Raw genomic sequence first — 72089 nt, 5'->3', positions numbered from 1 at the left:
CCCGTGGTAGGGTACGGCGTCGGTTGCTGCGGTCGTACTCCCGTGGCTGGTCGTGACGATGATCCTCATAATCTCTCAGTGGGCTTCTCCGGCGGTCTTCACGGTGGTGATCCCTAGGCGGGGACCGTCGGTGGTCCCTTCGTTCCTCCGAGTAGGCGTAGGCAGTCAGTGGCGCCTCGGGATAACGCGGGGGCTGCTCCTGGATGAGAGGGTCCCTCATGGGGGCCTTGCCCGGTCGTTGGGTCACCTCACGGGCCATTGGCTCGTCATAATGATCAGTCGCCGTGACCCTACGGGTAGGGACAGCGGCGGAGGAATGTTGGTCTTCGGAAGGTCGGTTCGCCGCGGGTGCCGGTTCAGCTCCGTCGATCGGATCCCGAGGGGCGGGACCTCGAGATAGGGGAGGAGGAACAAATGCCTCCTCCGGATCCAATGGCTCGTCCGGTGGCCGTTCGCTAAAAGGATTCTCGAGGCGAGGATCCCCTATGACGGGACCGTATTCACGATCCTTGTCTCTATCAATGTTGTCGGTGTCCCGACACTGGGCTCGCGTACGAACCATTCTATGGTCAACCATTCACGTCCTAAAGATGATCTAGGGTAAAGCACGTGATGGATGAAATGTTATGACGTATAATATGCGAATGAATTTTTCCAAAATATGATGCGCAATATATCAAAACGTAAAATTTTCTAACCGACCGTGTTAAGCAAGAGTTAACACGACCGGCTCTAATACCAATATGATGCAAAACGCCGACGGCCGGGATCGACCATCTGCTGGATGCTCCTCCATCATTGCGCAATGCAGCTTTCACTTTATAATTTGGTGGCGCTTATCCACTACCCATGTGCCGTCCTTAGTAGACCGGCAGCTTATTCCCCCGACGAAGTTTTGTATCCTTCTTGGTTCAGGGAGCTTCACTCACATCATAATAATATTGCCAATGAGCTAGCACTAACCCTACTTTCCACTAAAGCTAGAAATTTCGTGCATGTAAGTGGTAACTCAACCCGAAGTCGGTGGTGAGGTGAGAGAAATATAATGGTAAGAGATGTGGATGTAATAGTACGTATCATAGTGCACCTAGCTAGGCTTACTTCACCTAGGATTTCTTAGCTGGCCACTCTTGCACCTCTACCCTTTTGAAAAGAATCAAATTATCATGCATATCATTGGACAAGCATCTCCTAGGATCATCAAATATCCATGGTTTGTGAATGCAAAATGAAAAATTTTAATGGATGATGCATGCAACTGTACTCCCCTCCCCCCCAATAAAAAGGCATGTTCCTACATGACAAATCATAATTACGAGAAAGGAGAAAGAGAGATCAAACCATGGAAGGAAAGGCGGCGATCAACATTCGTGTTGTCCAGTGACGGTGTACCTAGCTTGGATAGGAGTTGCTGCACACGAAGACAAAAACAAAAACGAAGAAACAAAAACAAAACAAAGCAAAATAACAAAACCGAGGAAATAGGAAATGGAATCAAAAAACTAATCAGATCATGAGCTATCGTGCGGTGGCTTTTCTAAAGTAATATTCATTGGGCTATTAAGATCTTCGTCTTCTAAGTAGGGTTTGAGCCGTTGCCCATTCACAGTAAAGTGTCTTTGAGATGTAGGATCTAAAATGGTAACCGCTCCATTCTCAAAAACCTGCTGAACAAGGAAAGGGCCATCCCATCACGTTTTCAATTTTCCTGGGAAGAGTTTTAATCTAGAGTTCTATAGCCATACTTTTTGATTCTCTACAAAAGTTCTTCTCCTCAAGCTCTTATCATGAAACATCTTCATCTTGGCTTTATAAATCTTCGAATTCTCATAAGCCTCATTTCTTAACTCTTCCAACTCATTCAATTGAAGAAGTCTATGCTTGCCGGCTCTATCCAAATCTAGGTTGAGTTTCCTAATAGCCCAAAGGGCTTTGTGTTCTAACTCAAGTGGTAGGTGACAAGCTTTCCTGAAAATCAAGCGAAATGGAGACATGCCGAGAGGAGTTTTGTAAGCAGTTCTATAGGCCCATAATGCCTCATCTAGTTTCCTAGACCAATCTTTCCCATCCAGACGCACTATTTTCCTCAAAATTTTTTTCACCTCTCTATTGCACAATTCAACTTGTCCATCGGCTTGAGGATGATATGGAGTAGTGACACGATGATGGACACCAAACTTCTTGAGGAGAGTTCTAAAGTTGTAATTTGTGAAATGGGAACCTCGGTCACTTATAATGGCTCGTGGGCATCCATAACGGTAAAAAATATTTTTCTCGATGAAATTGGTCACTACTTTGTTATCATTTGTTTTTGTGGGAATGGCTTCTACCCATTTGGATACATAGTCAACTGCCATCAATATGTATTCATATCCATGAGAAATAGGAAAAGGACCCATAAAATCTATTCCCCATAAATCAAATATTTCATCTTCTAGGATGGGTTGTAGGGGCATTCTATCCTTCCTATTTATGTTGATGGATGCTTGGCATGCTAAACAAGTATTATAAAATTTCTGGGCGTCATGAAATAATGTAGGGCAAAAGAAACCCGATTCAACAACCTTATGAGCTGTTACCTTGGCCGAGTAGTGCCCCCCTCCTGGTTTCACGTGGCAGAATTCTAGGATGCTTCGTTGCTCGCTCTCGGGGACGCATCGTCGTAAAATTTGATCTTGCCCTTCGTGAAACAGCTCAGGATCTTCCCAGAAGTAAAAACGCGCATCTTTTAGTAGATTTTTCCTCTCGTGAGACGTCCAACCTGTAGGAATTTGTCCTGAAACAAGAAAGTTGACGATATGCGCATACCAAGGAACTGATGTTCCTTGCGCAGTTAGAACAAATTCATCAGGAAATGCATCATTAATTTGCTCAGGTGGGGCGCCTATGATTCGGGAGAGGTGGTCGGCTACTACATTTTCACACCCTTTCTTATCTTTGATCTCTAAATCAAATTCCTGTAATAACAGCACCCATCTAATTAACCTAGGTTTAGCCTCTTTCTTCAATAACAAGTATCTAATAGCTGCATGATCAGAAAAAATAGTTATTTTACTACCTAGTAAATAAGATCTAAATTTTTCTAAAGCGACGATAATTGCCAACAGCTCTTTTTCGGTAGTAGTGTAATTCAGCTGCGCATCCACTAGAGTTTTGCTGGCGTAGTAAATGACCACGGGTTTCTTGTCAATTCGCTGACCTAACACTGCACCTACTGCAAAATCAGAAGCATCACACATTAGTTCAAAAGGAAGGGTCCAATCGGGCCCTTGCAAGATAGGTGCATTAACTAAAGCCTCTTTCAATTTATCAAATGCGTTCTTAGCCTCTAGTGTTAGTTCAAAATCATTATTTTTAGACGACAGAAGATTTGTAAGAGGTTTAGAAATTTTAGCAAAATCTAGGATAAAACGTCTATAGAAACCCGCGTGGCCGAGGAAACCCCTAAGTGTTTTTAGGTTGGTTGGAGGTGGAAGGCCCTGGATGATTTCGATTTTGGCCTTGTCCACTTCCAATCCACGGTTGCTGACCGTGTGTCCCAGCACTACTCCCTCCTGCACCATGAAATGAGATTTTTCCCAGCTTAGGACAAGGTTGGACTCAATGCACCTCTTCAATACTTTGGTGAGGCTTAGGAGGCAGTTTTCAAAGGTAGATCCAAATACTGAAAAATCATCCATAAAGATTTCTAGACATTCTCCTACTAAATCAGAAAAAAGGGCATTCATACATCGCTGAAATGTGGCGGGGGCATTGCATAGCCCGAAGGGCATACGCCTAAAGGCATATGTCCCTACGGGACTCGTAAATGTTGTCTTCTCTTGATCATCAGGATGGATGTTTACTTGGTTGTATCCTGAATAACCATCAAGAAAACAAAAATGTTGCTGCCCTGACAGTTTTTCTAGAATTTGATCCATAAAGGGTAGAGGGTAATGGTCCTTCTTGGTCGCCTTGTTTAGCTTCCTATAATCTATAAATACTCTCCATCCAGTGGTCAATCTCTTCTGCACCTCTTCCCCTTTTTCATTCACTTCTACTGTAATTCCAGACTTTTTTGGCACCATGTGTACGGGGCTCACCCATCTACTATCGTATATGGCATAAATTATTCCTGCATTCAACCACTTTATTATTTCTTTCTCAAGAACTTCTCTCATGTAAGGGTTGAGTCTCCTTTGATGCTCTCTACAAGGTCTGGATTCCTCTTCTAAAAATATCCTATGCTCACAGATTGCAGATGGAATTCCTCTAATATCATCAAATGTCCAACCTATGGCATTCTTATGCTCCCTAACTACTTTGAGCAATTAATTTTCTTGTTCGGGAGTGAGTGATGAGGAGATGATTACAGGTAAGGTTTTCTTCTCGTCTAAATATGCATATTTGAGGGATGAAGGTAGAGGTTTGAGTTCTAGGCCCATCTCGACTAAAGGGGAGTCCATGATCTCGTCATCTAGCTCTCTACCCTCAACATGTGATAAGTACTCTTTAGTCGTGTCCTCTCCCTCATCCTCTGTACACAATTTTAACTCCTCATTGCTTCCTAAGGGACACTTCATCATTTTTGATATATCAAGTTGAACTCTCTCCTTTCCAATTTTAAACTCTACCGTCCCCTTCTCCCAATCCATAATCGTTTTTGCCGTAACTAAAAATGGTCTTCCTAAGATAATAGGAGCTAAGCTAATGTTTCCTGATATCTTTACATCAGTCACTATAAAATCTACCGGTATTTCACAATTCTCTACAGTGATCATGACATCGGTTAACCTTCCCTTGGGTTGCCTAACAGTTCCATCAGCTAGGAGTAAATCCATATATGTATTTCCCCCAATTCTCCAAACCCACACGCCTCATATAATGCCGTTGGAATGATGCTTATGCTTGCTCCCGTATCTAATAAAACTTTAGAGAATGTGTTTCCTCCAATTTCACATGTGATAAAAGGGGCTCCGGGGTCTCTCATTTTGATAGGGATGGCATTAAGGATGCTAGAGACATTTTCAGATAATTTAAGTACTTCCCTAGGCTTCCTAATGGTGCAAGAGTCCTTAAGGTACTTCTTTAGGGAGGGTGCACACTTAAGCATGTCTTCTACAGTAACAGTCATGGTGGCCTTTTTAAAATTCTCTAGCAATCGGTTTTCATAATCAAGGATAGGTTTTTTTCTATTTAAAGCGGAAGGGTAGGGAACATGCTGCCCACTCGTAGAAGGTAGAGGCTCCTCCACGTAGGGAGAATCCTCTCCTTCTTCCTCTCTTGGTTCATTCCCCTTCTTAGAATTCTCTACAGAATTCTGATAGGGATCCTGAAGTTCTTTTCCATTTCTCAATTTTGAGATTGCTAGAACTTCAGGATTGTCTCCATTCGTCTCGTCGTGAATGGAGTGCTGCACATGATGCAAGTTGCATGGATTTACTAATGGTTTCGTGGGAAGTTTATACGATGTGCACGGGAATTCTGGAGTTATACCTTGGTGTTCAGGTGGTGCAGGTCTGAAGCTCTCTAATAGCTTCCTCATCTGCTCTTGAGATTCCAGCACTTGCTTTGTTTGAAATTCCATCATCATTTGCATCTTCATCTCCATCTCCGCCCGCAACTTTTGGTTTTGCTTCTCTATCATATCTGAAATGACGGGGGTAAGTGAAGAAAAATCAGGTTGGTTCTGAGATGGAATGTGGTACTGCTGTGGAGGCCTGTGCTGGAATGGTTGTCTCTGCTGGAACGGAGGTTGAGCTGCCGGCTTGTTCCCTTGGTGGAAGGTCTCTCCGTTTTGGAAATTTTACCTCTTTTGACCTGCCCACGGTTGTTGCGGCTGGTTGAAGGCCTTCACCTCTTCTTCCATGGCTTGGCAGGCTCCATCTTCATGTTCCCTACTGAAGTAGAGAGAGCAGATCTTAGCTTTAATGATAGGAGAGTTACCTAAAAAGACATTCTTCAAGGTGGAGGTGAGCTCCTCCAAGTTCTGGTTAGTCTCCCTTAGGCCCGCTTGTAGCTCTCCCTCCTTGGCGTTAACCTGCAGAACTCCTGCTCTTTTTGGCTGCAGATTTCTCCCATTCTGATTGGCCCCAATCTCCTGCAAGTCAGTTTCTACAACTCTCTCCAAAATATCGAAAACTTCATCCTCATATGCAGTATAAAACGTTCCACCCGTAGCGAGATTTACTTTGTTTCTCATAAAATCAGAGAGAGATTCATAAAATACTTGGGCTAGTTGACATTGCTAAATGCCATGGTGAGGACATTTCCTCAACAAATCATTGAATCTCTCCCATGACTCACTAAAGGCTTCTCTGTCATGAGGATGGAAATTGTGAATTTCTCTTCGATAAAAATTTGTTTTGGAGAGAGGGTAAAATTTCTGCAGGAATTTTCCTTGCATCTCTTCCCAAGAATTAAAAGTGATTCCTAGATTACGATACCATGCAAACGCTTTATCTTTAAGAGTTAGAGGAAAATATTTCATTTTTAACATCTCTGTAGATATTCCAGGAACATTTTGAGAAGAGCATCTAATATGAAAATCATCAAGGAATTCTAAAGGATTCTGTGCAGGTAATCCGTTAAATTCAGGTAGAGAATTAATCAATGCATTATCGTATCGAAACAAGATACCTTCACCGATGTTCAGATTTACATCGGTTTGTCGTAAGCTTCCGGACGGTGTAGACCTATCCAACATAGTTCTTCTCCTTTCATTCTGCTGATGTATCTCTTCAGCCATATTTCTCCACTGAATTTCTGGTTCTGTGACTGTAGAATCCGGGGTGGCGTCTCTACTAATTTTTTCTACAGACTTCTCACCAGCTCCTGAGCGTGTAACTACCATAGATGTTCAGCACAAATGTTAGCAGAACAATGAGCTGAGGATTTTTAAGTCCTGCAGCTTAAGGAGAATCAAGAAAAGATTACTGAACAATTAAAAAATAAATTCCTACTGTAATACCGTGCTCCCCGGCAACGGCGCCAGTTGATAGGCACAATTTTAGTGGTTTCTACTGGTTATTTATCAGTTAATGCGTGTGAGGATTGAGCTTATACAACGAAATTTATAACCTCACAGCTTAGGGCGAGTGAGGGTCGATCCACAGGGAGACGGCAAAAAAAACAGCAGAAGAACTCTGTCTATCAAATTAGTTCTTTTAAATCTCAATACTCAAGTATAAACGCTAGTGAATGATCTTTAGTACAAACGACAGAGTTTTCTTTAAAAGTCTCGGTGCAGGAAATATTCAGTAAGGATATCATTTACTGAGGATTTGCCCTTGCCCTTTGGGGCAATTTCACAAACACCCAGCGGGTGTTTGTGCATGCGCGAGCACTTGCGCGTGGCTGCTGCCGGCGGCGTGTGCACGCAGGCAGCTGCTACAAGCTGCGCTTGCGCGCGACGCTGCTACAAGAAGCAGCTGCGCGCGGGCGTGCCTACGCGCGATGCTGCTGCAAGTGGCAGCTGCGCGCGGGCGAGCCTGGGTGCGCCGCTGCTGCAAGTGGCAGCTGCGCACGGGCTTGCTACGCACTATGCTGCTGCGGGCAGCGTTTGCGCGCGGGCAGCTGCTGCGCACGCAGTGCTGCTAGCAGCTTGAGCCGCTGGAGACCTAGGCTGAGGCTTGGGTCGCTGGCGGTTTGATTGCTGGCTGCGTGTGAGAAATTCTAGTGCAAATTCAGTAGAGGGCTATAGAGTTTTTTGAGGGAAAACAAGAAGTAGGATGAATTGAACACAAAAAACTTTGGATTAACTAAAACATAAACAACTCTGGTTTGAGATTGCTGAAGAACCTTGCAGGTTGCTTCAAGCCCAACCGAGGTTGTCCAAGAGGGAGAATAATACGAAGCTGAACCAGCTCAATCGCTCCGGCTTCGTGTCACGTCCTGTCCGGCGAGTCGGCGATCTTCTTGAGCGGGTACTCTTCAGCTTGCCTCTCCTCCCAACTCCAATGGCTCATCAGCTACTGGAGGGTCTGCAGAACACCTTCCTCTCCAAGCCCTAGCTTCCTTAGAGAAAATTCTGGACAACCTAAAATCAACTCTCAAGAGAGTATTTATAGGTTTCTCTTAAGTCATGCCCAGGGGCATTTTCGTAATTTCTGCTTCTTTGAATTTTTGTCCGCTTCTCTTGATCCTCGTCTCTTTCCTTGATCTTCTTAACCTGTCTCTGAATGTTTACTAACCATAAATGTTAAATATATTCCACTTGATTCAAAGGATCAAGTGGGGTTAGTGATTTCATAAAATGATGCATATGCATGATATTAGCATGAATTAACATTATAATTTTGATGAATGAATACTAAAAAGTTTAATTATTTGATGACATACTTGAGAGTCATCAAAGACATATTCAATATTATTTTAATTCAAAATAAAAAATACTGCACTCACAATGTGACTTGATCAAGATTGATAATACTATGGGGAACAAAGGTGGAGAGGTTAAAGCAGAGCAACACCTGTAATTTTCCATCTCCTAAGGAGAAAACATGTAAAATTCAATTTTTTGATATCGTGAGCTAGCAAGGGAGGGAGAAAAAGGAATAAATTTAATAGCAATGAGAGGTTGAAAGGGAGCTACATGTGAAAATTTTAAAACTACTAAAAGAGCAAACATATTGATCAGTGATCTTGTATCACTGCACTCGAAGTGGTTTGACTTTATTAAAGTGAGGTCGTATAGTAGAAGATCCTAGCACAAATTTCACATCATGCCATTTTGAGTGCGTCCCTACGCTCGGTTAGTAGCAAGGACCCATATTAGTCATTGTATTTGGTAACTGGATTCTATGTGTAGAGACCAATGTGCTAATCTCAGTTACGCACGATCACTGGTTAAAGCAAAACAAACTTGAAACCATTACACATGGATGGAGTATGCCAACATATTCCTAAAGGACGTCCTAGTGTGTACTCACGATGGTGTATTATTTTTTCAACATGTGTTGGGTTCTGAGCATGTGCTTGACATGATCCATATACAATTAATGTAGTGGAATAGAAAATAACCATAGTAGACCTTTAAAAAGTTGAAAACCCAATAAATTGAATCATTTTTTCATAGATTTGATCCACAAGGTGTATGTTCCTCAAGAGAGTTGTGGTTAGTCTTTCAAGAGTCTAGCATCTTCACATATCCACACGATTCTTGACACATCAAATCTCTTGATTTTCATATTTTTAAGCCCCATTATAGACCTACCATCATTGTATTTATTATTTTAATTGCATCAGGATGGTAGGGCACCCAAGGGAGAAGAGAAAAGAAGAGTATGCTTCAGGAGAACTATTGCATGGGTGAATTTTGTGCATGGATTTTACTTGTATACTTAACAAAAAAGTTGTTTGAATTATTAAACAGTTAAAAGGCAAGAAAAATATGAATAAAGCATGGGCATAAATAGATATCATAGTTGCATTTGTGGATGTAATAAAATGAATTTATCTCCTCTCGGTGGTTCAGATGTGCCGAGAAAGGTTGCTTGATAACCTAAATTCAGGAGCGAAAAACTAAATTGGAGTGAAAAAAGAAGAAGATAAGAAGTTAATGGTGCACGCCATCAAGGATGGTCAACGATGCCGTTCATGCCACCCACCATCGTCATCGAAGGCTGGATAAATGAAATGCTCGATTATCATTTTGGATTTTCATCGTCTCTTGTCGTGTTTTGTGCTTTGTTCGTGTTCATCGCCCCGTTTTTGTCGCTCTGTGGCACGTCTCTATGTTCGTTGTTGTCGTCACGGGAAGGGATACTTAGCCAATTTGGAAGCCCTCCCTTGTGCCCTTTTATTTCTTTCCTTTTATTTATTTTAATTTCCCTTCTACTTTGTAATTGGAGAGCCCATTTGTATAAGGGCTCCCCTAATGGACCATCCTTCCTCCATTTTTGACCCAATTGGGGAGCCCATTGACCTCTTCCCCTTTACACGGGAAGAGGGGGGCTCCCTAATTCCTTAGACCAGGAACAAGAAGGAAAAAAGATCGTCGATTGTTTTTCTGGTGTACTTCCTCGTTCATGAGAAGAGAGCAAAGGTGAGGAAGATAAGAACAAGGAGTGAAGGAAAACAGGAGTGAAGGAAGAAAAAGGAGGGGAAAACCGCGCGGGATATTAATATTCTCTCGTCGGACTTCCCCCGACCGCTCAGCTCTCTGTCTCCCCCGCGCTTGAAAGATCAACCACGGATCAGTTGGTTCACCGTTCCACCTATTTACGGGAATCACCATTGCACCCGTGTCGCTAGAATGCCCATATACGGCCGCCATTTGGGATCATGTATTCCCAATGCGTGGGAGCTGTCGCGCACCCGTGCTGCCAACTCGACCCAATAGGGTCAACCACAGAGATTCCAGTCTCCCCTACATCTGGGAGTCCGGCTGCACTAGTGTCACCCGATCGACAGAAATCCCCAAGCCTGCCTTCGCCCAGCATGATTTGCCTGAATTTGTGGAGGCTGCAGGGATCGATCCACCCCGGTCACACCGCCCAACTATTAGTTGGCGTTTTCCCTACAGGTTCTCAACCAATCTCGTGCCAATTGAGGTTAACGATCAGACCGGTCACCACCGGCACGCCGAACTCCCCACTCGCCGACGGCAGCCTGGTGGTCCATCGCAGGTTAGCTAGCGTTGTGCAAGCCGGGGCTGTGACAGTTTTAGGCTGCGTCGGTTCTCTACTAGTGCGCCTAGATCAAGGTGAATCCTGACCGCTGTATTGCTGTTCCACTGCCTCTGGCGCAGTAAAGCTCCTAGTGGCGACTGCCTCTTTGGTGACGACCCCTCCGACCTGCCCGGCCACATCAATCAATCTATATGGACGTGCACGTAGAGCTCCGAGCATCCGTCTGAGTCGCTTCCTCCCCACCTCTCCTCTCTCCTCTGAGCGTTATCAGCGCTCCACCTTTACGTTGCCTGTTGAGCCACCGTGAACTCTCTGGCGACTCTCTGTCATACCCACTCCAGTCACCACTGATCGTCGACGACACTGCATGACGAGCCACCAGTGACAAGGTATGTCATCCTCTCCTGTCACTTGTTGTATATCATCGTCTTGACTCCACCGCGCTCAGGCTAGGTAGACGAGAGAGGACGAATTGAGAGAACTACGGTCAACTGAGTGTCTTACCGGTTCAGACGAGTACGTCCGTTATATGCGAGCCCTACGGATAGATTTTGTTCAGCCGTAGATGCCTTCGTGACTCTGCTGAGGTTTGAGAGGCCACCGTCACCCCACCTGATGACCCGTCAGTTCTTGGAGCTTGGTGCCCCCCTCGAGTTGGAGCTTGCACGTACGACATGTAGGACATTCATTTGCGCATCATAGTTATATCGACCCGTTAGGGTTACCTATCGGACAACGACACCGTCGACATTCGTTACCACCATCCTTTATCAGCACTAAACCATCATATTCGGTGTCGACCGGACGACGTCCCCGATGACGTCCTCGACGACGTCTAACATCAGTAGTTAGGAGAGAGTCATAGGGTCAGATGGGCCTATCCTCGACGACGACGACCCTTTCCCACCACATATCCCATTTGAGCGGGAGGACTGCTTGACTAACCATCAAGCCACACGTCCTAGCTTAGTGGACACGTGTGGGGATACTAGCGGTCATGCCTCCACGGGCGAGGAGGAGGACGATGCCTCCATCGCTGAGGAATCAGACGTCAACACCCCCTCCCCTTCAACACAGCATTCGGATGATCCTTATACCCATCGCATCTATAACGCCTGCTCACAGGCGCGTCACGCGAGCCGATAGCTTTATGATCCCAAGCCGTGTATGGAATTATAGAGGGATAGGCAACCCTCTAACCGAGTCACATATCCTCTCCCTAATCAAGAAGTACAGCTTAGGAATAGTTGGACTTATTGAGCCGATGACTTCATCGGATCACTCCCATTCCCTTGCGAGAAAACTCGAAATGGATCGTGTTTATTCCCATCCCTCGAATAAGCTCTAGCTTTTTTGGAAGCGAGATTATTCATTGAAACTACTGGTCGAAGGGACCCAGTACGCCACTTTTGACACACGGTATTCCCCGAAGCCTTACATACTTACCGTAGTCTATGCCTCACATAGACACCTCTTGCGAGAGGCCCTTTGGGAGGAACTCAGCTTACACATTCATACTCACTAACGACTTGTTGATCTTCCTTGGTTTCTAGCTGGGGACTTCAAATGCATAATGGCAGTCAACGAACGCCAGGGAGGTTTCCCTCTGAGGCCGCAGTCTATGCAAGTGTTCAACGACTTTATTCACCAGACATTACTTGGGGAGCCTCCTACCGTTGGGGAGAAGTGGACTTGGTGTAATGCGCATCAAGCAGATGCGCGTATATATGAACAGATCGACAGTTGTTTCACAAATAGCACTGCACTGATGCAGTGCACCATCATAATTGAGATCTCACCGAGATATTACTCGGACCATTCATTGGTCATCCTTTTCTAAGACTCGAGTAATCAAGTTCGCCGTCCTCCATTCCAATTCTAAGCCATGTGATTAGAGCATAACGACTTCCATCATTTTGTCCGCAGTCATTGGCATGGAACAATCTCGACATCAACCATGGAGAACTTCTGTTATCGACTGAGGAATCTCAAGTTCCACCTGAAATGGTGGAATTGTCATGTCTTTAGAGACGTACACACACCAGTTGAAGCAATCAAGACGGAACTAGCTGCTGTTGAGCGATAGTTGTAAGATGTTTGGACTGACGACATGGGAGGGCACCAGCTTCGGCTTAGGGATCAGCTTGAGGATGCTATGCCGCGTCAATAGATTTTCTATCTCTAGAAATTGCATGTCCAATGGCTGCGAGAAGGTGATAGAAACACACGTTTCTTTCACGCCTCAATTCGTCATAGAGCCCGCCCTAATTATACGACCCTATTAGAGACATATGCCAAGGACCCCGCCAAGCTAGGAGGCACAAGAGTGGAATTTTATCACTCCCTCCTCTCCTCACAACCCACTGTTGTGTATGAGGACCTTCTCGCCTCTGTCCCTCACTCGATGACCGACCAAGAAAGCGCCCTCCTCACAGCCCTTCCTACTCGAACAAATGATGGAGGACCATCTCGAGGACGACGCCACGATGATGAAGAACCATCTCGAGGATGACGCGACGGGACGTCGTCAGCCACGCCAAGCAGCTCGTGCCGACGCTCGCCACCCGGGGTTTAAGTACCCCGCGTAAGAACTTTTATCTTTTTACTTATGCTCATTTTCATTTGTGTTTGTATTTTCAGATTCGTGGACTGGGCCAATGTTGTTGGGCCCCGTCCTCGTCGTTTTTAATTTTTATGTTTGTATTTTGAATTTGTAAGGAGAGGCCGAACAACGTCTCACGATGGTTCGTCCTCTCCCACGTTCACTTGGCACCCATCCTCACTATATAAGGGGATGGCATGCCCATGGAACACCTTGGAGTCATTGTTAAAAAGTTTATTCACAATTCGTCTCCCCCCTATCCTAGAGAGTAGTGTAGGGGGTTTGGCTAGCCCCACCCCACGTCGAGATCACTCCGTGGGTAGTGCCCACGTCTCTCCCGCCGAGATCACTCCGAGGGAGACGTGTTAAAGCGCACCGTCGAGATCACTCCGGTGCGAGGAAAGAGTTTCAAGAAGCCGCCGCCATCAAGAATCAAAAGAGGCCTTCATCAAGATTACTCGGGGGGTCTTGGGAGATTCAAGAAGCGTCACTGACACGCCATCAACCGGGGAAATCTGCTACGCCGAGGGAGCACACCCCAGATCCATCAAGAACTCCTCTTTCTTGAGGGTGTTTGGTTGTTACAGTTCAAGAAAGCCATTTCTTGGTACCTTTTCCCACCCTTCCACCATTCCTGATCAATCCCCGCCCTTCTCTTCGTTCTTGATCCACCCCACCACCGTTGAACATCCTCCCACATTTTTTAAATTTCCCCTCTTTCCCCTCTCCCATGTTTTCTTGATTCCTTCCCCTCGCCCTGTTTCTTGATTCTACCACGTCCCACCCAGTTTCTTGTACTTCTTGATCTGTCCCTTCACATTCTTGAAACCCCCCATCTCATTCTTGATCCGTCCCTCCACGTTCTTGAACCCTCCCCATCTCGTTCTTGATCCCTCCCATCACGTTCTTGAACCTTCCCATCTCATTCTTGATCCGTCCCTTCACGTTCTTGAACCCCCCCATCTCGTTCTTGATCCTTCCCATCTCGTTCTTGACCCTTCCCATCTCATTCTTGATCCGTCCCTCCACGTTCTTGAACCCTCCCCTTCTCGTTCTTGATCCTTCCCATCTCGTTCTTGATCCGTCCCATCTCGTTCTTGGTCCTTTCCCCATCTCATTCTTGACCCTTCCCCATTACCATTCTTGAACCCTCAATCCTCCCACACCTCTTTCCTCTCGATTCTTGGCCCCGCGCCCTCGCCTCCCGCTCGACCACCCTTCCACCGTTCATCGCCCCGCGCCCAGTACCCCTCCCGCGCACCTCTCCACCCGCCGCTGCACGTGTCCGCGCGCCCTCGCCTGCGACCACCGTGCGGTGCATCCGTTCGCCAGTGTGCGCGTTGTGCTCCTCGCGCCGGCCCATGCGCGCGCACCAAAACACCTCTGCGCGTGCCCGTCTGCTGCCACATCCTTTGCCGTGGTCCCAATGTCGGTTGACTTTATCACCTCCTACGCTCATCGGTCCGACGTCCGAGCAATCACGCCAGAGTCGTCTACCAACACGTTACCATCTACACCACATCACCTGCAAGAATGAGATTTGACGCCGTGGATTAGCGCGACTTAAGGTTAGTCTCGTCTCCCCTCCGTTTACCAGCATTAGTATCTTTTCCAGTCTTGTCTTCCGCTATCGCGTCCTCTGCCATTATTTTCATTACAATTCACGGATAGGATAGCCACCGTTGTCGAGTGTAGGAATTCTTTGAGGTTGACGGATATTCTTTGGCCTAGACGCCGAACACTCAAGGGCCATCATACGCCCCTCATTGTCTAGACGTCTAGTTGATTTCGCGGGTCATTTGGGATTTTGATCTAGGGATCATTCTTCTCTTCTTGACCGGCACGGCCGACACTGTTATCCGCCGATTCCCTCTACTGCTCATCTGCTATTTTCCCATGCATTGAATTACATCTCACATCATAGCATCATAATTCTTGTAACGTAATACGAGCCGCTCGATCCCGGCCGACATCGTATTACATCAACAAAGATAAAGGATATTGTCTTTTCCTTGGCTAGGAACAAGGTTCCGGACCGGATGGATTCTCAGCGGAATTCTATACCGCATGTTGGGATATCGTAGGCACAGATTTGGTGCTTGCTATCAAGGAGGTGTTCATGCGCAAAGTCTTCCCTCGAAGTTGGAAACCCACCTTTTTGGTGCCCATTCCCAAAGTGGACACTCCAACTACCTTATGAGAATTTCGCCCCCATTAGTATTTGTAATGTATGCTGATAACCCAAAAAATGCACGTAAATATGACATTGATTTGGCATTAGACTTATACAATAAAATTTATAATTTCCCTTGATCACTAAATATAGAAGATAGAGTAAACAAGGGGTCAAACCACAGGGAGGCAACAAATAAGAATTTTTATCCAATTTCAATGAATTAGTTCAAAGATTAATTAATTTTTTACAATTAATAAATCTTAATTATGCTCAATAATGTTTCTAATTAATCAAAATCAAGTAATACTTAATTTTGCTTTTAAACATTTCGGTCAGAAAGCTCAAAATAGAAATATTTCAATTTTAAGATCAGATTAATTCCGATTACTAATTTCCCAACTATTATAAAATTTTAAGACAATTTTTAAGAATGAAATTGGGAATTGAATAATCAAGAAAGGGATTTTTAAATTGGACTTCAAGATGGATGAATTTTCAAATCATTTTTTTTTTAGGTTTTTTATATATTAAATTAAATTCCTAAACAATAAAAATCAAAATCTAGAGAGAGAAACTATACAAATCAACCTAGAGAGAGGATGTGAAGAATGTGTGGAAAAGATGAAATCCGGCCCTAAATTAGAAATCTAATGAAGCAGAAATGTTCTAAATTGTTGTAGAACTAAGGATCAAAAATCAGATCTTGACCTAGAATCAAAATGCAATGCTTATTTCATTCAAAACCAACTTCTAGGGCATGTACATTTTGCCCAGGCCATGGCGTTTTAGAATCCTTTAACAAGAATATTGAAATACAAATCAGAAACTTACAACTTTGAGTGCAGAATCAAGAACTGTCGACTTCCAAAGCATCCCTTGTGTCCATCCTGGCCAAATCCTTGGAGAGAGCTTCAAAAAGTACTTTTTGCTCATTTCCAGACCGCTATTTAAAAATCCAACCGTCTAGATTGTAGAGGGAGAAAAGACAGACCTACCCTCATAATTTCAGCCCAATCGAACGTCTAGATCTCAAGATATCAAGGTTTTAGTGAAGATTAATCTAGGCCGTTGGATCATCTTGTTATATTTTAAACAAATCAATTTTCTGATTGGCTGACGCATTCTTTCTCATTTTTCACCTTATCAGATCATGTGTCGACACATCTTTGTCTGCGTGAGCCGCCCGCAATGATTGGAGAATGACTACCCTCTTTGAATGGCTATAAAGAAGCCAGATCACCCTGTGTATATAAAAAAGGAATAAAAAACAAAGCCAGCCGCAATGTTTGACCATGTGCCTCATCAGTGTCTGCAAAAATAATAAAAAATATATTTGCACGTGCATGCACGCTGCAACTCGACGCTGCATGCACGCTGCTTAAATGTACGTGCATGTCGGTTGCCGCATGCATTAATGCAAGTGGCAACTCGAGGCCACATGCATGCTGCGCACATGCATGTCAGTGGCCGTATTTAAAAAAAAAAAATCAATCTCTCTCTCTATCTCTCTCTTATTATTTAATAATAGTTATCCACTCATTCCCCGAATTTCAGACGAATGACGTGGATGCCCTTTTATATATGTATAAATACGTTATAAGATGCCAAAAAAATTAAATATGTATTATTTAAATATATAAAAATCATTTCTTGACTATATAATGGTAAAAATATTATATAAAAATATAGAAAAATTCTATAAAAATTAGAAAAACCCTTATTAACCTTCAGCCAAGTATTTAATGCTCGGCAAAAAGTTTTATGCAAAAATTCCATAAAAATTAGAAAAAACCTTATTAACCTTTAGCCAAGTATTTAAAGCGTAGAATATTTCTTCACTGAAATGAGGTTAAATTCCATGTAAAAAATGATACAAAATCAGAAATAATAGTAAAATGAAAGTGTAAGTGATTTATCTTTAGTTTAATATGATAACATGCAAATATAGTCATGAAAATACATAAATATAATGTAAAGTTCATTAATTAATCATGTTATTTTCAAATTATCATATGATACAAAGTTGCATCCAAAATCATTACAAATAGACTCGGGAACTTCCTTGATCGACTTATCTCGCCTGAATAGTGTGGTTTTGTCAAGGGTCGACAGGTCCATGATAGTATCATGCTCATTCATGAGCTAGCCCAGTCCTTAGATGCTCATATATGGGGCTCAAATGTCATCATCAAACTGGATATGGACAAGGCCTTTGATAGAGTCGAGTGGAATTTACTCACCTAAGTGTTGAGTCACTTTGGGTTCACCAATGCGTTCATCGATGATGGGAGACCATCGCACCGACAACGACACAAGACGAGGCCGACTACACCAAGCCGCTCGTGCCGATGTCCGCGACCCTAGATTCAAGTATTCGGCATGATGATTCGTAAGTTTTCTTCATTATTTGATTTAGTTGTAATTTTCTGAACAATTGGATTGGTCCATTGTTTTGGGCCTCGTCCATGTTTTCGTTTCACGTTTGAAATGCTTGTAAAGAGGAGGACCTCATCTCGCGATGGTTTCCTCCTATAAGAACGGTCTCTTGGCACCCATCCTCCCTATATAAGGGGATGGTATGCCCAAGGGAGGGACAGACTTGTGAAATTTGAAATCAGAGTGACCTTGTTCATTTTCCTTTCTAGAGAGAGATAGATAGTTTCCTAGAGAGAAATCATGGAGATCATGCATCGCGTCCTCGAGCCATCTACAAGTTGAGGTCACTCCTTGTTCCGCCCGTCGACGTCAGGTTCCTTAGTTTCTTGCTCTTGAAGATTGAATTTCAAGATCCGAGTTATTGTCGGTTATTCATCAAGGATCACAAGAGTTCTTGAAGTTCTCGCCCGTTGTCATCATCGTCGTTGGAACACCCCCTCTCGGTCATCTTGTGCCGCTCGCTAACCACGCGACGCCACCCGTCCTCCGACCTGCACCCCTCACCAGGCTCGTGCGTGACCAGCCTGTCGCACAGTCAACCCCAATTCGCGCTCGCTCGGCTTGCCTCCGTTTCTCACCCCACACGCCCACCTCGGCTCGCAGCGCGGCCCACGCGGGGCTTTGCCTGTGGCCCCCCCAAGAGCCCCCACGTTGGCCTTCCAACGCGTTCGCCACGCCTTCGGCCATCTTGGCCCGCTTGAGTCCTGTTGGCTGTTCGGCATCTCTGTCTCCGACGCGCCTCAATCCGTACGGCTACCAGCTTCTTTGCCCGTGATAGCTGTCTCTACCCTTTGGTTCTGCCACGAGGATCATCATCTCCAAGTGAATCGACAAGACATGCAGACCAGGTTCTGTTTCCCACTCTTTTCCCCTTTCATCAGTTTTATTACGCCCTATAGTGCCGTCATTTGCTATCGATTTCCGCTGCCGGCTAATTGCGACGATCGAATATGATAGCCACCTTTGTCGAGGGATGGGGATTTCTTGTGATTGACGAATAGGTTATTGACATTAAAGGTGTAACTCTGACGGGCCGTAAAATGCCTCATTCATCGTTATCATTCTAGTAGATTTGTTGGGTCATTTAGAGTTTAATCTGTTTTGTTTACTCGTCGGGAATTATTATATTGTTCACCTTTGTCAGACTGCCCTTATGGCTCACTAAAGTTTTCTTAAAATTACATAATTCCACATCACTAATATCATTTGTTGTGCCTCATTGTGACGTAATACGGGCCGACCGATGCCGACTGACATCGTATTACATCAATCGACCTCGTTGATGTTTGCATTAGAGAGAATCATTTCTCTCCCCTAATGGATTGAAATTTCACCAGCTTCTTCATGGCCACGAGAGGTCTACAACAAGGTGATCCTATCTCACCTACCCTTTTTATATTGATGGAGGAGGTTTTTAGCCAATCCTTCACACGTGCCATCAACCACTGCCTCATCCAACCGTATTTTATGAAAAGGGGCTGCCCGATCCTCTCGCATTCTCCAGTTGCAGATGATGCCATCTTCTTCCTCAATGGATCCCAAAAATCCATTTAGGAATTTATGAGTGTCCTCACCGCATACGAGCAAGCCTCGGGCCAGCTCGTGAATGCTTCGAAGAGTAGCTTTATAATTGGTCCTTCCACTAATATAAAGTGCTCTCAGATACTCCAGCATTATACCCACTACTCACGAGGATGCCTTCCGTTCGACTACATTGGATGCCCTATCCTTCTAGGACCCGCTAAGCATCATTACTTTGATGCCTTGTTGGACAAACTTTGAAAGAAACTAGCGGGATGGAAACTCCATTTCCTATCTAATGTAATACGATCGGCCGGGATCGATCGGCTCATATTACGCCACAGGGATATGATGAATGAATTCGTGAAATGCGAATCGACGAAGGAAAACAACGGTGAATAAGCAGCGGAGACGTCGACAAGTAAGAGTGTAAGTTCACGCCGATCAGTGAAGAGAGAGAGATCCTAGGATCAAACCCCCAATGACCCGTGAGACTGACTAGACGACTAATTAGTGAGGGGCGTTTTACGACCCAGTAATGTCCGGCGTCTAGATCAGGTGATTACCCTGTCAACCACAAGAATTTCTACACTCGACGAGGGTGGCTATCCTATCTGAGAATAGTAGGGAGAGTTATGGCAGAGGACGCGATAGCGGACGACGAGACTACAGAAAATAATGATACTGGTAAGATGGAGGGGAGACGAGCAGGTACCTGATTATCGCTAATCCATGGCGTAAAGATCTCTTCCAAGTTGACGACAGGGTGCGGACGGCGTCGTTGGTTGTGAACGCTCGGACGAGGGCGGCTCTCGGGGACGATGGCCCCCAAACGGGCAAGATGCTAGCTTTGTGTCCAGCGATCACGGTGAGAGAGACAAGGGGGCGTTGCTTGTGTCACCGTGCAAAGCATGGGGCGCCGTGCAATGTCGGCTAAGATCACGCGGCGCGCGTGAAGGTAGGCGAGCGCGCGCGGAGCGCTCAGACGGGTCAGCACACAGGCGTGCGTGCGGCGCTCGTAGGAGGGCAGGCGTGCGACCATTGGGCGGGGCGCGCGTGATGAGCAAACGGCAGGTAGGGCGCGGACGTGCGCTGTGGGCCCGCGCGATGGACGGGGCCGGCGGGTGGCCGCGTGAATGCGCGCGGAAGGCCGCGGGCGGGGACGCGTGACTGAGACTCGTACGCAGGCGAGCGGGGGTAACAGTGTGGCGGCGAGGACGGGCGCGGTGGCCGCGGGCGGGATGAGCGGCGACGGTGGCAGACATGGCCAGCGGCAGCGGCGTGCGGAGGGCGTTCGCACGCGCGGGGCGTCGGGGTGGGCTAGAACGCAGCCGAAGATAGTGAGGGGTGGATCCTTGGCAGCGATCGGTGGTTGTTGACGCCTGGTTCGGCCTTCTCGGATGTGGACAACTAAGAACACCCAATAAAGGAGGTTCTAGGATGATCTTGGACCAAGGAAAAGCTTTCTTGATTGACAACAAACCAAGAGATGATCAGGAGCCGGAGATTCTTGAGGGGCTTGGCGAAGCCTGGGTGTGGCTCTAGGGAATCCCTAAGGCGGGTGAGGGAATCGACGACGTTCTTGGACCTTTGAACTCCTCCGGAATGATCTCGACGATGGAGCCTCGACCAAGCGCAGACATTCTTCTTGAATCTTTACTCGTGCCAGAGTGATCTCGACGACACGCTTGTACACGTTCCCTCGGAGTGATCTCGACGAGAGAGACGTGAGCTCTACACCACGGAGTGATCTCAACGTGGGTGAGGTTAGCCAAACCTCCTACACTACTCTCTCTATGATAGGGGAGACACAAGTTTGAAAACTCTTCAACAAATGACTCCAAATGTTCCTTGGGCATGCCATCCCCTTATATAGTGAGGATGGGTGCCAAGTGAACGTGGGGGAGGACGAATCGTCGCAAGATGTGGTTCGGCCTCTCCTTACAAATTTGAAATACAAACGTAAAAAGAAAACGAAAGATGAAGGACGGGGCCCAACATTGGCCCAATCCATAAATCCAGAAATACAACCAAATGAAAACAAACGTCAGTGAAAAGACATACTTACGCGGGGTACTTAAACCCCGGCTGGTGAGCGTCGACGCGAGCTGCTCACCGTGGCTGACGACGCCCCGGCGTGTCGTCTCCGAGATGGTCCTCCATCACTATTCCCGAGAGGACATATCCAACTTATTCAATATGTCATCATGAGTATCCCGCTACACACCCTCGTTGTCCACTCACTATCTCTTATAGTCCTCCGCTTAGTGGAACGACTATGTGCACATTTCTTATGGGTCGGTCACCTTGAGGGAGAGAGTAGCCATCAATGGGTTTCCTGGGCAAAAGCATGTCGACCGGCAGCTGAGGGGGGTCCAGGGATCAGACGCCTCATGGACAACCATGACATGCTTTAGAAGAAGCTCGTATGGCATATGCGCACCACACAATCCCAATTGGGAAGTTTTATGGTGGCCTGGATGCCAATGCTTCGACACCGAACGCGGCGTCTCTATCAACCGAAGTCAACATCTCCAGCACAGACACAACGACGCAGTCAACCGAAGTCAACACCTCTACCAGGAACACGCCGCAACCATCGTCACGCACATCTCCAACCGCGCAAGTCCCTATGCACGTCCTTACACGCATCTTGACACATCGCCAAAGGCAGATCAATAACTGTCATCTGGCGTGACACGAAGCACGTCCTTCGTCTTTAATTTTCTCATCTTCAATTCATCGTCATTTTCTCTTTCCTCCAAGGCCTATATATAGGCCATTGTTTTCAAGAAACAATTAGACAGTCATAATTCAAGAATCGAGTTTCTGTTTTAAACTCTTCTTGGAGGACTACCCAAGCCTCCCTTCCTATCTCATCAAACCCTTGCCGTCGCTAGTGTCGCCGCCGCCGTTGCTAGTGCCGCCGCCGCCGCCGTTGCTCCCCTCATCACATCTCGTCGCCCACTTTCTCTCTTCCGTCCCCTCCCTCCTCTCATTTCACTTTCTCTCTTCTCGCCCTCCTTGGTTACCCTAGGGCCCCTTGGTCGCCAACCCAAGATCACCCTAGGGCCACCCAGGACGACCGCCCAAGGTCAACCCCAGGCCGCCCCAACAGGGCAGCCCCAGTCCACCCAGGCCGCCCCTGCTAGGACCGCCCAAGGCCAGCCTTAGGACGCCCCAACAAGGCCGCCCAAGGCCGCCCAGGCCACCCCTGCAAGGGCCGCCCAAGGCCACCCAGGTCGCCCCTGCCAAGGCCGCCCAAAAACAGCCCTAGGCCGCCCCAACAAGGCCGCCGAAGGACACCCACGCCGGCCCTACCACGGCCCCCCAAGGCCGCCCAGGCCGCACCTGTCAGGGCCGCCCAAGACCCACCCTAGGCCGCCCCAATAGGGCCGCCCAAGGCCGTCCGAGCCGCCCCTACTAGGGCTGCCCAAGGTCAACCCCAGTCTGCCCCAGTAGAGATGCCCAAGGCCGGCCTTCGGCCGCCCCCAACAGGGCCGCCCATGACCGCCTAGGCCACCCCATCCAGGGCCGCCCAAGGCCTCCCAGGCTGCCCCAGCCAGGGCCACCCAAGGCCAGTCCTAGGGCACCCCATCGGGCAGCCCCAGGCCGCCCCAGGCAGCCCCTGCTAGGGTCGCCCAAGGTCAGCCTCTGGCCGCCCCAACAGGACAGCCATAGGCCGCCCAGGCCGCCCAAGGTAGCCCACCCTAGGCTGCCTAAGGCTCAACCCCAGACCGCCTTGGACGTTGACCGCATCTGCTATTTCCGTCCGTGCTCATCTGCGTAGTCCGTTCGTCTCCCCTTCCATCGGAACCTCACGCAACTATACATACCCAGAACGCCAAGAATTTCCCTTAACCTCTTCACGCACCACGGTGCCGAGGTACGCTCGAACTCCTTGGTGTCGAAGTGTTCTCCGCCCAGCATTTTCTCGAGAAGTTTCCACCGCCGTCAAAATTAGATTTGGTTTGTATTTTTCACTTAATCTCCCTCTTTCTCGAGTGTTTCTTCGTGACGCAAATTCGGGTATTGATTTCGGTGCTTAGGCATCGTTGCGGTGGGGGAAGACAGTACTCCCACCCTCGAAAAGGGTTGGGGCTGCACCACCAGATTTTCATCAGTTTTAAAGTCCGAATCCGACCGTGTGAATTTATGTGGTCTGTTTTATCCGTCCATTATCAGATCCATCCTTTACCGTTCATCCATCCATAGCCAGCCCGTTAATCCAGTCGTCTATTCCCTAGTTGTCCTACGTCCATTCCTTAATCTAGTCGTCCATTCCTTAGCCGTCCTACGTCAAGGTGGTATCAGAGCCTAACCTGTTAGCCCAGTCATTTCCGCCATCATAGACATCATCATTTGCTAGTCCCATTGCATGGATTTGCATTCAGGCAAACGAGTGTCCGCTCCAATGACAGACCAACCCCATGACGGTCATGAGGTGTCCGTCCTCGTCCATGAGTTGTCATCGTCTGCCCCACCAACCTCCTCTCGAGGGGACATCAATCGCGTGTTAGACGCTGTCAATAACGGTTTTCATGATGTGAATACACGAATTACCAATATGGATAACCGTCTAACCAGTTTGATTGATGTAGTGAGCGAACGGACTTACCAACTCAAGAATCGAGGTCGTGACTGCCATTACTGGGATCGCGAAGACCACTATCTCCCTGACTCTAGACCTCGAGCTCATGATAGGAATCATCGTGACCAGGATGATCCTATACAACCTGAGGATAGAGCCGGGAGCCGAAATCAGAATCATCCTAAGTGAGACGATCAGATTCCTCCTGAGATTTGTACTTCGATCCGTGATAGTAATCATCTCCCACGGAACGATTACTATCCGCCCAAGCCTAGGACCCTAGGCCAGGACAGGAATCGCCCCCCACGTAACGATCCCTATCCGCCTATGGATAGAGTCCCGGTGCGTGATGGAAATCGTTTACCCCGAGATGATTACCATCCACCGGAGGAGAGGATCCCAGAATGCGATAGGAATCATCCCCCATGGAATGATCCTTATCCGCCTAAGAATCGGTATCGTGGATGGAATGGGAATCGTCCAAGCAGTGATTATCCTTATCCACCTAGGGATGTGGTTCCCCCTCGTGATCAACACTGTACGGATCACGACAACCAATGGCAGCAGATTCAGCGTAGCATCAAAGTCGATCCATCCTTTACCGTTCATCCATCCGTAGCCAGCCCGTTAATCTCGTCGTCCATTCCCTAGTCGTCCTACATCCATTCCTTAATCTAATCATCCATTCCTTAGCCGTCCTACGTCATTTTATCTCCGCCAAGTATGGCGAGTGGGCTTGACAAGAGATGGATATCCGACACCATCAGAGATGGCAGACATGGCACCGATACTGGCTTGAGATCGCCAAGGTCATGCGCTAGCATATTGGCCGAGGTGAGATAAGCGCGTGGTTTGATACTTGGCACGCTGATGAGCCCTTCGCTAGCCATCCCCACTTTATACCACATAGAGTGTGGCTCGCAGTTTCCTAGTTGCTTATGGGCAACACGCAACACCTATGGGAGCAACATGGCCTTCCCCCCCCCTTCCCCCCCGACGTTATCCCAGGTCTTGAGTACTCCAATCAGGTCCAATCCCGATCGTGCCATTTGGATGCTCACACTTGATGGAGTGTACTCATGCAGTCGATCATGTTCCCAACCTCTAGAAGTATCCACAACCTTTAAATCTCCACCTCGCCTTCTTAAACTCTTCTCGCAAACTCTCTCCTTTGTTGAGTATAGATGAGAGTGCACAAAGTGGGCTTCTCAAATCTGGCTGACTTGGGTGCTTGAAAGGAGTAACCCTTCCCTATTTATATTTTACTTTAGTTTTTCCCAAAACCCTACAAAGTAAAATACATCAACCACTATGCTTATGACCTCATGTGTGACCCTCTAGGGCCATGTATCATTCTAATTAATAACTTTAGTGGCCCAATTAAAGTTATTGGTCAATCTTATTAACTAACTCTATCAACTTATAGATTGATTTACTAAGGATCGATTTAGCCCAATCGATCGACTAAGTTTCCAACCCGTGGGGTGTCATACTCTCCCATGGAGCCTTCACCATCATCAGTTACCGTATACGTATAGTCCATCGAGAAAATGAGACTCTCGAACAACTTAGAGTATGGTTTATCATCAAACCCTAATTCATAATTCGATTAATACTGATGTGTAAAGGGAATCACTGGAGAACGCGTTCTCCAATATCCTCACTACCCTGGCCAGGGATTTTGGGCATTGTCTTCCTTGATTCAATCTCCTCTTATTCTAAGGGCAGATGATCCCATCGTGGCCGCTCAATCATCTCTGTAAGCTTCTTACTTCATCCGATCTATAACTTATTTGAAACTTATGACTAGAGGTTTGCAAGTCATAGTTAAAATATAGTCATCCACTTACGAGATGTCCTTGGTATCTTACATCAGTGGATCACTTATACAACCGTGACTTGAACAACCCTGATTGACATTTAGGTATAATACCATTCAGGGATTCATAGGGATCAATTCTATTAAGTGGTTCTCCAAAGAGCACCCACTATCTCTCTTTATTGTTGCCGCACTAATAGCCACATGATCATCTATTGTTATTCTATCACATATAAATTGATATCCATCTCAAGGGTCCATCGAATAGGAATAATAATAATACACATTTAAAGACTACTGATCTCTGTATTATGAAATTATCATAGTTCATCATGTCACTGCAGTATTAATGGACTTCAGTATAAACATCACACTAGGATAATAACGAACATAATATTTTATTCAATGAACTTAAATGAACAAGGTGGCTTGACTGGTTTCATGGTCACATAACATGCATCATGGAGTACACTGCCACCTTCAGCTACACATACCACTATGTGAAAAGGTTTCTACCCGCATATGTGCAATATGTGGTGGACTTGTCACCAATATATATTTCCTCTCATCTAAGTCAGCTTTAATGAAAAAATGTTGATAGATAAGCCCTCTACCTTTATCTTTTTTATGTATGTCAAAACCTCTAAAGCTCCATTCTAATGAACTGATCAAGATTCTTGTATGAGCTGGCAGAGGACACTAATCTTGTACACGATGTTAGGGTCGAGTGATAGGGACATAGACCAGCTTTCCCAAGAAGTGCATGTACCAATTAGCATCATCTAGGAGTGGAAGATATGTATCTTAGAAGCATACATGTTCCTGATACACCCAAAATGCGTCATGTAATTATACGTAGTTTAGAGTCATTTTGGGATCATTTCATGTGTATATTCTCAAGCTTTATTAGGATTTTGCATTTCATGCCTTAAGTAGAGCAAGTAATGAAATAATGCATTTTATTTTATTTTTATGTGTGTTCTACAACTTCTAGTGTTTCTTTGTAAAAATATATTTATGCTATTTGTAATCTTCTAATGTTCTATTTAGTATGTATCTATGCTAATGCCTCAAAGAAGACAAAGTTGGAGACATAAATAAACAAAAACAAAGAGACGGAATGAAATTAAGAAGAAAGAACAGAAATATGTACATTAAAAAATAAATTAAAAAATTTGTTTATTGGGTCAGCTAAGGAATCGACCATGCGCACCAGCGCCCGAGCCAGCTACACGCAGGCGAGCACCCATGGCGCTCAATCCCGCCCGCAGCCAGCAAGGGGTAGTGCCTAGCAGGCACGCCCAGTCGGCCACACAAGTAGACAAAGATAGAAGCCCCAACTAAGGCCTAACAGAAGCCCACAGAAGCGATGCCCACATGCATGCACGAGAGGTATGGCATTTGAAATTGGTAATATAGAATTGCCAATATTTGTATATCACTTCCCTTTTTAGAAAATCCAGATGTGGGATTTAAAATCCAAATATTTATGTTAGCTTGTAGCGGGCCGGGCCACTAGGTTACAAAGCGATCATGGCCCAATGGGCTGCCATCTTACGAAAATAAGAACATAGTAACACGGGGCTTCGACCCATATCAGCCCAAAGCTGGTATCGATTCTGGCTATTTCAAATAGACGGACATGATCTCATTCGTCTGATCTTCTTTAAGAAGATCGGACGGTGGGTTCTATTATGTTTCATTTAGTACATCTTTATTTCTTTTTCAAGGCTGACATGGACGCCGGGCCCTACGGTAGAGGAATCTGAAGAAAGGCAGCTGAGGGGGCAGCCCAATAGGCATGCTGACATGGATGAGGAAATGTACCATACTAATTCAAGTCCACGATCGCGATTTAATCACAGCTGTCAAACCTAGATGAAGAGGACCGAACGGCTAAGGACATTTCCGTCTAACCTCGCCCTTGGCAGTCAACATTGCTGGCTAGAGGTGGTTTTTAGACGGGCAGGGGGGACCACTCGGCGATCCAACGTCTTTGGGGGACCTCCAGGGCCATCCCCCTCCATCAAACGACGTGGGAAGTCCGTCCCAGGCCGTTAAATGGTTCTATCTGTATGGTTGGATCATTCAGATCTAGCCTACATTGATAGATAAATATTAATTACTACACGGGGGTAAAATGGTGATTTTCACCAGGTAACCTAGGTATAAAAGCTGAATTTCGAGAGGAGGGGCTCATTCTTGATGGTTCTCTATCACAGCTACAAGATAGAGAGGAGTCCCACCATGGATAAAGTTATCTGGTACTTTTTCCTTGATTGTATTTGGATTTGTGCATTTTGAATGAGATTAGTTCAATTTCTGGTTTCTTCTTCTTGGTTTTGATCTGAAATTCTAAATCGCTTGGCTTGAGCGGCATGTACAAGACCTGATTAGGATTGAGAGGAGAATTTGAGGGATTCAACTAAGCATTCAACTGCATTCCAAAGAAAAACTCTAAAAAAATTAGTTTTAATTCTTATGAGATTAAATTACCCCCATTTCAGTTATGAATTATCAAAGTTGCAAAAACAAACCAAACTCAAATTAAAAATTCCCTTTTAACCTCTCTAATTGACCTCTTGGATCCTTTTATTAGGATCAAAGAAGCCATTTTAGAGCTCCATATTTCTTCTATTCATCTCAACTCTTCTACCCCCCTTTCTAAATTCTCATCTAATTAGGGTGACTTGATCCTCATTGAAGATCAAATTCAGTTTAATCAGAGTGAAACAACCAATACAATCACCAAATTGAATTCCTTACTAGCTTCCCTTGGACGACACTCGTCCTTATCACTATACGTCTTAAGTGGAGTTCTTATAAATTTTATTGCATAAGCCAAAATCCACAGCGACAAGGGCTAAAAATTGCATAGTTTTTACCCCTATTTTCGGCTTATCACCAGGCCTACTCTCCTTGAGCTTCCAAATCAAGAGCGAACTGAAATTTTTGTTTTTCCCCCTTTTATTGCTGCGAAATCGGAAGAACAGCTTCTTCTGATTCCGTTAGAATTATGATCCTTTTCGCATTGTACGCTGGGCATACAAAGCAACGCGACTGGATCTTTGTGCCTTCAAGTGTCTCCCTCTCGTGCGTGACACACACGGAATCGTGTGCGTGTGTGTTGCGCACTGAAGATGTGAATGCGTCTTAGGATTTGCGTATCTGGCATTGCATGTGGAGTGCTCCATTCGTGCGCCCTGCGCTCCTTATCATAGTTAGCGCCCAAGACTAGCACAATAAGGGCCAGGTTAAATAAAAAGACATTTGTAAAAGAAAACAATTGAAATAAAATGAAAAAAAAAGCTTATTAATGCGAAAAAATGTACTACTAGCTTGTAAAATAAGTTTTATTACTATTTTTATTTTATTTATAGAAATAGGTTAATTTAAAAGCATTTAACTTCTAATAATGATCATTTTTAAACACTTAAAAATTTATAGATTGACCTAATTATTTATCAAATGTATCATTTAACCTGACATTTAATGGAATTCTTAATTTAACCTAAAATCATGATAACATGCATTAAAAATTGATTTTATTATGCATTTAAAGTCCAAAATATGATGAAATTAGCACTTATTTAGCTTTTATTTGCAGGTTATCAGATTACATCGATGACTGGTGACACCACAAATGAGGTACGTCGTTCCCCTTGCTCGTGAGTTAAATTATCTGCTTTAGTATCCTTATTGGCTGCACTCCATCACACTCGGGTTATAATTGGTGGGGGACAACTATACTCTGAAAACTAAGGTTTGAGTGAATTCTTAGGTATGGGTGGAACCCGTCCGTAACGTTTGAGCACCAACTGAATTATTCCGCTCGGCGCCATAGTTGTCGTAGTCGCTCTGATGAAGGTCAAAAGGTCACCATCATCATCATCGGCCGCATGCCCGACAACTTGGAGTTCACCAACACTTCGTGAGATGGAGCCTCCACGTACGTCCACCTAGGACCACTGCATCACGTAGTTTCATTGTCATAGGAAATTACTGTCAGATGATGTCACCGATGATGTCCGGCATCACTAAGTCTCCCAAAGTATTTCAAGAGCATACGTTTGCTGAGAGAGAGTGAGCTTGTCATCCTGATGGATAAAAGCAGTTCCTCAAACTCTCAAGGAATCCTCACATCTAGTATACTAAAATGTTTTTTCAGGTATGATTTTTTAGCTTAAATGTCGGCATCATCATTTCCAGTCACAAGAATACCATCCACATAAACAACTAGGATAACGATAGCAGGTTCAATAATTTTTCTTAGCCGTATAGGATCCACCAGGCATGGTGGGAATCTGAATATGCTAGAAAGGCCAATCAACTTGCCTAACCAGACATGTGAACTTTGTCTAGGTCTTTAAATGGCGTCTTGTGAAAGAAATGCCGTCATGGATGTTGCTCCATGAAGGCATGTTTCTCGAGACCACCGTAGAGAACAGTGTTGCAAACATTTAACTGATGGAGAGATATTTGTTGACAATAATAGTAAGATGAAGATCATCCAGATGAGTCTAAGAAGTGACAACAAGAGGAGATGCATCAATTACTGATGTTGGCAAACATGATCCCCAACCAGAGGGTTCAAATGCCATTTAGGGAATGGCACGTTCGGGACGTCACGCCCGGACATGACGTAAAGGATAATGATCGGTGATGAAGTGTGACATGATGAATGGTTCATCACGCCACCGTCACATCACTCAACTAAGGATTTTTTAAAAAGCCCATCACATACCCATCACGCATCCCTTAATCATTGTCCCGGCAGGTCATCATCCCCGTGATGGCATCACCATCACTAGTGACAGTAATAGTATCTAAATTCTAAGTTTCTAACTTCCAACTTCTCTAAGGATTCCCCATCATAGAAGTTCTAAGAGCTTACATTCTCTAAGGATTTCTCATTAGGTCAAAGAACAACGCTCCTCTCCAAGGATTTTCTATCGAACTTTTACCAGGTCGAACGCTCTAACCAGGACCAGAGAGCTCTTGCCATGTCGAGCTCTTCTTTAAGTACATTATTCTCCATTGATTCTCCATTAGTCAAGGACCGCTTCTGCCAGGAGGAGCTTCTACATTGGTAATGACGTTCTCAACAATATCAATAGGTATTATGTTACTAGTTTTGTTCAATATTTCTGTATCTAGCATTAAATGGTGAATGGTTTTTGGCATCTTGCTATATTATCTAGTTGTACTCACGAGAACAAACTTACAATAAATTAGCGATACTTTCAGAGATGGCGGTGGAGAACCCTTCATTGACAGCTCGAGACAACCTGACCGTGGCACTAGAAAAGGTATCTAAACCCTTGCTTTCTTTGGAATAGATTACTTTAAACTCTACTCTACTTATATGAGCTATAAGGACTAGATCGATCTGAACAGAATCAACTGTCTTCAACTCCTGAAAATATAAGAATTCAATTTTTATGACAATTCTGCATTTGATTTGACTCCTTGTTGTGTTCATTCAAGCATGCGACTTGCTTTGGTTTTCAAGTTGTTGTTTGTATCTCCCTATCTCGATCACTATCTACTCTTACTTTCTCTATAAACCTATTTCTATATCTCCTTTAACCTATCTTCATCCCTCTCTGCTCTCACTATTTCTATATCTCCCAATCCCCATCCCTCTCTGCTCTCCCTATTTATCTATCTCCCCACCTCCATCCCTCTCTACTCTATGTATCATTCTATCTCCTAATCTCAATATCTCTCTTTTACCATCTCTATCACTGGTCTTTGAACTATGTTATCTCTGCTCTCACTCTCTCTATCTCCCAATCTCTCTCTCTCTCTCTCTCTCTCTCTCTCTCTCACTATGTCCTGATCTCCATCCCTCTCTTCTCTCTATATTTTTCTATCTCCTAATCTCAATCTCTCTATCTCCCTATCTCGATCAATCTCTGCTCTTACTCTCTCTATCTCCCTATTTATATCTCTCGCTCTCCCTATCTCCACTTCCGTCTGCTCTCTCTATTTCTCTATCTCCCTATCCTTGTCCCACTCTGCTGTCCCTATTGATCTATCTTTCCAACACCGTTGCTCTCTACTCTATTTATTTCTCTATCTCCTCATCTCAAAATCTCTATTTTGCTATCTCTATCCATTAGCTTTGAATTATGGTATCTCTGCTATCACTCTCTCTCTCTCCCAATCTGAAACTCTCTATCTCACTATCTCCCTATCTCCATCCCTCTCTTCTCTCTCTATTTCTCTATCTCCCAATCTCAATCTCTCTATCTCCCTATCTCGATCACTCTCTGCTCTTACTCTCTCTATCTCCATCTCTATTTGCTCTCTCTATTAATCTATCTTCCTATCTACATATCCGCTCTCCGTATTTATCTATGTCCCCACCTCCTTCTCTCTCTACTCTATCTTTTTCTCTATGTCCTTATCTTTGTATCTCTATTTTTCTATCTCTATCACTTGTCTTCAAAGTATGTTATCTCTGCTCTTACTCTATCTATCTCTCAATCTCAAACTCTTTATCTTACTATCTACCTATATCCATCCATGTCTTTTGAGTCTATTTCTCTATCTGCCAATATTAATCTCTCTATCTCCCTATCTCAATCCCTCTCCGGTCTTACTATCTCTATCTCCCTATTTCTTTCTCTCCATCTCCCTATATCTATTCCTATCTGCTTTTTCTATTTCTCTGTCTCCCTATCTCTATCCTATCCGCTCTTGCTATTTATCTACCGATCCACCTCCGTCCCTCTGTACTCTTATCTATTTATCTATCTCATTATCTCAATATCTCTATTTTACTATTTCTATCACTTGTCTTTGAATTATTTTATATCAGCTTTCACTCTCAGTATATCCATATTTTATACACTCTTTTTCACTATCTCCCTATCTCCATCCCTCTCTCCTCTCTCTGTTGCTCTATCTCTCTATCTATCTATCTCAATCACTCTTTCCGCTTATTCTCTCTATCTCCCAATTTCTATCTGTCCTTCTCCCTGTCTCCATCCCCCTCGCTCTCTCTATTTCTCAATCTCCCTATCGCCATATGTCTCTGCTGTCCATATTTCTCCATCTCCCCAACTATGTCTCTCTCTACTCTATCTATTTCTCAATCTCCCTATCGCCATATGTCTCTGCTGTCCATATTTCTCCATCTCCCCAACTATGTCTCTCTCTACTCTATCTATTTCTCAATCTCCTTATCTTAATATCTCTATTTACTTTATCGATAATTTGTCTTTCAACTATGTGATCTCTGGTCTCACTCTCTCTCTCTCTTAACCTCAAACTCTCTATCTCACTATCTTCCTATCTCCATCCCTCACTTTTCTTTCTATTTCTTTATCTTCCAATCTCAATCTTTCTATGTCCCTATCTGGATCAGTCTCTGCTCTTACTCCCTATACCTCCCCGTTTTTATTGTTCCATCTCCCTATCTATATCCTTGTCCTTTCTATATATTTCATTATCTTCCTATCTCCGTCCCTCTGCGCTGTCCCTATTTATCTTTCTCTGGATCTCCCTCCCTCTTTACTCCGTCTATTTCTATATCGTCTTAGTTCAATATCTCTATTTTACTATCTATTACTTGTCTAATAATTATGTTATCTATGCTCTTACTCTCTCTATCTTAAAATCTAAAACTCTCTATCTCACTATTTCCCTCTCTCTATCCATGTCCTTTCTCTCTATTTCTCCATCTCCCAATCTCAGTCTCTTCATCTCCCTATCTCAAGCCCTCTCTGCTCTTACTCTCTCTATCTCCCTATATCTATTTATCCATCTCCCTATCTCCATTCCTCTCTGCTCTCTATATTTCTCTATCTCCCTATCTCCATCCCTATCTGATCTCCCTATTTATCTATCTCCCCACCACCGCCCCTCTGTACTCTCTCTATTTCTCTGTCTCCTTATCTCAGTATCTATCTTTTACTATCTCTATCACTTGTCTTTAAATTATGTGATCTCTGGTCTCACTCTCTCTCTCTCCCAACGTCAAACGCTTTATCTCACTATCTTTCTATCTCCATCCCTCTGTTCTCACTCTTCTACTCTATCTCCCAATATCAATCCCTCTATCCACCTATCTTGATTACTCTCTACTCTTACTCTCTCTATCTTCGTATTTCTATCTCTTATTGTCTCTATAACAATCCCTCTCTGTTCTCTCTATTTCTGTATCTCCCTATCTCTAGTTGTATCCACTCTCTCTATTGGTCTATCTCCCCACCTCCATCCCTCTCTACTCTATCTATTTTGCTATCTTCTTATCTCACTATCTCTATGTTATTATCTGTATCACTTTATTTTGAATTATTTTTTTTCTGATCTCCCTATCTTTATCCCGCTCTTCTCTCTCTATTTCTCTATTTCCGAATCTCAGTCTCTCTATCTCGCTGTCTCAATCACTCTCTGTTATTACTCTCTCTATCTCCCTTTTTCTATCTTTGTATCTCACTATCTCTATCCCATTCTGGTCTCGCTATTTTTCTATCTCCCTAGCCTCATTCCTCTCTACTGTCCCTATTTGTCCATCTCAACAACTCCGTCCCTCTCTACTCTATCAATTTCTCTATCTCCTTGTCGCAATATCTCCATTTACTATCTCTATCACTTGTCTTAAAATTATGTGATCTCTGGTCCCACTCTCTCTCTCTCTCCCAACCTCAAATTCTCTATCTCACTATCTTCAGATCTCCATCCCTCTCTTCTATCTATATTTCTATATCTCCGAATCTCAATCTCTTTACTTCCCTATCTTGATTACTCTTTGCTCTTACTCTCTCTATCTCCCTATTTTTATCTCTTCGTCTCCCGGTCTCCATCCCTCTCTTTTCTCTCTATTTCATTATCTCCCTATCTCCATCCCTCTCAGTTGTCGCTATTTGTCTATCCCCTGACATCAATACCTCTGTACTCCATCTATTTCTATAACTCCTTAGCTCAACATCTCTATTTTACTATCTATTACTTGTCTAATGATTATGTTATCTATGCTCCTACTCTCTCAATATTAAAATCTAAAACACTCTATCTCATTGTCTCCCTATCTCTATCCATGTTTTTGCTCTCTATTTATCTATCTCCCAATCTCAATTTCTCCGTCTTCCTATCTCAAACCCTCTCTGTCTGCCCTTAGTCTCTCTATCTCCCTATTCCTATTTATCCATCTTCCTATCTCCATCCCTCTCTGCTTATTCTATTTCTCTATCTCCCTATCTCCATCCGTATATGCTCTCCCTATTTATCTATCACCCCACCTCCATCCCTCTGTACCCTCTCTTTTTCTCTATCTCCATATCTCAATATCTTTCTTTTACTATCACTATCACTTGTCTTTAAGTTATGGTATATCTGCTCTCACTCTCTCTATATCCATATTTTAAACTCCCTATCTGACTACCTCCCTATCTCCATCCCTCTCTTCTCTCTCTATTTCTATGTCTCCCAGTCTCAATCTCCCTATGTCCCTATCTCGATCACTCACTGCTCTTACTCTCTCTATCTTCCTATTTCTATCGCTCCATGTCTCTATCACTATCCCTCTCAGCTCTCTCTATTTCTGTATCTCCCTATCTCTATCTGTATCAGCTCTCCCTATTTATATATCTCTCAACCTCCATCCCTCTCTACTCTATATATTTCTCTGTCTCCTTTATAAATATATCTATGTTACTATCTCTATCTTTTGTCTTTAAATTATGTTATTTCTGCTCTTACTCTCTTTATCTGGCAACCTCAAACTCTCTATCTTACTATCTTCCTATCTCCACCCCTCTCCTATCTCTTTATTTCTCTATCTCACAATCTCAATCCATCTATTGCCCTAGCTTAATCACTCCCTGCCTTTACTCTCTCTATCTCCCTGTTTCTATATCTCCCTCTCCCTATCTCCATTCTTCTCTGCTACTGTTTCTCTATCTCCCTATCTCCATCTATATATGCCCTCCCTATTTATCTATTGGTAATTCAGATTTTGGGGTAATTAGTGATGAGCTAACTTCACTAATTAGTGTCGTTGGTTTATCCGAATTAAAACAACAAAAAATTATAATAACCTTACTAGCGTAGGGAGAGTAAGGGTCGATCCACAGAGAGCAAGGGTTTTGTGCTTTAGTTTTGTACTTTTTAATAATTTTAGAGGTAGGTTTACTACATATGAAGATAAATAACTAATTAAATAAAAATATATAACAAAAAAAACAAAATATTATTATAATATTATAATAATATTAATAGGCAGAAAATAATTTTTGGGTATTTTTTAGGAGTATTTGAAAGCTAAAACAAAATAGGAAATGAAACACTTTGGCGCTTTGGACTTAGTCAAAATTTGGCGAAGTCCGGATGCCAAATGGGGAAGGTTCTTTGGTGGAGGAGAGAGAAAAAATGGACTTTACTAAAATCACTCTAGAATGAGTTCTAGAACGAATTTTAGAGCGTGGTTGGATTCACTGGAACCGTCTAGATATTGGCTAGCTGATCTAAGACTAACCAAAAGACCAAAGATGAACAGAAAATAATGAAAAAGGAGAAATAAGAAGGTAACCTCTTTGTCACACCCGCTAAGGTCCAAGGGACTTCTTCTTCTCCTTTCCACTAGCTTCTTCAGCCCTGGATGCTTCCTGCTCAGCCTGGCACTCACTGAGGTGAATGGATCTATGACTCAATTGCACTTAGGCCACCAAACATTACTTTGGATTGAATCACAAGATGAATTTTACGATAGGGTGAAGGGGTTTATATAGGGAGAGAGAGCAAAGGAGAGCCATTAGATTTTTAATACAATGGATGGCCAGATCTTCTTTTCACGGTCATGATCCACGTCCATTATGGTCCTCCAATCAGCATTGAGACCTTTGAAATACTCCCTAGATGTTCAAGGCTTCTTTCCTTAATTAGCATTAAAGGTGCTATCTTTAAGTCTCCACCCTTGGATGTTTTGTGGATTGAATGGCTGGATCTTCTTCTCTGGCTTAGATCCACGTCCAAGGTTGTCCTCCAATCATCATTTAAGCCCCTGAAATATTCATAAATAATCATGACTGGACCTTCCGCTTGCCCTCCTTTCTTTGGCCCAACATGCCTCTCATAGTGGGCTTAGTGGAGCTTCCTTAGTGGACCTTTAGACTAGAGCCAATTGTCTTGCATTGGGCCTTCTTTCTTGGCCCAGGGTTGTGGCTGAGCTTGCTCCTCTGGTCCAAATAGCTTCCTCTTCATTTAATTATCCCCTTTATTCATGAAAGTTTCACCTAATTCCTACATCTTCCACATAAACTAAGAAGAGAGTGAGATTCATTCCACTTAACTCATTGAGTTAAGTGGGGTTAGTCCCACAAATGATAATAATTAACTCCAAATTAGAAAAAGGTAATTTTGTTTCATGATGTTTCACAACTTAACATAAATGTTGATAATATATCCAGATAAAGATAAAGAAGTACATAAATTAGCTGAAATTGCACATATATATTACTATCATTTTGGATTTATCAAATACCCCCCAACTTAGATCATTGCTAGTCCCTTAGCAATGCCTTTCGATTTTCTTTGGACTTCCCTTCTCGCCTTTACACCAAGAAGGTATCTGCATGAAGCGTTAAGTTTATCAATCACATATCTAGATGAGCATTTTCCTTCGACAATCTAGGTCAAAACCTTTGCAGGAATACATGAACTTTTTTCTCATGGTCTGAGCAGAACTGGTGGTCATAATAGGGCAGCTTACTTCTCTCTAGGCTCAACACCATAAAAAAAAGATTTCCTCGCTTCACACATTGAACTGGGCCTCACCCCTCTTGGTTCACTTGCTCACAAGAGAAAGGGCTACCTAAGTGGTGATGTCCCTAAAAGCTTCATCAGACCTGAAATAGAGAGTTTGCACTCTTCGCCTCTTATTATGAGCACAAGGTAACAAGGCGTGTTAAGAAATGGCTTCCTATCTACTCTAAGCTTCAAGAGAGATGAGAAGAAAGGTTTAAGGAGAATGGGCAAAGTCTGAGTTAAGAAAGTCGGAGTAAGATTACTTATATAGCCTACTCCCAGCATTCAAGAAGAAATGTGGAAGGTAGAAGAAGGTAAAGATGATCCTCATAAGTTATTCTTCTAGGTAGAGAATGCATTCATTATGGAATGATAGGCAGTTCATAGGAAACAAATAAGAAGAAGAAGAAGAAACAAGCCCCATAGTAATTTTTCCTTTCTTTTTTCATAATATTGTAAAATGTATTCTTCATAGTAATTTTTCTGTATTTCCTGTTTTTTTTTTTTTTTTGGGGCGACAAATAGAAGAAGAGAATAAGAAAGGATGTATGAACTACCGTAACCAAATAATTTTTCTTGAATGAATGTCAATCACAGATTTCATGCAATATCTCTACCCTCGAAGAGGATTTTTTATTTTATTTTATTTTTTTTATTGTTTTTTTTTATTATTATTTTTTTTTGTTTTTTTTTTTAAGTTTTTTTTTTTCTTCTTTTTTTTCTATTTTTTTTAACTTTGAGGATCAGAAAGAGGAAATAGATTGAGAAGATGTAGAGTCAAAATCAATGGAAAAGATTTAAAATCAGATGACAAATATCAATATGATATTATTTTTAAAGATAAGAGAGATAGAACGACTTGGGAGTAAGGCATTTCATAAGCAAGGAGGTGGGGTCGTATATAGGTACGGTGAGGTAAAGGTGGTAAAGGGTCAGTAAGCATAGATGGATGAAGATGGCGAATGAAGAATTGTGGGATGAAGATTTTATAAGAGGTATGAAATGGAGGGGTAATGTGCTCAAGACTTGAAGAAGTGCATCTCACTATCCAGCATATGATTAGGCTGATAGGTAGTCATTCACATAGATAGGTTCGGTTAAATCAAAATATGGGTGTAGTGGGGGTGTCACACTTTCACTCAACACTCAAATCCTTATCTATGGGGTATACACCTTTTGATTTTCAGATCTGTCCTTCACCCTACCATGTACTCTCGCCATTTGGGGATAAGATCATGTACTACCTAGAAATCAACATTGATGCCCCTATAATATGATGATGATGCGCTCAGTGAGCCTAGCTTCCCCACATTTTCTTCTAGGGTAAAAGGATAAAAGGGGCTGTCCAAAGTTTGGTTATGGCATGATTTGAATTCAAGAATCTTTTATACCCCCCATCTTATTTAAAAAAAAACATTGAGACATCATAGAAAATATAAAACTTTTAAGGCGGATTGAATCTCCCCCCACATAGTAGTTGCATAGTCCTCAATGCATAGGGAAATATAAAAAGGAGTTTAGAGGACGCAAACAGTGGGTTGAGCGCTTTCATGTAGGTTCCTTCACGTCCATTTCATGTATTGGTGGTAGGCATTTTCTGAAACCAAAGAAAAGAAAACAAAAATAAAGAAACAAAAGAAAATAATAAAGGTAAAAAATAGAAATAAAAGCTTTAATGCAGCTCTATGGATGTTACTAACCTGCAGGTTTTTCCAATATCATACTAAGGGGTTGATGAGGAGCATCATCATGTAAGTAAGGCTTCAGCCTTTGCCCATTCATTGTGAATTGTTTATGGGTTCTACGATCCGAAATTAAAATGGCCCCATTTTCATATGATTCTACTACCAAATAAGGTCCATTCCATCTACTTTTTAGCTTACCAGGAAAGAGTTTTAATCTTGAATTTTAAAGCCATACCTTTTGATCTTTGACAAAGGTCCTTCTTCTGATGTTTTTGTCGTTGAAGGCCTTCATCTTGGATTTGTATATCTTGGAGTTTTCATAAGCCTCATTCCTAATTTCTTCAAGTTCTTGGAGCTGGAGCAACCTGCATTTTCCTTCTTCATCTAAAGAAAGATTTAGCTTTTTAATTGCCCATGAAGCTTTATGTTCCAACTCCAATGGTAGATGACATGGTTTTCCAAATATCGACCTGAAGGGGGACATTCCTAAGGGTGTTTTATAGGCTGTTCTATAGGCCCATAATGCTTCATTTAGTTTGTATGGCCAATCTTTCCCATTGGGCTTCACAATTTTTTGAAGGATTTTCTTAATTTCTCTGTTACATAATTCAACCTGCCCATTAGCTTGCGGGTGATATGGGGTAGTTACTCTATGTTGTACACCATATTTTCTCAAAAGCTGTCTAAAATTAAAGTTTACAAAATGTGACCCCCCATCACTAATTTTAGCCCTAGGACATCCATATCTGCAAAAGATGTAAGTCTCCACAAAATCAGTGACAACTTTACTGGTATTGGTCCTAGTGGCTATGGCTTCTACCCACTTTGAGACATAGTCTACAGCCATTAAAATATACTCATATCCATTCGAATTAGGAAATGGTCCCATGAAATCAATGCCCCATAAATCGAAGATTTCTACTTCTAAAATGGGTTTTAGAGGCATATGATTTTTTCTATCAATATTTATAGATGCTTGACATGCTAAACATTTTAAATAAAAATCATGTGCATCTTTAAATAAAGTTTGCCAATAAAACCCACTTTCCATTACCTTATGGGCTGTTACCTTAGCTGAATACTGACCTCCTCCTGGGTTGGAATGGCAGAATTTAAGGATGCTGTTCTGCTCTTCTTCGGGTACGCATCTTCTAAGAATTTGATCAGCTCCTTGATGGAATAGCTCTGGTTCTTCCCAAAAATAATCTCGCATGTCCTTGAAGAACTTCTTTCTCTCATTGTAGCTCCATCCTGAAGGGACTCTTCCTGTCACCAAAAAATTCACAATGTTTGCAAACCATGGAACATTTCCTGTTTGGATAGCCAGAATTTGCTCATCCGGAAATGCTTCATGGATAAGTGAGGAGTCATTTACTTTGATCCTAGAAAGATGATCAGCAACATAATTTTCACAGCCCTTTTTATCTTGAATTTGTATGTCAAATTCCTGTAATAATAAAATCCATCTAATAAGCCTAGGTTTAGCTTCTTTTTTAGATAAAAGATATTTTAATGCCGCATGATCAGTGTAGACTATTATTTTACTACAAAGCAAATAAGGTCGAAATTTTTCTAAAGCAAAAATTACAGCTAGCAGTTCTTTTTCTATGGTAGAGTAATTGAGTTGTGCATCAATTAAAGTTCTGCTAGGATAATATATGGCCATAGGTTTCTTCTCTTTCCTCTGTCCTAAGACTGCCCCTACAGCAAAATCCGAGGCATCACACATGATTTCAAATGGCAAGCTCCAATCTGGAGCTTGCAAAATAGGTGCATGTGTGAGAGCCTTCTTCAGCTCTTCAAAAGCAGAAATAGCACTTTTATCCAAAGTGATTTCATTAGTTTTACTAGAAAGGAAATTAGTAACACGTTTGGAAATTTTAGCAAAGTTTTGAATGAACCTTCTATAGAAACCTGCATGGCCGAGGAACCCTCTAAGGGCTTTTAGATTTGTGGAGAGTGGAAGGACCTGGATGACTTCTATTTTGGCATTGTCCACTTCCAGTCCACGATTGCTGACCTTGTGCCCCAATACCACTCCCTCCTGTACCATAAAATGAGATTTTTCCCAACTTAGCACAAGGTTACTTTCAATGCATCTTTGAAGAACTTTAGTAAGATTTAGAAGGCCATTTTCAAAAGAATCTCCAAATACAGAAAAATCATCCATAAAAATTTCTAAACAATCACCTACTAAATCAGAGAATAAAGAGTTCATGCATCTTTGGAAGGTGGCTGGAGCATTACATACGCCAAAAGGCATGCGCCTGAAGGCATATGTACCTACAGGGCTAGTAAAAGTTGTTTTCTCTTGATCATCAGGATGAATGTTAACTTGATTATATCCTGAATAACCATCAAGAAAACAAAATAAATTCTGTCCTGGTAGTTTTTCTAAAATTTGATCAATGAAAGGAAGAGGATAATGGTCTTTCTTTGTAGCCTTATTTAATTTTCTATAGTCAATACATACCCTCCATCCAGTTATCAGCCTCTTCTGGATTTCTTCTCCCTTTTCATTGATCTCTACTGGTACTCCAGATTTCTTTGGCACCATGTGAACAGGGCTGACCCATTCACTATCAGAAATGGCATAAATAATACCTGCATCTAGCCATTTTAATATTTCATTATCTAATACTTCCCTCATATGTGGGTTCAGCCTATGTTGGTGCTCCCTAGAAGGTTTAGAATCTTCTTCTAAAAATATTCTGTGTTCACAAATTGATGAAGGGATTCCTCTAATATCTTCAAATGTCCATCCAAATGCTCCTTTATGCTCTCTCAATACCTTAAGCAAATCATTTTCTTGTGAAGGAGTAAGGGACGAGGAAATAATCACAGGTAAAGAATTTCTAGAATCTAAAAATGCATATTTTAAAGATGATGGGAGAGGTTTAAGCTCTAAGTTCAAATCTAGGGAGAGTGTAGGAGGCTCAGGTTCTACTCTTTCCTCGTTGGCATCATCTACTCTCAATAAAAACCCTCGAATAGCATCGACATCGTCCTCTTCTTCATCACAAAATTTTAACTCTTCGTTACTCCCTTTAGGACATTTCATCATCTTGGATATGTCTAATTTAACTCTTTCTTCTCCAACCTTAAATTCAACAGTCCCTTTTTCCCAATCCATGATTGTTTTAGCTGTCACCAAGAAGGGTCTTCCTAGAATGATAGGCGCTACACTTAGATCTCCCTTTACCTTTACCTCAGTTACAATAAAATCAACGGGGATCTCACAATTTTCAACGTTTATCATCACATCATATAACCTACCCTCTGGTTGTCTAATTGTTCCATCAGCTAGCAATAGATCCATGCTGATTTCCTCTAATTCCCCAAAACCGTATTCCTCATATAAAACTTTTGGAATAATACTAATACTAGCTCCTGTATCTAATAATACTCTAGTAAAAATCTTTCCTCCAATTTCACATGTAATAAAAGGATCTCCTGGATCTTTCTTTTTAATGGGAACAGAGTTTAAGATACTAGAGGCATTTTCATAAAGCTTAACTACCTCCTTGGTTTTCCTCGATGTGCATGAATCCTTTAAATATTTCTTTAAAGAAGGTGCACATTTAATCATATCCTCTACGGCTATTGACATAGTGGCTTTCTTGAAATTCTCTAGGAGTCTATACTCATAATCAGGAGAAGACTTAAGGGGTTTTAAGGCCGAAGGATAAGGAATGGGAGGGGTGTAGGTTGAAGGTAGGGGTTCCACACTAGGTGATGGAGTCTTAGGTTATTTTCCTCCAATTTTGTTTTTTCCTTGCCTCGGTGAGGATCTTGAAGTTTCTTGCCATTTCTCAATTTTGAAATGGCTTGAATTTCCTCAAGATCTTCCTCATTGTCATGATATAGGGTTTCCTCTTGTAAATGACATAAATTTTTGGGATTAATGGAAGGTTGAGTTGGAAATCGACCTGAGTGGGAGTTGGATTCAACTCCCTTACCTCCATGGTCAGCTGTTCTTTGCTTCAAGCTCTCCAATAGCTGTCTGGTCTGCTCTTGCGCATCCATCATTATTTTTGTCTGTGTTTCCATCATGGCTTGCATGCGCATCTCCATTTCTTCCCGTAGCCTTCGATTTTGCTGCTTTATCATGTGAGAGATTACAGGTGTTAGAGTGGAAAAATCTTGTACCTGGTTTTGTGGAGCTGCTTGATAAGACTGTTGTGGTGGGGTCTGGAATCGGACTCGTTGCCGGAAAGGGGCCTTGGTTCCTTGGGAGTAGATTCCTTGGTTGTTGTAGATGGTCTTCTTTGGTCCTCCCCAAGGCTGTTGGTTGTGGTTCAACAAATGGACCTCCTCCTCTCCAAGTTGGCATGCTCCATCCTCATGATCTCTGCTTGAACATATAGAATAAATCTGTGCTTTCAAAAGGGGTGAGTTAGGGAGAAAAGCATTCTTTAGAGTGGAAGTCAATTCTTCAAGTTTCTTGTTGGTTTCTCTTATCCCTGCATGAAGATCAGCTTGCTTTGAAGTTACTTGCAGCACTCCTCATTTTGGGTTGGCATTTCTTCCATTTTGACTTGCTCCTATTTCCTGTAGGTCAGTTTCAGCCACCCTTTCCAAAAGATCAAAGACTTCATCCTCATAAGCCATATAGAACGAGCCACCAGCTATTTGATTCACTTTACTTTTAAAAATATCAGGAAGTGATTCATAAAAAATTTCAGCTAGCTGACATTTTTCTATTCCATGGTGAGGGCATTTTCGAATTAATTCATTGAACCTTTCCCATGATTCACTAAATTTCTGAATTTGTTTTCTATAAAAATTAGTTTTGGAAAGGGGATAAAATTTATGTAGAAATTTATTCTGCATTTCTTTCGATGAGTTAAATGTTATGCCTAAATTTCTATACCATGCGAAAGCCTTATCTTTCAAAGTAAGCGGAAAATATTTCATTTCTAAAGCTTAAGTAGTTAAACCAGGAATATTTTGAGAGGAACATCGAATATGAAAATCATCAAGAAATTCTAAGGGGTTCTGAGAAGAATGACCAGTAAATTCAGGGAGAGAGTTCAGTAGGGCATTGTCATACCTAAACATAACCCCCTCACCTACATTGATGTTGATGCCGGTTTGCCGTAGACTTCCTGATGGAGTAGATCTATCCAGCATCGTTCTTCTCCTCCCATGTGGTGGCTGACCATCTTCTGCCATATCGACTTCTTCTTTATCTTGAGCTGTAAGTGTTGCTGGAAGAGCAGGATATTGAGTGTCTAGATCTTCCTCAACACTAGTCCCACCCTTAGACCTTGTTAAGACCATCAATCTCCAAAAAAGTAGTTAGAAGTACCGTTTGTTGAGGGTTAGCTGCCCTCAACTTTGGCAAAAGAGAAAAAAATACAAATTCACTAAAAACAATCACCGTGCTCCCCGGCAACGGCGCCAGTTGATAATTCAGATTTTGGGGTAATTAGTGATGAGCTAACTTCACTAATTAGTGTCGTTGGTTTATCTGAATTAAAACAACAAAAAATTATAATAACCTTACTAGCGTAGGGAGAGTAAGGGTCGATCCACAGGGAGCAAGGGTTTTGTGCTTTAGTTTTGTACTTTTTAATAATTTTAGAGGTAGGTTTACTACATATGAAGATAAATAACTAATTAAATAAAAATATATAACAAAGAAAAACAAAATATTATTATAATATTATAATAATATTAATAGGCAGCAAATAATTTTTGGGTATTTTTTAGGAGTATTTGAAAGCTAAAATAAAATAGGAAATGAAACACTTTGGCGCTTTGGACTTAGTCAAAATTTGGCGAAGTCCGGATGCCAAATGGGGAAGGTTCCTTGGTGGAGGAGAGAGAAAAAAATGGACTTTACTAAAATCACTCTAGAATGAGTTCTAGAACGAATTTTAGAGCGTGGTTGGATTCACTGGAACCGTCTAGATATTGGCTAGCTGATCTAAGACTAACCAAAAGACCAAAGATGAACAGAAAATAATGAAAAAGGAGAAATAAGAAGGTAACCTCTTTGTCACACCCGCTAAGGTCCAAGGGACTTCTTCTTCTCCTTTCCACTAGCTTCTTCAGCCCTGGATGCTTCCTGCTCAGCCTGGCACTCACTGAGGTGAATGGATCTATGACTCAATTGCACTTAGGCCACCAAACATTACTTTGGATTGAATCACAAGATGAATTTTACGATAGGGTGAAGGGGTTTATATAGGGAGAGAGAGCAAAGGAGAGCCATTAGATTTTTAATACAATGGATGGCCAGATCTTCTTTTCACGGTCATGATCCACGTCCATTATGGTCCTCCAATCAGCATTGAGACCTTTGAAATACTCCCTAGATGTTCAAGGCTTCTTTCCTTAATTAGCATTAAAGGTGCTATCTTTAAGTCTCCACCCTTGGATGTTTTGTGGATTGAATGGCTGGATCTTCTTCTCTGGCTTAGATCCACGTCCAAGGTTGTCCTCCAATCATCATTTAAGCCCCTGAAATATTCATAAATAATCATGACTGGACCTTCCGCTTGCCCTCCTTTCTTTGGCCCAACATGCCTCTCATAGTGGGCTTAGTGGAGCTTCCTTAGTGGGCCTTTAGACTAGAGCCAATTGTCTTGCATTGGGCCTTCTTTCTTGGCCCAGGGTTGTGGCTGAGCTTGCTCCTCTGGTCCAAATAGCTTCCTCTTCATTTAATTATCCCCTTTATTCATGAAAGTTTCACCTAATTCCTACATCTTCCACATAAACTAAGAAGAGAGTGAGATTCATTCCACTTAACTCATTGAGTTAAGTGGGGTTAGTCCCACAAATGATAATAATTAACTCCAAATTAGAAAAAGGTAATTTTGTTTCATGATGTTTCACAACTTAACATAAATGTTGATAATATATCCAGATAAAGATAAAGAAGTACATAAATTAGCTGAAATTGCACATATATATTACTATCTTTTTGGATTTATCATCTATCTCCACACCTCCATCCATCTCTACTTCTGTATCTCCTTTATTGATATCTGTATTTTACTTTCTCTATCATTTGTCTTTGAATTATGTTATTTCTGCTCTCTCTCTCTCTATCTCACTATCTCCCTATTACCATCCCTATGTTCTCTCACTATTTCTCTATCTCCCAATCTCAATCCCTCTGCCTCCCTATCTCGACTACTCTCTGCTCTTACTCTCTCTATCTCCCTATATTTATATATTCACCTTCCTATCTCCATCCCTCTCTGCTCTCACTATTTCTCCATTTCCCAATCCACATCCCTCTCTGCTCTCCCTATTTATCTATCTTTCCACCTCCACCTCTCTCTACTCTATCTATTTCTCTATCTCCTAATCTCAATATCTCTATTTTACTATCTCGATCACTTGTCTTTGAATTATGTTATCTCTGCTTTCACTCTCTCTATCTCCCAATCTCAAACCCTCTAACACACAATATCCCTATTTCCATCGTGCTATTCTCTCTCTATTTCTCCATCTCCCAATCTCCATCTTTCTATCTCCCTATTTCTTTCCCTCACTACTCACTCACTGTTCTTTTTCCCTTTATCTCCCTATTTCTTTCCCTCCATCTCCCTATGTCCATCCCTCTCTGCTCTCTCTATTTCTCTATCTCCCTATCCTCATCCCTCTATGCTTTCCCTATTTATCTATCTCCCCAACTCCGTCACTCTCTACTCTATCTCCTTATCACAATATATCTATTTGCTATCCCTATCACATGTCTTTAAATTATGTGATCTCTGGTCTCACTTTCTCTCTCTCTCTGAACCTCAAACTCTCTATCTCACTATCTTCCTATCTCCATCCCTCTTTTCTCTCTCCTTGTCTCTATCCCCCAATCTCAAACTCTCTATCTACCTATCTTGATCACTCTCTGCTTTTACTCCCTCTATCTCCCTATTTCAAATTCTCCATCTCCCTATCTCCATCCTTCTCTGCTCTTTCTATTTCTCTATCTCCTATCTCCATCCATATCTGCTCTCCCTATTTGTCTATCTTCCCACGTCCATCCCTTTCTACTCTGTCTCCTTTTATGAATGTCTCTGTTTTACTATCTCTATCATTTGCCGTTGAATTATGTTATTTCTGCTCTCACTCTCTCTATGTCCGAATCTCAAACTCTCTGTCTCACTATCTCCCTATCGCCATCCCTATGTTCTCTCCCCATTTATGTTTCTCCCAATCTTAACCTCTCTTGGTCTCTCTAGTTCCCTATTTCTGTCTCTCCATCTCCCTATCTCCATCCCTTTTTTTTGTTTCTTTTTATTTATCTCCCAATCTCAAACTCTCTATCTCCCTATCTCAATCACTCTATAGTCTAACTATTTTACATAAAGGTTATGTTTAGTATGATGGTTATGCTATTGGGATTTCTTTTAAGTTTAGAATGATGTGTTTGCTCTTCGTATCTTCAGAGTCCTAGTGATACTGCTCTTCAATATTTCACATGAGGAAATTTTCGTCACTCCCCTAACTCACAAAAGTCAAATAGGAGACTTGAAATTTCACAAATTTTTATGCCAAATCTTACGTAGCTCTAATATTTTTTATTTTATTTTTTTACTTTTTTGGCAAAAAACATGGTGCCGGGTACGGCCAACCCTGCGGTTGTGCGCGTAGACCAATCCATACGTGCCCTGGACACCACCTACAGGGATTTTGTTTATAAAGTGAAGTGGTTGTCAGTGTTTATAGGTGTGGAGCGAGTATAAATATCCCAGTTACTCTCAGATCCCACTCATCCACACCCATGTGCAGAAAAGGAAAAGATACATAAGTGATCCTGGCAAGTGCTGGGAGAAGTGCTCGCGTCCACGTCTCACCGCAGCCCCCTTGGTGATGATGATAGAGCAGTGTTGGAGTTGTCCTCGCCTCCGACAAGTGGCAATGATGAAGTACTTGGCGAGGCTCCATTCGAGGTGGGCATAGTCCACCCCGCTAGCTTGAGATGATACGAACTCGGATTAGCCAGAGGGATGAGCGCTTCACCTCGAGTGTTCCACATAATCTGGCCAATCCCGTGAGCCTGCCAGCGAGAATATGCGACTCGTGGGGAGGGCCAGCAAGCCGAGACGGTCGATGGGATAGCAGCCCCTATCTGTCGGAGGGAGCGGTTGCCAAGAAAGAAAAAGAGAAGAAGGGGTTCGTGTGTGTACCGCGTGGTTGGCGAGGACACTTCCTGTCTGGTTGCCTTCGTTCAATTGATGACGAACGCCAATTGTGCGAGGTTGCCACCGCACGATGTCCTGCCATACACGATGTAGTCTCCACCGAGAGCATGTACCTGCACAGAGCATGTCAACTAACACTGGTGAGTTTGATTCTACAACGATATTATGAAGGTTTTGTTCCTTGCAAAAGAGTAAACCATCATGTATCATCGTAGCTTCAGCTATTGTGTTAGTTTGTACACCATATAAGGAGGAGAAAGCGAAAAGAATACTCCCTATATGATCGCGAAGGATACCACCTCCTCCTGCTGGGCCCAGGTTCCCTTGGATGCACCATCCACATTCAATTTAAGGATGCCGATTGGCGGTGGGAGCCAATAGATAATGTGTAGTTGAATGTGAATGGGAGCAAGGGTCGCCAAAATGCCCCAGGAGCGAAGGAAGTTGCATGCATGTGGTGAGCTGCAGGCTCGAGGGGGAATGAGTTGATGGGTACGTCTTAGCCACATCTTGACCCGACACATAAAATCCACTGCTCACATGGGTGTACCTGCCATATCTCCCATAGTAAGTAAGCTATGGTGATGTGTCGGATGAGGCTCCATTTGGAGCATGTTGGCGAGAGGAAGAGCTTGCCAAAACACTCTAACAGGGTCAGTGGACTATGAGGGACTGGACGCCAAAGGTGTGTAATTTGGCGCCAACTGTCTAAGGCTGTCTCACTATGGAAGAAAAGATGTTCCATAGTTTCAATATTGGGGGATACTGGACAGCAATGGCAACAGGAACTGATAGAATGACAAGGACGAATTAGTCGGTCATCAGTCAGAAGGCAACGATGTAGGAGTCTCTAGAGGAAAAAGGAGACACGAGTAAGGATCGCCGGATGCCAGATGCAACGTCCCTAGTGCTGGATGGAGGCTTTCTTACATAAATGCTCCTAGGAAGAACTGCATGAGTACGCCCCATCGAGCGTAAGCGTCCAAATGGCGCGATCGGGATTGGACCCGATTGGAGTACTCAAGACCTGGGAGAACGTGGGGGGGGGGGGAGGCCATACTGCCGCCACAGGTGTTGTTGTTGCCCATAAGCAGGTGGACCAATGTGAGCCGCACTCTATGTGGTACGAAGTCGGGATGGCTAGCGAAGGGCTCATTAGCATACCAAGTATCGAACCAGGCGGTTATCTCACCTCGACTAATAGGCCAGCGCGTGAGCGTGGCAATTTCAAGCCAGTGTCGCTACCACGTCTGCCATCTCCGATAGCCTCGGATATCCATCTCTCGTTGAGCCAACTCGCTATACTTGGCGGAGCCAAAACTTCCCAATGAGGATTGCGTGGTGCGCATACGCCATACGAGCTTCTTCTGGACAATGTCCTAGACGTCTGTGAGGCATTTGATCCCTAGACCCCCCTCGGCTGTCAGGCGACATGCTTTTGCCCAAGAAACCCAATTGATGGGGGACCATCCAAACGATGACAGGACGAGATGAGTCGAACCAATCGGGCTTCAAGTACTCCAAGTAAGCATCGCACTTGTTTCGCGTTTTATTTTGCTGGGTTGTATTTCCTTTTATGGACCTTACGGACTGGGCCGGTGTTTGGGCCTCATCCATGTTGTCTTTTTTTCATTTTATTTGTAACCGTTGAATAGATGACAAACCACGTCTCGTGACGGCTCCTCCTCTATATGATGTCACTTGGCACCTAGCCTCACTATATAATGGGATACCATGCCCAATTGAGACAGACTTTTGATGAATTGAAATTCCGTGTTCCTTTTCTACCTAAGAGTGTAGAGAGATAGATAGAACAGATAGAGTTTATAGTCAGTGGGAACATGGTTGGTCCCCTCACATCGAGATCACTCCGTGAGCCTCCACGACACGTCGCCACGTCGAGAACACTCTGTGAGACATTATCTTTTACAGGTCGAGATCACTTCAGGACACATCCTAAAGAATCAAGATTCCTGTTCTTAGAAGCTTCCATTGCCTACGTCCCCTCGTCGAGATCACTCCAAGGATTAGTTGACGTCAGCCGCCACCATCAACGTCTCCACCCAGGGAGTCGATCGTTGCTCCTCAAGAACCCCCAAGATTCAAGCATCTGCCGCCCTTGGCTTCGGGTTCTTGGGCAGTTACAGTTCAAGGACCCCAAGTTCTTGCTCTGTCTTCACCGTCGGCGCTCCATCACACCATCACCTCCACCACCTTCACCTCCTTCTCCTCCGCTGTCTAGGTCATCACCATCTCTACCGCCCTCACCACCGCCGTCGCCGACCCCTCGCTCCATCACGTGCTCAAACCAGATCCCCGAGTGCCCAAGTCGCGCAAGCCGTGTGCCCCAGCAGTGCACAACCGCATGCCTAAGCTGCGCGTCCGTGCACGCTGTGCGCCTCCCAGCCGTGCGTGTCCCTGCGCTCGAGTTGCGTGCGCCCGTGCGTCAAAGCTGCGTGTCCCCCCGCCCCTACGGCACACGCTGCCCTCCGCCGTTTGACACTACGTACAAGCTCACCGTCATCCCTCACCCCCGTGCACCATCTTCGAGGCCCGCCATCATCGTGATCTATGAGTTGGGTTACGCTGCCAAGGACTATCGACACTCTGGTACCTATTCATCTCTCCTCCAGTAATTTCCAATGTTATTACTTGTTGTAGTGCCGTTGTTTCCTATCGATTCTTCTGCCTAGGACGAGACGTTACTTGGGATAGGATAGCCACTTATCAAGAGAGATAGGATTTCTTGTGGTAAAGGATTTCTCGCTGATCTTTAGACTTGCAACGACTCAGGGCCGTCACACTCCCCTCCCACCATTGTCGTCGTAGCTGGTCTTAAGGGTCATTGGGAGTCTAAGATTGATTAGCATCTCTCTCATTGGGGATCATTGGTCGTCACCCTATTCATAGAGGTCCTATATTGCTCTTCAGGGTTTTTGCATCGACATTCATTTCACCTAAAAGATAAATTCCTGAACCAACTTCATTGCAATTCTATGGTGTAATACGAGCCGTCCGATTCCGGCACCATTCGTGTTACATCACCAATGATGGCGTCTCTCTCCCTCAAGGTGACGGGACCATAAGAAATGTGCGCATAGTCGTTCCACTACGCGGAGAACTGTAAGAGATAGTGAGTGGACCGCGAGGGTGTGTAGCGGGATACTCACGAGGACATGTCAAATAAGTTGGATACGCCCTCTAGTGTAAAGTAAATGAAATTTCCATCCTTTTAGTTTCTTTCTAAGTTTGCCCAACGAGGCATCAAAGTAATGATGCGTAGGGGGTCCTAGAAAGATAGGGCATGCAAGATATTCGAACGGGAGGCATCCTCGCGGGTAGCGGGTATGGTGTTGGAGTATCTGAGAGCGCTTTATAGTGGTGGAAGGACCAATTACAAAGATACTCTTCGAAGCATTGACAAGCTTGCCCGAGGCTGCTCGTATGCTGTGAGGACACTCATAAATTCCTTAATGGATTTTTTGGATTCATTGAGGAAGAGGATGGCATCATCTGCAAATAGAGAATGCGAGAGGATTGGGTAGTCCCTTTTCATAAAATACGGTCAGATGTGGCCGTGGTCGATTGCACGTGTGAGCGATCGACTAAAGACCTCCTCCATCAATATAAAAAGGGTAGGTGAGATAGGATCACCTTGTCGTAAACCTCTCATGGCCGTGAAGAAGCTAGTGGAGTTTCCATCCATCAGGAGAGAGAGAAATGATTCTCTCTAATGGAAGCATCGACGAGGTCGATGAACGCACTGGTGAACCAAAAGCGACTCAACACTTGGGTGAGGAAATTCCACAAGACTTTATCAAAGGCCTTCTCCATATCCAGTTTCATGATGACATTTGAGCCCAGAATATGAGCATCTAATGACTAGGCTTTGATAACACCCTGATTTCAGTCTTTATTTCATGTTATTAGCATGTTTTCATGCATTTATAGAGCTTAAAATTGGGCTGTTATCATATATTTACACGAAAATAATGTTTTCAAGTAATTTCTGATTTTTCCCTAATTTTCTGTTAATTATATGAATTTTTATGGATTTATTGAAGGTCGAAATAATTATTTTTGGATGAAAATGGCACATCAAAAAGTTTATTTTGACATTTATCAACATGGGAATGAATCAGGGAATTTTCTAGAATTTTCTAGAAATTTTTTCGAATTTTAAGGATTTTTCTGGGATTTATTTCAAGAAGAAATGCATTTATTCTATTAAAAAATGGCATATTTATAAGAGAAAAAATGTATTTATGCAATTTCTAGACTTTCCGGGGCCTTTTTGCAACGTTTCGTTGCTAAAAGACCCTAAAAACGGCTCTCAGTTGCCATTGCAGGCGTAAAGATCCTATTTAAAAAAGTTTAGGGTTTTATTACAATATAGTTTTAATGTTTTAGAAAAAATTGGATGAGAGAGAATGGGGTAAGGGCATATACACGAATATTTTAGGGTGGCGTTCGTTTACAATTGCTTGTTTTATTAAGGGCTTTCTTGAAAAAAATGCAAAGAGCGTCCCGCCCTGTCGACGTGGTGCAACTTTAGCCGTTGGATAAAAATCCAACAGCGATCGCACATGTGTATGTGTCAAGAGGTAAGTTCACCGTCCGTGCGGCGCATACAATGCGCGTGCAGGGGCGGTGACGTGGTGACACACAAGTAGGCAAAGGAACGAAAAAATGGACGTGTGCTTGCGTATCAAAACATACGCAAAAATGCGCACTAACGAAAATTTAATTGTTTTTTTTCTCTCTTGTCAGGGGTATGTGGCACGATGAGAGAGTGCCCGCCAAAGAAGTTTGAAATGCCGCAGCCACTAGGAAGTCGACACTTCATTGCGTGTATTAATAAATAAATCAATTTTAAATCCAATGGACTAAATTGGTTTAAAATTGATTTATTAATAACTTTTGATCCTGAAGTTTGATTGAGATGATTTTTTTATGGATTTGTTTGTCTTGATCCCCTCTTTCTATCTGTATGTTTGGATCATTCAGATCCAGGCTATATTGATAGATAAACATTAATTTCTAAACGGGGGTAAAATGGTGATTTTCACTATGTAATCTAAGTATAAAAGCTGAATTTTGAGAAGGGGAGATTATTCTGGATGGTTCTCTATCACAGCTGCAAGACAGAGAGGAGCCCCAGCCTGGATCAACAGTTTTGGTACTTTTTCCTTTCATTCTATTTAAACTTTTATGCATTTTGAATGAAATAGGTTGAGTTGTTTGTTTCTTCATCTCTATTCTGATTTGAACTTCTAAATCACTTGGCTTGAGCGGCATGTACAAGCCCTGATTAGGATTGAGAGGAGAAATTGAGGGATTCACCTGGGCATTCAATTGCACTCCCAAAGAAAACTCTAAAAAATTTAGTTTTAATTCTTAGGATACTCAATTACCCCATTTTAGTTCTGAATTATCAACTTGCAAAAATCAACCAAACCCAAATTAAAAATTCCTACCAACCTCTCTAATTGAATTCTTTGATCCATCCAATTGAATCAATTAATTCAATCTAGAGCCCAAATTTATTCCATTCTTCTCAGCTCTTCTACCCCCCTTTCTCAACTCTCATCTAATTAGGGTGACTTGATCCTCGTTGAAGATCAAATTCACTCTAATTAGGATTAAAACACCAAAACGATAATCACATTGAACTTCCTACTTGCTTCCCTTGGACGACAATCACACTTATCACTATACATGTTAAGTAGAGTTTTATAAAATTTATTGCATAAGCTAGAATTCACAATGACAAGGGCTAAAAATTCATAATTTTTACCCTTATTTTTGGCTTATCAATTGGCGCCATTGCCGGGGAAGCAACGCTAAGGAATTCAACTTGTCTTTATTCATAAAAAAATTTGGGCAAGTGTTGATCTATTTTTTCATAAGAATCCTTGTATCAATTTTAAATGCAAAGTGATTTGGTTGCTAACGACTAACGGGTGTTGTGTTTGAATTAGTGGTTTTGTATGAAGCTTAGGTCTGGATTTCAATCAGGGAGCAATGATAGAAATTCCCCTGTAGTAGACTCCGACACACCAGACTCATCTTTCACTGAACCCACATTCGTAGAGGAGACTTTGATTAGAACGTTACCAATGGACCCAATAGGCAATGGAACAGGAAATCCTGAGGTAGTTAATGATGGACGTAGGAGGATCAAAGAGTACTCCACACCAGCTGAAACCCCCATCTTAACCAGGGTATCTGCCCCCATTGGAGATGATGTGATGTTTAGAATTGATCCACACCAATTTAAGTTATTACCATCCTTTTTAGGGAAGGCAAATGAAGAGCCCTACGACTTTTTAGAAAAAAATTACGAAGCCTGTGATTGTTGCACTTATCCGAGAATTTCAAAGGAAGCTGTGAGAATGAAACTATTCCCTCATGCCCTTAAGGATAGAGCCAAGGATTGGTTTAGAACATTAGGGACAAATTTTGAATTGTGGAATGATATGGAGAAGAGCTTTCTAAAAAGATATTATACAGTGGCGAGGACAAACTCTTTCAGAAGAGAGATTAGAAATTTTCAGTAGGGAAATGATACATTTAGCGAAGCATGGGAGAGATTGATGGGGCTCATTAGGAAGTGCCCCCACCATGGCATTCAAAAATGGGAGTTAGTGCAAATTTTTTATGAAGGCTTGAATGATGTGGAGAAAGGCAGAGTTGATATTTCAAGTGGAGGAGCAATAGCAGATATGTATGAAGATGAAGCCATGGCACTGCTACAAAAAATGTCCGACAATTTAGCTTATCACCAAGATGCCTCCGATCATGTTAGGGTTACCCCTCGGAAAGGTGGATTGTTGGATGTTAGAGGGGTTGAACCCCAGATTACTATGGATCAAATTGAGAAACAGATAGGCGTAATGATGGGAAAAGCCATGGAAAAGATGAATGAAAAAATGATCTCGTTATGGCAAGGTCAGAATAGTGGAGGAGCACCCAACCAAATAAATCGATGTGAAATGTGCTCAAGTGATAGCCACACCGGAGAAGAATGCCCTATGATTTCAGAAGTGAATGCTATAGGCAGGAAGGGAGCAATGTTCAATGGGCCACTAGAGGAAACTTAGGAGGACAGGGATAGCGAAACAACAATCGACCACCCCAACAACAGTTTCAACCCAAGGCGAACAATCCCCATCACCAACAACATTATCAACCTTACCCAAATTTTTCAGATCCCACTAATGCGACTCTCACCAAGGTAATCGAGGAGCTGCAATAAGACAAGAAGAGGATGATCAAGCTTTTTGAAGAAATGGAGGAGAGGCATCAGCGGGAGATGGAGAAGCTCAAGGCGGAGATCGGTCTTCACAGCAGTCAACAATTTGTGCACGGGGGAGCACCGCAAGGTACTTGTGAAGACCCTATGAAGATGGGCGTCAAACCAGGTAAACTCCCTACTCAGGCCTGTATTAATCCTAGCAATTTACTTTATGTTGATGACATGTGTAGCGTAATGAATGAGCATATTCATAACATGCATGCCATGACTGAAAAACAAGAAATAGGAGAACTGAGTGTTATATCAAAACTTAGGAGTGGGAAAGAATTGCCTAATCCATTTGCAACTGTAGAGAAACAAAATGAAGTGGAGGATAAGTTGGAGGAACTAGAAAACGATGAGGATGAAGGGGTAGAGGAAAATCTGGAAAAGGAACCCGACCCAAAAACATATTCCCACCTATCCCTTTCCCTAGTGCCTTACAAGCGAAGAAAGAAAAATCGAAAGATAGCCCACTTCTTGGGTATTTGAAAGAGGCTACGGTTGAAATTCCTGTTTTAGATGTGATACAGTACATCCCTGATTATTCAAAATTTGTGAAAAACCTGTTTACGCCTCCTAAGAAGCAAAAGAGGATTCAACTTTCTGAGAATATTAGTTCAATATTTCTGCATGAATTACCTCAAAAGTGCAAGGATCCGGGAGCACCAGTGATTAAATGTGAAATTAGGGGGGAAGTATTCACCAAAGCCTTACTTGATTCAGGAGCAAGTGTGAATATCATGCCTAAGGCTTTATTTGAGACCTTTAAATTTGGTGAACTACAACTCGTAAATTTAGAATTGCAGTTAGCGGACGGATCAATTAGAAGACCATGTGGACAGTTGGTGGATGTGGTGATGAAAGTAGAAAAGTGCTCATTTCCTTTGGATTTTATAGTAGTAGATGTAAAAATTTCAGGAAAAATTAGTCATGCACCGATTATTTTAGGACGCCCATTCCTAGCGACCGCAAGAGTGAACACTGATTGGAATGAAGGAAACATTAAATTGCGCATTGGAAAAGAAGAGGTTGAGTTACCAATTTCTCAATTGATGAAGTACCCCAATAGTAACCAGGAAGATATTTATACATGTTCCCTAGATGATGACGATGATGAATGCCATGCCATAGAGAAAGTAATATATGATGTGATGGCGGTGAATGAGAGTGTTTATGAGGGGGAGAAGGATGACCGCGGTGAAATGAAGGGTGAAAATATGAATGACTACATATCTACGCCCACTAACGAATTAGAATTGAAAGGCTTCGGGGAATACAGTACGTCAAAAGTGGCGTACTGGGTCCACTCGACCATTAGTTCCAACGAATAATCCATGGAGATTAATGGGAGTTACTAATGTTTATAGTATCCTACTGTTGATTTCATGGAGATTTATTTGTTGAACGAGTTATTTTTTTAATTTTACTACTGGTTAATTTTCCCCTATTCTCTAGAACATGGTCGCCGATGGAAACTCCAATTGGGGATGTATGCGTTGACTTGGCAGTAGAGTCAGTAGAGGAGGATGTTTGAGAAACCCCTCTACCGGTGGTAGGGTCATCACGTGTGAAATGCAAAGGGAATGCCAATGTCCCCAAAGTCTCACTGATGGTGGATGCGTGGACCGCTGAAAATTTGTGTGGTCTTCTCGGCATCATAGTTTATTGGGTGAATGATCGGTTGGAACTATACAAACCTATACTCGCTATATGATGACTCTAAAATATGTCATCAAATAATCAAGTTCTCAAGTTTAAATTCATTACAATTATCTTGTGAATTCATGCTAAGTTCATGCATATGTATTGTTTTATGAAATCACTAACCCCACTTGATTCTTTGAATCAAGTGGAATATATTTAACGTTTTATGGCTAGTGAACATTCAGAAACAGGTTAAGAAGATCAAAGAAGAGAGGAGGATCAACAGAAGTGGGCAAAAATTCGAAGTGGCAAAAATTACGAAAATGCCCCTGGGCATGACTTAAGAGAAAACCTATAAATACTCTCTTGAGAGAGGAGTTTAGGTGTTCAGAATTTTCTCTAAGGAAAATAGGGCTTGGAGAAGAGGATTTCTGCACCCTCCAGGAGCTGATAAGCTTTTTGGAGTTGGAGAGGAAGAACAGACTAAAGATAGCTTGGATTGAAGAACCACGCCTTGCCGCAAGGACGTGACACCCGACGTGGGGAAATCTCAAGCTTCAGCCCTGTAATCCCTCTCTTCTCAGACAATTTTGGTTGGGTTGGAAGAATCACAATATCTTCCAATGTTTTCCAACTGAGGATTGTTTCATTTTAGATTTGATTTCAATTGAATTTTGTTTCTTTCTTGTTCTGATCATCCTCCCCAAACTTCCCCCAAAAAAATCCCTTTGACGCAGCTTGCGCCGCAGCAGCAGCCCGCCAGCGCAGCAACGCCGCGCCGCCGCCAACAGCGTCGCGCGCAGCCACGCCGCACGCAACAGCGCTGCTGCACGCAGCAGCGCCGCGCGCAGCCACGCCGCGCGCGACAGCGCCGCTGCACGCAAACACCTTGCGCGCAGGTACCCTGCACGCAAGGTGTTTGATCCTTTGCCCCCAAGGGCAAGGGTACTGTCTACAGAGAACTCCTCTGTAGACAGCCTCTATTAAGTTAAATCTTTCGACTAAACTGGGAATTAAAGAGGAATTGTGTGATTTTCCTGAGGATCATTTAACAGAGTTTAATATTTATTTTAAATTGATAAGTGACATATCTATTGAATAAAGAAGGAAATTTCTACTGTTTTCTCCTGCTCCCTGTGGATCGACCCTCACTCGCCTTACGCCGTGAGGTTTATAAATTTGTTGCATAAGCTCTGAACCTCACACGTCTGAACTGCTAAATAACCAGTAAAAAATGCCCTAAAATTGAGCTTATCACTATACGTGAGTTGGCTAGGAAACATGATGGCGAGAATATGAGCACAATAGTGCTTTAAGCATTGGAAGACTTTCGGTTGAAGATGAAGGTTGGCCACATCTTGTCTTGCATCAGTTTGCGTCGCACTATCTTATTACAAAGCTAACCTTTGAGAATGTAGGTTGGATCTCTCACTGACTTCGGGAAGGTGTTCGAGGTTACGTGTGACGCTTTGGCATTGGGATTGGTGGTGTCCTCAGCTAGGAGGGTCACGCCGTCAAATTTTTTAGCGAGAAGCTGAACGATGTTAGGCTCTGCTACTCCACATACGACAAGGAGTTATACGGAGTCATCCAGGCGGTGAGGCACTAGCAGCACTACCTCCTTTCCAAGGAGTTCGTGCTCTTCGCGGACCATGAGGCTCTTAAATACCAGCACTCCTAGTAGAAGTTGAACGATCGACACGTGAGATGAGTCGAGTATTTGCAAGACTACTCCTTTGTCATGGAGCACAAGAAGGGCAAGAATCACGTCACCGCCGATGCACTTTGCCGAAGAGTCCATGCGCCCAATATCATGAGGGTGAAGATCCTCAGATTCGAGACCATTCGAGAAGGGTATGTCAGCTGGCCCAACTTCGTGCCAATCATCGTAGAAGTTCAACGAGGATTGTCCCATGACTTACGGGATTATGTCATCACCAATGACTACTTGTTTTACCAAAATGGGTTATGTATGCCTCGCACGTCCCTTCATGACTTCCTCGCTTGGGAATGTCACGCCGAAGGTCTTAGGGGCCACTTTGGTCGTGACAAGACCATCGCGGATGTAGAATATCAACTCTAGTGGCCCTCGCTAAAATGCGATGTTGTCAACATTGTTGCCCAATGCCACCTATGTGCTTTGGCCAAGCAGGTCAAGAAGAGCACCGCGGTATACACCCTGCTACCGATGCCCAAGCATCCATGGGCTGACGTCAGTATGGACTTCGTCTTAGGATTACCCCAGACCACACGACGACAGGACTCCATCATGGTCATCGTCGATAGGTTTTCGAAGATAGCATACTTCGTGCCTTGCGCGAAGATATCTGACACCACACAACAATAGGACTCCCAGGACGGCTACCAAGCTGCACGGTCATAGTGTCGGCCCGTTCTCGATCCTCCAAAGAGTGTGCAATAATGCCTACATCGTCCCGATTCCTCCTATATGGGCTTCGCTCCATACCAAACCCTTTCTCACCCCCTCGACCCAGCCTCTCTAGACCCAACCAAACCCCTTTGTCACGCGATTGGCATGACGAAATCCATTATGTACTGTAAAAGATAATTGACTATGAAGGGGATGACGTATCGAGAAGGTTCCTGGTGTCGACGACGTCCACGCATGGACACCGAACGCGTCACTACCATCGTCCGAAGTCAACACGACTATTGAAGACTTGCCACCATCGTCACCAAATCAAGTCAACACGCTGACATCAGGCACGTCTCCACCCATGCACGCCCCCTCACGCATCCTGACAGGTCGCAAAAGGCAGATCCAGAACTGCCCCCTAGTGTGATGCGAAAGTACGTCGCTCATCTTTATTTCATTTTTATTTCTTTAAGCTGTATTTTCTCTTTTCTTCAAGGCCTATATGTATAGGCCATTGTTTGAAGAAAAAGTTAGGCAGCCATTATTCAAGAATTGAGATTGTTCTAATTCTTCTTGGAGGACTTTCCAGCCTCCCCTATCCCTTCTTGAACCCTACCGCCACTGCCTCCACCATCGTCACCGCCTCGCGTTGCCGGTCGCCTTCTTCTCCTTCCCTCTGATCTCTCTTCTCTCATCCTCTTTCTTCACTCCTCTAGAGCCACCCAAGGCCCCCCCATACCGCTCACCTAGGGCCGCCCAAAGGCCGCCCTAGGCTGCCCGCTCAGGGCCGCCCCAAGGCCACCCCAGGCCGCCCGCCCAGGGTCGCCCCGATGCCACCCCAAGCCGCCCACCCAAGGCCGCCCAAAACTGCCCCAGGGTGCCTGCGTAGGGCCGCCCTAGGCCACCCCAGGCCGCCCGCCTAGGGTCGCCCCAAGGCCACCCCAGGCCGCCCGCCTAGGGTCGCCCCAAGGCCACCCCAAGCTGCCCGCCCAGGGCCGCTCTAGGCCACCCCGGTAGTCCGCCTAGGGCCGCCCAAGGACACCCCAGGCCAACCACTCAGGGCAGCCCTAAGCCGCCCTAGGACGGTCCAAAGGCTGTCGCTCAAGCCACCCAGTGATGTAATACGGGAGGGCCGGGATCGACGGCTCATATTACGTCACAGCGATGCACGATGCGTGACAATTAAGAAGATGAATGCACGTTCAAATTTCCTCTTAGAGTGACGAGGATGGGCCGATGGAGGGGCGACGGTTCAGTAAATACAAAGGGGACGATTAGATCCGGGTCAACTCCAAGTGACCCGCGAGATCTCGCGATTGAGCTCGACGTGAGGGCGTTTGACGGCCCGCAAGAGTTCACACTCTACGACTATAACCTATTCGTCAATCTCAAATAAATTCTATCTCTCGAATGGGGTGGCTAACCTATCCAACGTCAATGAACTAGGCGGCGGCGGAATACGATAGCGGAAGATAGTACTGAAGGAAATAATGATACTGGAAATTCAAAGGGGAGATGACATGAGAGGGAACCTGGTTAAGCGCTCCGTCAATGTTGAACAACCGAGAGAATACCACGCGAGTAGCTCTAGCCAGTCAACAGTTGCACGGGCCAGTCGACACACAACCAGCCAACAGAAACAGGTGGCCAACCCTTGATGATCACGGGCGCGCGGGGCCGCTAGCAACTGGGTGTAGAGGGGCGAGACGCACGGGCACCGATGGCCAGGAGCTAGGCACGATGACAACGGTCGCACGGTGACGGGGCGCAGGAGTCCACAGAGAGAGAGAGAGAGAATGTCGTCCGCCAGGAGAGAGGCGGGAGAGTGATAAATGAGGCCCTTGGGCACTGGCAGCCGGTAACAAGACACGACAGCCACGGTCGCGCGGGGCGGAGGGCAGGCGTCCGTAGACAGAGAGGGCGACGTCTGCCCACTACGGGAGCCGGAGAGCGGCAACGAGTGTCGTCCATGCAGGCATAGCGTGGGGAGTCACCGCGAGGTTGTCTAGAGCAGTGATGGCAGTGCCAAGCCACGGGTGGCGGGTCGTCACTGGTCGTAAGAGTACCCTGGCGCACGTAGGGGGTGCTAGCAGACGTCCGGGTTGTCGTGTGTGGCGAACGGCACGTAGGGGTGGCACCGTGCATGGTGAGGATGTCGGGCAGAGAAGGACGGGCAGATCGAGGGGCGCGTGCGTGGGATCGGACCGCCGTGGTGGGTGGGGAGCTTTCTAGCGCCGCGGAAGCCTTCCGAGTGACGGCCAAGGTGTCGCCGAGTTCCCACGCTAGGTGAGATCAGAGGACAGGCTGGGCTTACCTTAGCCTGGCAAGGTCGCAAGCCCCTGGAAGCTGAACAGCCTCCTGATCCCTTGAGGGAGGTGGAAGAAGACCACCTGCTAATTTTGGACTAACGGTTGAAAGAACAAAAACTCAAGGAAAACAAACATTGATGCTTTTTCTCAAAATGGGTCTCTAAGGGGGCCCTTGGGGCACGCCTTCCCCTTATATAGGGGGGGGGAAGGGTACAAAGAAGCCATAAGGGAGGAGGGGTCCATCGCATGATATGGCCCTCCTCTATACGCGTAACAAAAGAGAACGGGACATGAAAAGAGCAGACGAGGCCTAACACATGGCCGGGTCCGAATGTTTATCACAAACAAACAGAACAAGAAAATAATAAAGCCTTACGACGAGTACTTAAAGTCGGGGTCGCGGGCGTCGGCACAGGCGGCTCGGGGAAGGCGAATGTGTCCTGTGGCGGTGTCGTCACGGTGCAACCGGTGCCACGCTGCCTCCTATCGCTGCCTCCTCACATGGCGTCTCCATCCACACGTTTGCTGCTGCGCCATCGGACCGGTGCCTTGCTGCTATGATGCCTCTTGATGCCGCTGCGCTTGCCAGTGTCTCCTTAGGGCGTCACTGGTGCAGCTAGTGGTGTGCCGTGCCTAGCCGCCATCCTCACAAGGGTGCCGCTGCTCGCACATCTTGCTGCCGCACCTTGGCTCCAGGCCTCGCTGCCGCACCTCTGCTCCGCACCTCGCCGCCACACCTTCGCTCCGCGCCTTGCCGCTGCACCGCGTGCAGTCTCCTCTGGTGTCGCCACGCAATGGCACCACTGTCCTGGTACCCATCTCCCAAGCATTTGTGCCAGCTCATAGGCTGCCGGCGTTGTGACATCGCCGTCGCCCCTCAGCGACTACGTGGATCAAAGGTTGCATGACCGATCACCCCCCCGCGGTCAAAACTCCTCCCAACGCGTAACTCAACAACCCCACCCCGATCTTCTTGGTTCAGACTGGTCAGAGGACACGCCGGCCACCTTCTCTTTGCCAAGACTGGTCTGTCCTTGACGTTGCCACTCTAGGCCATGCGCATAGAGCAAAGAAATACTGGTCTATAGTTGTTGACAAGGTACGTCTCCTATGCCGCTTGTCACTTATCTTTTTCAGTGCTTTTTCATTTGCCTCTACTGCGTTCAGGTTAGACGTAGGTAAGAGGGACAGGTGGAGCGAACAAACACCAAAATACAAGAGCATCTTACCTGTTTGGTATGAGTCAGTCTTGCCGGTCCCGTGAGAGCAAAACCCAGCAGAGTTACTCCGTTCGGCACCATAGCATTCTCGACCCCTTGGACGAGGCCAGAGATGTCCAACCTCCCAACACCGAGTGACCCCTTGGATTTCCCGAGGTAGGAATTCATCGTTAGTCAGCACCTGCAAGTACCACAGTTCACATCTTGCATTTCATCGTAATTCTCTACCGTTTTGAGTCATTGTCAGACGACGCCACCGCCGTAGTCCGATATTCCCATCTATCATCGACACCAAACCATCACATTCGATGTCGATCAAATGATGTCCCAACGACGTCCTCCATCAATAACCTTTTGAGAATGCAGGTTGGATCTATCACTACGGACAATGCATCAAGTAATGGTCTGATGATAGCACTACTAGAAAAGGAACTCAAGATAGTGAATGATCATTTCAGAGTGGACCAACATGTCCTGTACGCTGCCCACATGCTGAACATTATCGTTCATGTTGTATTGAAATCATTAAGCATATCGGTTAACACCCCTCCTATGACTGCGGACAGCAGCCCAACGGACGCATCACATGACGCAAACTACAACACCGATATAGATGATTTGGACGCCATGCGAGAGGCTGCTGCAAGTCATACAAAAATGGCCATTCATGATGGCGACCTTGTCTTGGGGGACACGGTTGCCCGTCTTAGGCATCTAGTGACAAGCATCCGAGCATTGACACCATGACGACAACTGTACGTAAAGACGTGCAAAGACATGCAAAAGAAACACAATCAAATCCTATTGGAGTGAACAACGTGATAGAACAATATGCATGACATGTTGCATGCCATGTTGGAGAAGCAAGAAGTCATTGATTTTATGGCCTTACGAATCTTGCCGGTAACAGATAAGGACATGAGACTCTCATGTGAAGAGTGGGAAATGTTGGCATACTTCTGCGTCATTCCAAGATCATTTTACAAGACGAGAAACTATGTTAGTGTCTCAAAGACATTGAGAGTTGTTGGATTTATAGCCTATAAATGGTCTATGAGGGGGGTTGAATTAGACTATTTCCTATTGCTTTTTACTTTTTGTATTATTGTGTTTCTAATTTTTCTACCTATTTTCTAATGATAAAGAAAGAAGAACAGGACACCCAAGCTTTTTATACAGGTTAGGGCTAGTCCCTTACTCCTGTCCCAGGATATCCAACCGGAGTTTTAATATGTCCCTAACCAAGTTTTTATAGCCCCCCAAGCTAAAACAGCCTGGTAATAGGGATATACGGATATCTCCTATCTTGAATTTGAAAATCGTAAATGACCTAAAGCCCCCTTAGCTTCTGAAGGTATCCACACTTTCACTTCTTATTCCAATGGACCACCCAAGTCCCTCTCAGCTGCTCAGAATGCCTTTGTTCAATGTAGTATCTCTATTCTCACAGAAAGGAAAGAACTTGTCAAAATAGTAAAAGAAACTTGCCTTCAATCTTCCTGAAATGTTAACTCAAGAGTAAAAGAATTCCAATAAAAGATTTCACTTCAATATGAATATTTGAAATCACACCAATAAATTTGAAGATCAATTTCTTGTCGTAAGATATGAGTCAAGATAAATTTCAAAGTATTTCAGATTTTAAACCGTTAAGTAAGATTTCTCAGCCTTTCGATAATTCAACACTAGAAACAATTACCAAAAAAATTTATTTCAGATTTCAAACCCTACTATTAGAAAAGAAAAATAGATATATAAATCCCTTTCTATTTTACTAGCAGCCTCACAAGGTAGATTCTTCAGATTTTCAACCTTGTTTGAAGAAGAGAATCAAAACTCTGGTTTATCTTTTTTTATTGCCAATGTTATCAGGTAATCAGATTTTTATCAGATTTATAATTCTGTAGTCAGAAAAGGAAATAGACACCCAATTCTTGTTCTCTTTCAACTAACAATTTCAGTAGATAATTGTATTTCCTTCAGATATTAACTTAGAATTTGAGAAGAAAGAAAATCAATCTAGATCTCTTTCTATCGTGATTAAGAATTTCTGAAGGAAAGAGACACACAATCAAAAATGCAATAGCAATAAAGACCTAAAAATATCACAGGAAAGAAACCACCAATCAGGGAAATATTGTCAATGATTTCAATTCCCATTCTTACCAGGATTGTCGAGGTTGCTCAAAATCGTCACACTCACCAATGTTGCCAATGTCATTTAAAGTCAATGCCAATGCCAATGTCAATGTTGAAGATCTTCAAGATAGCTGAGTTCGCTCAGAGTTCCCGTACAAGATTGCTAAGACTTTCAATGTCGATCAAAGTCGGAGAGTCACTGAGTCGCTGAGTTGCTGAGTCGCTGAGTTTGCCAACAAATCTCAAGAATCGCCAAGCCTTCCCCATCAATGCTCAAGAATGCAATACACTTCTTTTTCTCTCTCTCGCTACATAAAAACAAAAACTAACCACCACCTTTTTTATTTATTTTATTTTATATACGTCTCTTTCGTGCCTACTTCTAATTTTTAAAAATATCCCTGCATCTCTTACCACAACAGTAATTTTTTTATTTATGGTAAAATAGGCTCAAAAATTGAAGCTTGTGCTTTAAAAAATAAACGAAACTGTATTTTTATTTATCTTTTACCCTAAATCTTGAGTATTCACTATGTTTGAAATTCATAAAAAAATTCATAATCAAAAATCTTCAATCTCCCCCTTTTTGATGAATTTGAAAATGACAATATTGATTCTTATAAGAATCAATGACCTATGTATGTTTTTCTCCCCCTTTTTTAAATAATGAAAAAATAATCTCCCCTTCAGTCTACGCTCACCTTTAAACATTGTTTACGTATTAGACATTAGAGCTAAAATTTCCACAAACAAATCGTTAGAAATCAAAAACATTAAACAAATATAATGTGGTATTCTAAACAAAACAAGAAACAAGCTATGCCCTATCAACAATTCATAGATGGATAATCATCATAATTCTTTTGCATGAGTCATACCTAGTTCTCTTCGAAGGGAGATGAACCTTTCTTCACTAAGTGGTTTTGTGAAGATATCCCCGAGTTGTTTTTCAGTTTGAATAAATCTAAGGCAAATACTTCCTTTGGTGATATGATCCTTGATAAAATGATGTTTAACATCAATATGTTTCGTCCTTGAATGCATAATCGGATGCTTAGCCAGATTTATGGCACTTGTGTTATCACACATAGTAGGTATGTTTGTTAACATTACACCATAATCCTCTAAATGTTGTTTCACCCATAGTGTTTTAGCACAACACAGTCCACTGGCTATATATTCAGCCTCTGCAGTTGATAAAGCTATAGAATTTTGCTTCTTAGATGTCCATGATATTAAGCATCCCCCTAAGAATGCACGTGTGCCAAAAGTACTTTTCCTTTCTACATTGCATCCTTCAAAGTCAGAATCACAGTAGTTTACAAAAGTTAATTCTTGATTTTTTGGATACCATATCCCGAGATCTTTTGTGCCTTTTAAGTATCTTAAAATGCATTTAACCGCCCGCATATGTGTTTCACGAGGGTCACTTTGAAATCTTGCACATAAGCAAACACTAAATTATGTGTCTGGTCAACTAGATGTAAGATATAGGAGTGACCCAATCATTCCTCGGTATAATCGTTGATCAACTTTAGTTCCCATAAGGTCACTATCCAGTTTAGTACATGGAGTAATACGAGTCCCTTTGGATTTACCATCTGCAATATTGAACTTATTCAGAAGTTCATTGGTATATTTTTCCTGACAAAGGAATAAACCATCCTTCTTTTGGATGACTTGAAGGCCTTAGAAATAACTAAGCTCTCCCATTAGACCCATTTCAAATTCTCTTTTCATAATATCAGAGAATTCTTCACACAATTTTGAGTTTGTAGATCCAAATATGATGTCATCTACATATATTTGGACAACGATTAATTCACCATTTACTCTCTTTATGAATAAAGTGGTGTCTACACTCCCTCGTTTATACCCATTTGAAAATAGGTAAGTACTTAATTTTTCATACCAAGCTCCAGGAGCTTATTTAAGGCCATATAATGCCTAATTTAACTTGTAAACCCATTATGGTTTTTCAATATTCTCAAATCCTGGTGGTTGTTTTACGTATACCTCTTCCTTAATTTCTCCATTTAAAAATGCACTTTTTACGTCCATTTGAAAAAGTTTGAAGTTATTTGCACTTGCAAATGCCAGTAGAATACATATAGCTTCTAACCTTGCACCTGGTGCATAGGTTTCTTCATAGTCAATACCTTCAATCTGCACATATCCTTGTGTCACTGACCTAGCTTTATTTCTAATTATTTCTCCCTTATCATTTAGTTTGCTTTTAAATATCCATTTTGTCCCTATAATATTTTTATCACTCGGAGGATGCACTAGATTCCATAACTCATTTCGTTTGAATTGTGCCAGTTCCTCATGCATTGCATTTATCCAGTCAAGATCTTGTAATGCCTCATCTACTTTCTTTGGCTCGATTTGTGATGCAAATGCTGTCGCTGCCATTTCTCTGAATGCTAATCTAGTCTTTAACCTATCAGTAGGTTCACCTATGATGTTTTCCCTTGGATGATTTTTGGAGAACTTAAAACCTTCTAATCTCATCCTCAACTCTTGAACTTCATCTTCATCATCATCCTTTTCTAGAGTTTGATCAATCACTTGTTCTTCGCCATTCTCTGGATCTTCAACACTATGACAATTGCTAAACTCATCCAGATCTATAACCGGTTCTTTCTCAGTATTCTCATGTCCAGATTCTTTCATATCGTCCAATTCATCAAATTCAACAAATTTCACATGTATAGACTCTTCAATCTTCAATGTCATTTTGTTGACTACTCGATAGGCTTTAGATGTTTCAGAATATCCTACCATGATCCCTTCCTCACTTGAAGGGTCGAATTTTCTAGGATTATGTCTATTGACATTTAGTATGTAACATTTACATCCAAAAGGCCTAAAATATCCAATTATGGGTTTCTTTCCTTTTAGTAACTCGTATAGAGTATTTTCCATATGCGTCCTTATCATGACTCTATTCTGAATGACACAAGCCGTATTTACAGCTTCAGCCCAGAGGAAAGAACCTACATCATATTCCTCTAACATCGTTCTAGACATCTCAATTAGAGATCTATTCTTCCTTTCCATCGCTCCATTTTATTGTGGAGTTCTTGGTGCTGAAAATTGATGTGTAATTCCACTTTATTCACAAAATTCAATGAAAGATCCATTTCTGAATTCTCCTCCCTGATCGCTTCTTATCATTTTTATCTTTACCTCGAACTGATTTTGCACATTAACTAAGAATTTCTTAAATGTCATAAATGACTCATTCTTATGAGTCAAAACTGTGCCCAGTGATGTAATACGGAACGGCCGGGATCGACGGCTCGTATTACGTCACAGAAGGCGCGATGCATGCTGAGTAATGTTAATGAATGCACTTTGAAATTCTCAAGAGCAGGAGGACACTCCGACGAAGGGTTGAGGAGTATAGTAAGTCCTAGGAGGGACGGGTAGATCTGATCGACTCCAAGTGACCCGCGGGTTCACGATCGAGCACGATGTGAGGGTGTGTAACCACCTGGAGTTGTTCACCTCCGACAACTATGACCTGACCTTCTATCCCAAAGAAACCTTAACACTCGAGGAAGGGTGGCTAACCTATCCAAACGTAACGAAACCAAATGGCAGCGGAAAGCGATAGGGGAGGACAGCACTGGGGGAAATAATAATACTGTTAAGAAGAGGATGGGAGTGTGTCGAGTAAGAACCTGGCAGTAGCAGAGCCTGGCGACAGTGATCCTGGTGAGCAATCGAGAAAAGTCCCGAAGCGGAATAACCAGGAGATAGTGATCCCGACAGTAACAGTGTCCGGTGACAGGGATCCAGGTAGCAATAGGCCTGGCGAGCGGTCGCACGTAGCCCAGAACCAGGTAGTCTATCAGCCACGAACCGAGCAACAGCCCCACTGGCGTGTAGTCACAAGAAGCCTCGAGTCCGAGGGAGGGGCAGCAATGTCCCAAGTAGCAATGATCTCCTTTAGCTGTAGGACCTGCCGTTAATTCCCGCTCGGTGGAGTTGCAGAATAGCTATTGGGAACCTGATTCAAAAGTTGATCATCAACGCTACAACCCCGAACAACCGCGACCGGTTCCCTCGGTGTCTCAGAAGGGAGTCACACTGGAATGGGGCCAACCGGTAGAAGATAACCGAAGCAGTCCAGTGGACGCTCGGCGCCGGAGGTAGAAAATGTAGAAGCGGTTCGGAGGACGGCTCGGGTCACCGAAGAACGAGGGGAGATGGCAAGAAGGTCGATGGCGTTGTTGTGAGAGAAGGACGAGGACGGCGAGGCCTGGTGCGCGGAAGGAATCAGCTCGGGGCAAAGGGGCCCCTCGGTGGCGGCGCCTAGTCTCGATCGAGGGCGAGGAGCCGGCTTATGACTGGGAATCACTCGGGGAACCTTTCTTCTCGCGGGAGGGGATAGAACTCCCGAAGGTGCTATGGTGAGGGAGGGGTGGGGAGAAAGGGATCTCAGCAAGCAATTGGACCACCGTAGATGATCTGACTGGTGGAGGGTTCCCGCACGGGCGATGCAACTCCCGAGAGGTTGAAGAGGCAAGCTAGGAACCAGAATTCGTAATGGCAGGGAGGGAGGTCAACAGTCGGCTGGAGGAAGAGGACAATGGAAAAACAACACTTACTATCTTTCACGACGACGGACAGGCCAAAAGGAAAAACATTGTTTGTTCTCAAAATCTCGCCAAAGGGTCCTTGGGCATGCCTTCCCCCTTATATAGGGGGGGGGAAAGGGTGCCAAGAGACCATGGGTGAGGAGGGGTCCTGATAAACTCAATTTTTTATGTGATGTTTTACTGGTTATTTAGCAGAAATGTAGTGTGAGGATTGAGCTTATTCAACAATACTTATAACCTCACAGCCTTAGGGCAAGTAAGGGTCGATCCTCAGAGAGCAGATAAAACAGCAAAGATTTTCTTTGCAATGCAGTTCACTTATCAAATTGTATGTCAATACTGGAATTGGAGAAGTTATCTTCACGATTGCCCAACTAATTTCCTTAGAGAGGGAGTCTGAAAGAATCTCTGACAAAATCAGGCAACTCCTCTCCAAGACTAATGACAGTAAGCCTATAGACAAGGGAATATTTCCTTGTCTACAAGTGCACGCCTACGGCTTTGGCAATATGCCAAACACCAGGTGTGCGCTCGTGCAGGCTGACTTGCCCGCGGCCTCAATTGCGTGTAGGAGTGCCCGTGGGGGCGCCTGCACGCAGCTGGTGCCTGCGCAGCTCAGCTACGTGCGGCAGTGCTGCGCGCGGGCGAGCCTTCCCGCGGCGCACCTGCGGGCGGGCGAGCCTGTTAGCGGCGCTACTGCGCGCGGGCGAGCCTGCTCGCGGTGCTGCTGCGCGCGGGCGAGCCTGCTCGCGGCTTTTGCTGCACGCGGGTGTGGCCTGCGCGCGGGATCCCTGTGCACGGCGCTGCTTGCGCGCGGGTTCTCATGCGTAGGCGGCTGTGTGCTGGTCGATCCTACGTGCAGATCCCTTGGCAGCAGGCGGCTATGTTCTTCGTGCCTGAGCAAGACCTCACCGATTGTTATGTAGAGAATCGATTAAGCATGATGAGTTAAGATTCAGATGAAATCAAACACAGAAAAGGTAAAAGAAAATGAACTCTAAACAACAAGAAAATCTTCGAATTAAACAAAACAACTCTGGTCGGAAACTGCTGAAGAACCTTGCAAAGTGCTTCAACCCCAACTGAGATTGTCCAAGAGGGAGAAGAAAACAAAGCTGAACCAGCTCAATCACTCCGACTTTGTGTCACGTCTTGTCTGGCGAGTCGACGATCTTCTTGAGCGGGTACTCTTCAGCTTGCTTCTCCTCCCATCTCCAATGGCTCATCAGCTACTGGAGGGTCTACAGAACACCTTCTTCTCCAAGCCCTAGCTTCCTTAGAGAAAATTCTGGACAACCTAAAATCAACTCTCAAGAGAGTATTTATAGGTTTCTCTTAAGTCATGCCCAGGGGCATTTTTGTAATTTCTGCTTCTTTGAATTTTTACCCGCTCCTCTCGATCCTCGTCTCTTTCCTTGATCTTCTTAACCTGTCTCTGAATGTTTACTAACCATAAAATGTTAAATATATTCTAATTGATTCAAAGGATCAAGTGGGGTTAGTGATTTCATAAAATGATGCATATGCATGATATTAGCATGAATTAACATTATAATTTTGATGAATGAAAACTAAAAAGTTTAATTATTTGATAACATATTTGAGAGTCATCAAACACCCCCCAACTTAGATCATTACTAGTCCCTTAGTAATGAAATGCAGGTGAGAATAAAAGATGATCTCAAGTTGACTTTCGACTTTCGATAGCTTTGATTTATCCTCTTTTCAAGGAGTATTTTCAGCAATTGAACTTGACCAGCATAGGAGAAATTTAGGATCTATCTCACCCTTCTACCTCAACTAAGTGCACTTGATCTACGGAGTACATATAGTCAGTACATAGTATATGGAGTAAGGTCGAGTTAACACCCCAAGCGCACTACTGAACAAGGCGTGGAGAGCGGTGCTAATGGTAGCTCAATACTATGGCTATAGTAGCATCGGCTCAAACTCATGGGAGACAGCTTTTCCACCTTTATTTTCTTTGGCATTTGCTGTTTGTTGGTCATTTTTTATGACAATCAACTTTAGTAACTATGATGCAAGCTTTTGCTTGTTTTTTTTTTGCGCAATGCAGCTTTCACTTTATAATTTGGTGGCGCTTATCCACTACCCATGTGCCGTCCTTAGTAGAC

General features: G+C 43.6%; 1 non-coding gene and 2 pseudogenes across 1 annotated transcript; 2 read left to right on the top strand and 1 right to left on the bottom strand.

Annotated features, from left to right (window-relative positions):
- Window positions 1-6230: 6230 nt before the first annotated feature.
- LOC144708122 (small nucleolar RNA R71) lies at window positions 6231-6309 on the top strand (annotated as a pseudogene).
- A 37587-nt stretch (window positions 6310-43896) lies between these two features.
- On the top strand, window positions 43897-43966 carry LOC144708110 (small nucleolar RNA R71; annotated as a pseudogene).
- A 10912-nt stretch (window positions 43967-54878) lies between these two features.
- Window positions 54879-54986, bottom strand: LOC144708097 (small nucleolar RNA R71). Its single transcript, XR_013582645.1, has one exon. It is a non-coding gene; the product is annotated as a small nucleolar RNA R71 (small nucleolar RNA).
- Between the last annotated feature and the right edge of the window lie 17103 nt (window positions 54987-72089).

This window comes from Wolffia australiana, chromosome 9, assembly GCF_029677425.1.
Source record: "Wolffia australiana isolate 7733 chromosome 9, ASM2967742v1".
Taxonomy (NCBI): domain Eukaryota; kingdom Viridiplantae; phylum Streptophyta; class Magnoliopsida; order Alismatales; family Araceae; genus Wolffia; species Wolffia australiana.
This window is presented reverse-complemented; position numbering and strand designations above follow the sequence as displayed.